The sequence below is a fragment of the Schistocerca serialis genome, chromosome 7 (genome assembly GCF_023864345.2).
Source record: "Schistocerca serialis cubense isolate TAMUIC-IGC-003099 chromosome 7, iqSchSeri2.2, whole genome shotgun sequence".
Classification (NCBI taxonomy): Eukaryota; Metazoa; Arthropoda; class Insecta; order Orthoptera; family Acrididae; genus Schistocerca; species Schistocerca serialis.
Window position 1 is genome coordinate 614,160,756 of NC_064644.1, and position 72,089 is coordinate 614,232,844.

A 72,089-nucleotide genomic window follows, 5' to 3' on the forward strand; every position below is an offset into this window, starting at 1 on the left:
GCGGATTCGCCGCCATCGTCTGCACGCCGACTATGCTGTCCACGTGCATTGCTCGCCGGGCCATCCCAATCATCGCCTGCGTTTCCCTGTCATGGTCCTCCATCTGCCCGAACAGTGCCCTCGGTCTGGGCTTTCCATAGCTGTCCGCGTCCAGTCCCTGCTGTCGGAACTGGGGTCATTCCCTCTTCTGCCTCCCTTCTGGGTCCGTACACCTACGCCTCCCTGGTGTTTGCCCCGAACGTCTGGACTAGGCACAGGCACCCAAGGACTCGGTTCTGCCTGTGGCCCTCCGTCGCCGTTTTCTTGCGCTCCTCGCCTCATTTTCGTGCTGTGAGACTGTCTACACTGATGGTTCCCTGGTTGATGGTAGCACTGCCTACGCTTTTGCTCACGCTGCCCATGTTGAACAGCGCTCCTTGCCGGCTGGCTGCAGTATTTTTACTGCAGAGCTGGTGGCCATATTGCGCGCTCTTGAGCATATGCGTTCCTGCTCAGGTACGTCCATAGTCATCTGCAGTGACTCCCTGAGCAGCCTCCAGGCCATCGACCGCTGCTATAACTCTTCTCCTCTGGTGTCCTCTATTCAGGAGTCTGTTTCCGCCATTACCCGCTCTGGTCGTTCGGTGGTCCTTGTTTGGACGCCAGGTCACGTTGGCATCCCGGAGAACGAACGTGTTGACAGGCTGGCCAAAGGGGCGATCGACGCCCCAGCTTTGGTGATCGGCCTCCCGGCTCGTGATCAGGAGTTGGTGTTGCGCCGTAAGGGGCTTGGGATGTGGACTGCTGAGTGACGTGGCATGACATCTCCGAATAAGCTGTGGGCTGTGAAGGAGACGACCGATGTGTGGCGGTCCTCCCTGCGAGTCTCTCGCAAGGAGTCTGTTGTCCTGTGCCGCCTGCGCATTGGGCACACATGGATGACGCACGGCCACCTATTGCGACGTGAGGACCCACCTTTATGTCGCTACGGCTCTGTTTTGACAGTGGTCCACATTTTATTGGACTGTCCACTTTTAGCTGTGCTCAGGCAGTCGTTCGCACTGCCTGACTCGCTCCCTGCCCTTTTAAAAGATGACTCTGCTATGGCTGACTGAGTTATACGTTTTATTCTGGCAGGGGTTTTTTATCATTTAATCTGAGTGTTACTGTTTTATTTGATTCTTTTGTGTTGATTCTGGCCTTTGAAAACTGCGTTTAAAACCGTAGGCCAATGTCATTTCGGTGGTTCGCTTTTCCTTTTTTTGTTCCTATGATTGGCCAACCACCGTCGCACTCTGTGTGATTTAATTTCATTTGTCTGGTCCTTGTCTACGTTTCTTTTGTTCTGAGTTTTCTGTCTCCTATTCTGTTGAACATTTTTTATTCTCTGTAGGTATTTTTACTAATTTAGAAAGAAGGACCGATGACCTTTGCAGTTTGGCTGTTTGGTTTAAGGATGAAAGGGACCAACCATCTTCAATGTGAAGGTCCAAGGGATACCGTAAACCTGCAGTGGTGCATCGAAGTCTAAAACTGCTCTCACAGGAAAGGCTCAAACATAGACACTATGAAGCGTCTCTCTACTTGTACTTAATGTGGCATTGTGCCTATTGCAGTTAATTCCCAAACAATTTCTGTTTCTTCGTCAGTGTTTTGGTCCAACTGATACAGTATACCTGCAGTTGTGCAGAGGAATCTAATACTGTTCTTGTTGTGTCTAGACAAGACAGCCTAGACACAATGAGAGGAAGCCGAAAGGCACACGCTAAGCCAAAGCAGGGTGCGTGAGGTCTGAAACAGGATACGTAATGACTGCTATAAAGAAAAGTACGTAGCTACTGGAATACTTAACTTTAATCCATCCATTTGGTACATCTGGAGATTGTGGCGATACAAGTGAGACTTTTTAGATACATGCAATGTTACTAATGGCGCCTTGCTAGGTCGTAGCCATTGACTTAGAATAGCCTTCAGCTAACTATTGGCTCAGCTAATGAGCTATGCTTCGCCCACGTAGTCGCTAGCAAAGTCGTCTGTACAACTGGGGCGAGTGCTAGTCCGTATCTCGAGACCTGCCTTGTGGTGGCGCTCGGTCTGCTATCACACAGTGGCGACACGCGGGTCCGACATGTACTAATGGACCGCGGCCGATTTAAAGCTACCACCTAGCAAGTGTGGTGTCTGGCGGTGACACCACATTCCTCCCCCGCAAATCGGCGAACGGTCGTGTTATAAGGCTTCCGCCCGCCGTGGGGAGGACCCCATGTTGACGTATGCGATGAGGTGGGGAGCCTAACAACAGGCGAGGCTGTGCCACCCGCACTCGGCCATTCGGTCCGAGGGGAGCTAGGAAATGCCTGAAAACCTAGTCCAGGGTGCATGTCAACATGCGGTGTATGCGTCCGTAAAGAGACAGGAGGGGCCGAAGGGTGGACCTCCATCGCGTCGCGGTACCCGACGCGCGAAGACGTTATGTGGTCCGGAGCGGGCAAGAGTTCCATGGCGGAGGACAGCTGGTCACGGGAAGCGATCGGCGGCGCGTGACCCAGGGAGGCGCTTGGCGGCTGCAGCGAAGCGTCCACTGCGGGCGGCGGCGGCGGCGGTGGCGGCGGCGGCGGCGGCGGCGGCGGCGCGTCGCCATGGAGGCAAAATCGAAGGCATCGTCGGTAACACCTGGGGACGAGGCGAGCCAGTAGATGGGTCCCCAGGGCGCTGACCGGACGGCACCGTCGCTGAAAGCAGACGGGGAGCGGCAGAACCCGTGCGACGACAGAGGCGCAGCTGATTGAGATGCCGACGCACCTCACCAGAGGCCCCCAAAACCAATCGCGCGGCCGAGGCAGCGAAGAATGCGCCCTGCGAGCCAACGCCGTGAACCTCGATAGTTGCGATAGAATACAACGTCGCCTGGAGCAAAAGCAGGAGTCTGCCGCTGCTCAGGAACCTGATGCGGCGGGTGCAGCAAAGACGTCAAGGTTCTATGAGGACGACCCTGGAGCAACTCAGCCGGCGAGCGACCATCTCGGGGCTGAGAGCGATACGATGACAAAAAGAGCAACAACGCGTCCTCCCGAGAATGCGACTCTTTCATCTTCAACATCTGTGACTCGAAAGTCCGGACCAATCGTTCAGCGGCACCGTTTGACTGAGGCGAAAACGGCGCGGATGTCAGATGTTGAATACCATTGGCCTTCCAGAAAGACTGAAATTTTGCGGACATGAATTGTGGGCCATTGTCGGAAACAATAGTCTGCAGAAGACCTTCAGTGCAAAAGATAGCAGACAACGCTTGGATGGTGGCAGTGGAGGTCGTGGAAGACATCCGGACAGCAAAAGGAAAATTACTGAAGGCATCTACCAGAACCAACCATCTAGCATTCCAAAATGGAGCAGCAAAATCGATGTGCAAGCGTTGCCAAGGGGAAGTGGCTTTTGGCCATGCAAAGACTCTGCGGCGGTGCGGATTGTTGTTCGGCACACGCCATGCAACAACAACACACATTCGTAATCGCAGCATCGATTCCGAACCAAGTACAGTGCTGACAAGCAAGTTGTTTCGTTCGCACTATACCCCAATGTCCTTGGTGAAGAAGCCGTAAGACAGAGGACTGTAACGAACGTGGGACCACGACTCTGGACTGATCATTATCAGAACGCAACAACAAAACACCACGTCGTACAAAAAGTTTCTCCTTATGAGCAAAAAATCGGCGAACCAACGGATCCGCGATCCGAGACTTTGACAAAGGCCATTGCGTAGCAACAAAACGCAAAACGGTAGCAATGTCCGGGTCAGCAGCTGTGGCTGTAGCTACACGACGAAAATCAATCAGACACGGTTCGACCACTTCATCGGTGTCCGAATCAATGAACATGCAAGCAAGTTCGGAAGAATCGAATGCTTTATCCTCAGCAACAGGCAAACGGGACAACGCATCGGCGTTTCCGTGCTTAGCAGTGGACCGATACAAGATATCGTAGCGGTACTGCGAGAGGAAAAGAGACCAGCGAATGAATTTCTGCGCTGTACGCGGAGATACGGGCTTGTTCGGATGAAAAAGCGACGTCAAAGGTTTGTTGTCTGTGATGATGGTAAAGTGACGACCATACAAGAAATCATGGAACTTAGTAACACCAAACACGAGAGCCAAAGCTTCTTTCTCGATCTGTGAATAATTTCTTTGCGTCCAAATTGCTCTCGTCTGCACAAAGGCAATAGGGCGATCATGCGACCCATCTTTGTGCGCAAGCACAGCACCGATCCCGAAATCCGATGCATCTACCATCAACAAAAGGGGTTTCTGGGGATCGAATGGCGTAAGCCAAGTATTTGAAAGCAACGCCGATTTCAACTGGCGAAAGGCGCTTTCGCATTCCGTCGTCCAGACGAACGGAACACCTGTACGGCGTAACCGATGAAGCGGAGCTGAAATGGAAGAGGCATTGCGCACATTCACTCACACCTTGTGATTCTAAATCGTGAAATGTTCTTGCGATCTCATCACGCAATGCGTGGGGAACATTGCGCGCTCTGAAAAATTCCAGTTGTGCGTTTACTTTCAGTTCCAAATGTGCTTCAGAGTTCTTAGCGCAACCAATCCCAGGTGCAAAAATGTCTGCAAATTCTTCACATAGCCGAGAAACACTGGCGGAAGGCACAGTCTGACTCACTGATAGGACCTGATTTACAATAGACATGGTAAACAACTGAAATAAATCTAAACCAAACAAGTTCACTGCAGTAGAAGAACGAAGAATGTAAAATGACACAAGTTTTGTTTGTCCCTTATATGTTGCAAGAAGGCTGCACTGTCCTAACACAGGGATATTCTGACCTGAATAACTATTTAACTGAACATTTGCGGCACGCAACAGAGGTTTGCCCAGTTGTTTGTACGTGTCGTGATGGAGCAATGAAACTGCAGCTCCGGTATCGAGCTGGAATGGTATGACCTTCCCATCAAAGTCCAAATCTACAAAAAGTTTATTGTCCTGCTGACGACAAGAGCGACTGTCTCGTGCAATTTGAACTGATACAGGTACAGCATCACTTGCTAATTGACGTGATTTCCGGCGACGTCGATGCACACTTTTTGTGGGACGAACACAGTCACTGCTAGAGAAAGTGGCACTGGACGGAGTGGAATTAACTACATGAATGAATGTCCATGGGCGAAGGTTCACGAGCCTGAGTATTCTTGGTTCGATTCCGGCGCGAGGCAAAGGGCCTGGAATGATTGTGATTGTCTGATCTGAGCCTTTTCTGGCAAACACTTTGAACATGTCCTTTCTTATTACAGAAAAAGCAAATAGCTTGGCGTGACGGGCAATTTTCACGCGAATGTCTAGTAGCACACCGCGGGCATGATTTCACTGCAGTTGTATGCTGTCGCGGCACACCTGGTTTAGAGCATGGCGGCAGCTGCATGGACGTGCGCGAGGGCAGTTCACCGGGCCGTGCAGCGCGCCCGGCGGGCCGGTTAATGTTATACATGGCTTGCGAAGTTGCAAATGATTCCTGAGCAAAGTCAAGCGTGTCTTGTCTATCCAATATGTCTATCACTTGTTGAAGGGAGGGATTGACGAGTTTCAAAATCTGTTCCCGTATGCGAATATTAGAAACGTTCTGTGTTATTGCATCACGTACCATAGTATATGAATAAGGGAGTCCACATTCACACTCAAAAGCACAATCCCTAGTAAGGCCTTGCAATGTTGCAACCCACTCCCTATTAGTTTGACCGGCCGTACGTTTTGTACGAAAGAAAGTATACCTTTTTGCAACTACATTAACTTTTTCCTTGAAATAGGCATCTAAAGCAGACAAAATTTCTTCGTAGGACAGAGTTGCTACGTCGCGTCGGGGAAATAATTTCACAATCACACGGTACGTTTGCACCCCTACACACGCCAATAAATGAGGCTGCCGCTCGTTACCTTGAATTCTGTAGGCGGCGAAATGAAATCCAAACTGGCGTGACCACTCCGTTCATGTTTCGACGTCTGCTTGAAAATTAAGGAATGGTGGTGCAACTGCATGTTGTGGCTGCAGTAGCGATGAAGCGGCGGCGGCCGCATCGTTTTGCAGTGCACGTTGACCCTGGATGAGCTGTCCAAGGGCATCCAATAACGCCTGCGTCTGCTGATTCTGCAAGCGATAAAATTCGGACACCACATCTGGCGAAGCCATGACACAAGAAATGTAAGCAATTAGAAAGAACAAGACACTTTCCGTTGACTGGTCGCCAAAAATTGTTGTGTCTAGACAAGACAGCCTAGACACAATGAGAGGAAGCCGAAAGGCACGTGCTAAGCCAAAGCAGGATGCGTGAGGTCTGAAACAGGATACGTAATGACTGCTATAAAGAAAAGTACGTAGCTGCTGGAATACTTAACTTTAATCCATCCTTTTGGTACATCTGGAGATTGTGGCGATACAAGTGAGACTCTTTAGATACATGCAATGTAACTAATGGCGCCTTGCTAGGTCGTAGCCATTGACTTAGCTGAAGGCTATTCTAACTATTGGCTCGGATAATGAGCTATGCTTCGTCCATGTAGTCGCTAGCAACTACAACTGGGGCGAGTGCTAGTCCGTATCTCGAGACCTGCCTTGTGGTGGCGCTCGGTCTGCGATCACACAGTGGCGACACACGCGTCTCACATGTACTAATGGACTGCGGCCGATTTAAAGCTACCACCTAGCAAGTGTGGTGTCTGGCGGTGACACCACACTTCCCATGCAATTTGTGTGTTTCATCGTCAATGTTTAGGTCCAAGGGACACAGTATACCTGCAGTGGTGCATCTGAAACCAATACTGGTCTCACAGAAAAGGCTCAAGGCACAGACCCTAAGAAGCGACACTCTACTTATACTTAAGGTGGCATTGTGCCTTTTGTATTTAATTTGTAATATTATTGGTATTTCTGTCCTATGAAAACTTTGAGTACCCTTGGAAAGGCATTCAACTATCTGTATATGAAATGATCAACTTACGAGACATATTTTTTGAAAGAAATTTATTTTATATAATGAACATGAAAGACATTTATTTTATATAATTAACATTACTGTAAAGATGCGCATCTAGCGCGGACGCTAATACATTGATTGCGCTGTCAAAGACACATTTGAACAGAAGCTGAACGACGTTCGGATTCGATCTAAATAAAAGATGACAGTGAAAAAAACTTTGGTAGATCTTCAGATTTTTTTAATGTACTTCTGCTTGTGGTGTGAAAGCGTGAAGAAGGTCGACTTTAAGCTAAAAGAGTGAGCGGTCTTGCCAGCGTGCAGACAACATTATTAATTAATAACATTCAAGTAATTTATGTTCGAAACTGTAACTCGGCAAGCTATTGTTGTCGGAGGTGTTGAACAGTGCAAGAATTGTCTTCAACGAAGGAGAAAAGTGACTGTAATTTGTGACAAAAACGCGAACATAGGAGCTAGTAAAGGACAGGCTGAAATGTGATCGCACCATAGAGTTAGATAATTACTTATGTAAGTTATGCTGTCTATAAAGTAGCTCTAATTGCTTGTGAGAATTATTAGAATATATTTAGTGTTTACCAGATTTCTTATTCTATTCTTTTCCTTTATACTTTTTTAACCTCCATGCCATATTATTTTTAGAAATATCAAACAGCCTTTACTACAGCAGAAAATACTGCGGCATCCTGGTCGTGTACAGAAGGCCGCCCCTTGTCTTCTATACAACTCATAGCAGCCCCATTTATGAATGATTTCATTTGCAAATGCATTTTTTTTACTGTTCATTGTTAAAGGTCCCTTAGGTAATTATAAAATTCATACTGATTACGTAAAGAAATCCGGGTTGTTCTTTTACAAGTAATAGAGGTCTTTGCGTAATCAAACTCTAGTCTCCTTCTGACAACGATCAGGAGCCGACCAGAAGACGGACGTCTTCGACTGCTTTCGTGTCTCCTGTGGCAAAGCTGTGCCAAACTGGGAACACGGCATTCTAGTACGAAACACACATTTAAATTGATAGAATTGAAATATATTGAACCTAATAAAAGTAATAAAAAATTATCATAGTAGATGTGGCGCCCGAATAGGGACTTGATAAAAATGTTTTTAATTTGTTCTGTTATTCTTTCATGACATCATCTGGTGGACATTGGGAAGCCGTAAAGGAGGTACTGAACGAAACCGAGGAAGTATTAAAAAAAAAAAAATTGGGAAAATAACAGCAGTGCGCAAAACGACTGATGTAAGTACGGTTTTCATTACGCATAAAACCTCGCGTCTTGTATAAAAAAAACTGATTTCCGGAATTTCTTTCCTTATTGCTTTATTTTATCCTATCGCTGTTATTTGTCTGCAGAGTTGCTTATCTACGTAGTTAGAATTCGTTTCTGATCATCTCTTCATGCAAAGTTTATTTGTTGGTATTATGAGCATCTTCATTGTTGCTACAGTTAAGAACACAAGATGGATGCCATAATAGCTGGATTAAGTGTCTAGTAGGTGTTTCTCACTTATTTTCAAAGTTAGGTGCCATCTTGCCTTCTACCCGGTATAGCTCTGCAATTGTCACGTGCCGCGGTGTGACGTTTGACTATCAGCGCGCGCATCTGAGAGTTGATGATCGGCATGCCGCAAAATATTTCTTTGAGCAGTTACGTCACAAACTTGAAAATAAAATGGCAGATGACAGAGGCAAGCCGACAAACAGTGTTGATGACGGTGATGACACGGTTGTGAAGTCATACCCACTACGTTCGCAAACGGGAACAGGCAGACCCGATTCGCGAATGGAGAGAACGGCAGACGATGGTGATGTGCGTGACGTATCGTCACAGCAATCATCGTCACAGAAAGTGGGAGAAAATTCGATGGTTGAAATGATAATTTTTTTTCAAGAAAGAGAACAAGAGAAACGGAAAAGGAAGCTTATAAATTACAAAAACAACGAGAAAGAAAAGAAAAGGAACAAAAAGAAAAGGAAAAGGAATGGGAGACAGAGCGAAAATGGTTTGACCTAAATACCATGATTGGTACAATGAAAAATATGTTAGATAATATTGATGCCAACTTAGAGGCAAGAATAAGGACAGTCACGGTAGAATATATCTCGGAATTAAGTACTAAAGTTAACGAAAGGATAGAAGGTATTCTGCAGAAGGTAGATGCATGTGAGAGCACAGTAGGTAACGTGAACAAAGACATCAAAGTACAAATCGAAAGTTGCCAGGTAGTTACAACAGAAGTTTCAAAAATGTCCGTTGAGGTCGGAACTAAAGTAAACAAGCTTGCAGACCATGTCGTCACTCAGCGTCTGTGTCAGGTCATTGACCTGACCTTGCAATCCGAAATAAACATTGAAAAGAGGGTGAATGATGCTGCAGCAAACGTACATTCCACGATAAGAAAAGAATTTGTAGAATGGGTCGAGACTAAGGAACAGTACATAGAAAACAAGGTTCAACACGACTTAGAAGAAGCCGTTAAGTCCGCCACAGTTGAAGTTTTAGCTGCTCCAGGTACAGTCTTAGACAGTAAAACTGACCGCCGGCCGGCCGCCACAGGGACTAAGTCCGAGTCATTCACTTAAGGTGGCGAATAAAACTGACCGCCCCTGACAACTCCAAGTCCGGCAATCTGCACAATCTGGCAACACTGTAAGATGCGGAAGTGTCAGGAGGAAGTGTTATCTACTTCCGAGACGTTGTCGGACTACGTGAGCCCGTGGTCTAGTGGCAAGCGTCGTGCGTTCTAAACTTATAGTCGCCTGTTCGCGTCCAACTGTATTTTTTTTTTTACCGCAGTCGGTCAAAAGTTATGAGTCTGACTGAACATCGAAGATAATTCGCTTAACATTCTACCCACCAGCAATAACAAGTATTCCAGAAACAATTCCGCAGGACAGCTCGTGGCTGCGCCGCGATCATACCAGCTTTCTCTCGAGCGTTTCCTCGCGCTGCAGCGGCCACCGGCCAGACGCCACCCGCCGCCTGATATCCGGCGCCGCCCAGGTGAACGCGTCGCGACGCTGTCAGTGTGTGTCTCAACTGTCATTTTCGAAATTGAAGTTCTAGTTATCATCTTGCAGTTAAGCATTGGATTTCGCAAACTTGAAAATCATGAACTACAGTTAAGCATTGTAAAACTGAGTCGCAAGTGGAAATAGGTGTAACATCTGCAACACAACGTTTACTTTTGGTATAACAGAGGGGTGAATGCAGAGGAGGCAGCTAGAAAGATTTGAATTGTGTGTGGAGCGACTGCTTTAGGGAAAATACGACAGGAAAAGATATTCTTGTTTCAACAAAGATCGTTCTGGCATGAATGATTTTCCACATTAAGGAAGTCTCGACTACTGATATATGTGATAGATTACCATTTCACCATCATGCGACGTTTGCATTCAACAGGCAAAGTTCAGAAGTCTGGTGTAGGAGTACTGCATGCTCTAATTCCAGACTTCTGAACTTTGCCTGTTGAATGCAAACGTCGCGTGATGGTAAAATGGTAATCTATCACATATATCAGTAGTCGAGACTTCCTTAATGTGGAAAATCATTCATGCCAGAACGATCTTTGTTGAAACAAGAATATCTTTTCCTGTCGTATTTTCCCTAAAGCAGTCGCTCCACACACAATTCAAATCTTTCTAGCTGCCTCCTCTGCATTCACCCCTCTGTTATACCAAAAGTAAACGTTGTGTTGCAGATGTTACACCTATTTCCACTTGCGACTCAGTTTTACAATGCCTAACTGTAGTTCATGATTTTCAAGTTTGCGAAATCCAATGCTTAACTGCAAGATGATAACTAGAACTTCAATTTCGAAAATGACAGTTGAGACACACACTGACAGCGTCGCGACGCGTTCACCTGGGCGGCGCCGGATATCAGGCGGCGGGTGGCGTCTGGCCGGTGGCCGCTGCAGCGCGAGGAAACGCTCGAGAGAAAGCTGGTATGATCGCGGCGCAGCCACGAGCTGTCCTGCGGAATTGTTTCTGGAATACTTGTTATTGCTGGTGGGTAGAATGTTAAGCGAATTATCTTCGATGTTCAGTCAGACTCATAACTTTTGACCGACTGCGGTAAAAAAAAAATACAGTTGGACGCGAACAGGCGACTATAAGTTTAGAACGCACGACGCTTGCCACTAGACCACGGGCTCACGTAGTCCGACAACGTCTCGGAAGTAGATAACACTTCCTCCTGACACTTCCGCATCTTACAGTGTTGCCAGATTGTGCAGATTGCCGGACTTGGAGTTGTCAGGGGCGGTCAGTTTTATTCGCCACCTTAAGTGAATGACTCGGACTTAGTCCCTGTGGCGGCCGGCCGGCGGTTAGTTTTACTGTCTAAGACTGTACATCAGGAGATACGATTCTCACTGAATTAGGAGAGATTCGTAGAGTTTTTCACCGAGATCTTCCCGAGTGGAAACGCCACCTCACTGAGGAAATCGAGCAGTTGAAACAAGAAGTCAATGATTTTCCTAATGACAATGGAAGTGAGTATTCACACTTGCTTTCTTCAGAACATGAATACAATAATAATCCTGTGTCTCGTGTAAAATTCTCTCCACTTGTACATGGTCACAGCAGTAAGAATCCGTTAGTACGCAACCAGAATGATCAAGTAACTCTTGTCGAGCTAATGAAAGAAGAAAGCGTTCTCAAGCACCGCGTGTTTCAGCCTTTTCTGCCAGAGAAACGCAACATCCACCCAATGGTTTTTCTGAAGTCATTTAATGGTGTTTTTCCTGAGAGCTGGGATGACAAGCAACGTATGCGCTTTACAGTAGGTTACATTCAAGGAGAGGGTCCTGTCTGGGGAACAGAAGTAATTGACAGATGTAATAATTACGCTGACTTCAAAAAGCAATTTCTGAACAAATTCTGGAGTTCAGGCATACAACAACGCCTTAGAAAGGAAGTATATAATGCTGAACCGTTTAACACGAGAAGTGCTGGTCTCCGTAGGTACTTCGAGAAATACCTGTGAAAAGTACAATATTGGGACACGCCCATTTCCACGAAGGACGTAATTATGATCCTTAAGTCATAGGTACCGGTATCAATCAGGGAGAAGTTAGTAAATGTCAGTGACGACGACACGGAGGCTGTTCTGTCAGTACTTGACAACCTTGACATGATTCAAGAAGACGTGCATGCTAGTGCGCGGAGTAATTGTAATCTTGGCCCGCACACTACACAGCCGCACGGCGTAGGCGCAGACTCGGGTATGTCATACCAACCCAACAACAGTAAAGGACACGACGTTCCGTGTGATAACAATAACTACTATCGCCGTAACGGGAAGCAGAAACATAAATTCCAGGATCAAAACGGGTACCACCCCATATACCAGACAACACAACAGCAATACGGTAATTCAACAGTTAATTACAATGATCTCTGTCACTACAATAACGATCGCCAAAATAATAATAATTTCAATGGAAAGGACGTTGGATTAACACCAACAATAAACAGCAGTATGGTAACCAGCCTAGATTTCAGTTCTGTTCTCAAGGGAGAAATGCTCCAGATCCTTCCAAGCAATACAAACAACAGTATGCTCCAAACTTTAGGAATAGTCCTCCACCTTTTACTAACTATCAAAGTCAAAATCATGAACCTCAAAATTCTCGCATCTATTGTGCCCGAGCAAACCCGCCAACACACACCATCTCGACTGAAATTCCGGCAAATAGCTCGCAACTTGGGTGGAATACGGAAGCAAACTTCGTACCGATCGTACCGCCCGGTACTTCAAAAGTAATTGTGAGCGAAATTCAATCTAATGAACATGCGGAAAACTAAAAGCAGCTTCTTTTTCTTGCCTCCTTGGGGAAGCTGCGGAACATGTTGGGGGCGGTTTCATTAGAGGGCAAATCAACCTTATACGATATGACAATGACTGTGACTTACGAGATGGCTTGCTGAAGGAGAATGACGTTTTGAATGGTGAGGATTTATGGGCAAACCAGGTTCAGGCATCCACTATGATTCATATTCATGATGTACCACTTGTCGCCATAATAGACACTGGTGCCAATATCAATGTTTTGTCTTTGTGTGTATATAAGAAAGTGTGTTCTGTAGCAAAAGTTCTGTCATTGCCAGTACAAGGGTGTACCGTATCCGGACCTGTAGGCTCTCTAGTTCAAAAGGTGACGCTACAAATTCATGTACCAGTGAGATTTGCATCAGACACCGTACCATGTACTTTTCTAGTTGTTAAAAATCTGTCAGTACCTTGCCTCCTAGGAATGGAGTTTCTACGTAAGAATCGTGTCATCATAGATTTGCATGAAGGTACATCTACTTTCAGATGCAGTGATAAGAGTATAGTGATTCGACTTATGAGGACCAAAGTTAAGTTGTCCAGCCAAGAACATAAAGTAAAGCTCCGCAAGCTCACATCTCGGCAACAATATTTCAATTATTTAGGTGAGTCAGGAGATGCGGACGAAGACTTTGACTTATTACCGACACATGAAGAATTACTGACGAAGGCAAATGAATCTGACGGTTTAGGTGACCGACAAAGAAAGGAACTATACGACCTGTTGACACAATTTACCAATGTGTTTTCTAAGAAACCGGGAATCATAGACAACTATGTATTCGAGATACAGGTTAAGCCCCACAGCACCTACTGTAAAACCACCTATGCAGTTCCGCAATCCCGCAAGGAAGCAGTGCGACAGGAAATCCGAAAAATGTTAAACTGGAAAATAATTGAGCCCTCTGACTCTCCATATTTGAGCCCATTATTGTCTATATTTAAACACGACGGAAGTGTTAGGCTTGTTGTAGACGCTAGGAACATCAACAAAATTATTGTTCCTGTGTGTACCCGACCGGAAGCATTGGAGGAGCAACTGCAAAGGTTTTATGGTATCAAATTTCTAACCTCCATCGACCTTCGAAGTAGCTATTGGCAGCTGAAGTTGTCGCCTTCTTCAAGGAAGTACACGGCCTTTATCTTTGCGGGTCGGTCATATCAATTTCGTGTCGTACCCTTTGGCTTGAATCTTAGTTCAGGTGTCTTTATTGCCGCACTTGACCATGTATTAGGTCATGATTTACTGGACAAAATAACTGTCTATGTTGATGATATCTTAGTAGCCTCGACTTCATTGGAGGAACATCTTGACTTGATTCGGAAAATCTTCGTGAGGTTTGCTAACTTTGGCGTTACTGCCAATTTACAGAATTCAAAGTTTGTAAGAAGGGAAGTAAAATTCTTTGGTCATATTATCTTTTCTGAGGGAATCCCTCCCGATCCTAACAAACCGTCTGCAATAAGGAACTTCGTTGTGCCCTGCACCAAAAGACAATTAAAAGGGTTGCTAGGGTTAACGTCTTTTTTTCGTCGCTTTATACCAAATCAATCCATGAACAGTCCAGTGTTGCACAATCTATTATTCAAAAACGTTCATTGGGCATGGACCTCTGAATGTCAGCAAGCCTTTGACAAAATCAAACAAGCTCTTCTGAATAGCAATATCCTCAGTCATCCGGATATGAAATCCGAATTCTGCATTTCTTGTGACGCCTCATTTCAAGGCTTGGGCGCTTGTTTGTTCCAGCTAAAGAAAGCTAGAGATAAAGAAGAGATTAGGATACTTAGTTTCGCCAGTCGTCTGCTGACAGAGTACGAGAGATCGTACTCTGTTACAGAGTTAGAAGGATTGGCAGTTGTATGGGCGTACCGCCATTTTAATTTTTACATTTATGGCCATCCGATCGAAGTGTATTCCGACCATCAAGCTCTTAGCTTTCTCCTTCCGTGTAAGCTCTATCATCCGAGGCTTACTCGCTGGTGCCTATTTCTACACGAGTACAATTTCGAAATTGTTTACGTGAAAGGCAAGAACAACATCGTTGCAGATATGCCGGAAGGTATGCCGGAGCCTACGGAACTTGTAGAACAGATTTCCAATCACAAGATACTTCCTATGAAAGATCCCTTGAATCGTAGTTATTTTCTACGTCTTTGCCGACAGATGGGTACTCTGCAAGAAAGTGACCGAAAATGGAAGAGCGTCAAACAGCTTCTACAAGACAACCCCAATCATCGTTTGTCGAAATTTTATAAATCACACAATGGTGTTTTATTTCATCGTACATCTATGTTGACGGAGCAATGGTGTGTTTGTATTCCTGAGGAATACGTTGAATATCTCACATGGTACACTCACCTATCCTGGGGACATTATGGCCGTGAGAAGTGTGAAAGAAAGATTTCTGCCTATTGCTACGTACCCAACCCGCATAAGAGAATTCATAAACTTCTAAGCACTTGTTTAATCTGTCAGAAGGCAAAGCCCTTCAATCTTTCGAATGTCATACCTTTGAATCCTATATACACTGAGCGTCCTAACCAAATAGTCAGTCTCGACTATGCGGGTCCACTTTCTAGAGGAAGAGGAGGTGCTAAGTACCTTGCTGTTTTGCTAGACCTCTTCACTAAGCACGTGAGTTTATGCGCGATGAAGTCCTCCAGTGCCAAATCTTTAATAAGACGAATAGAAAAGGATTCTTTTCCTCGTTTTGGTAAGCCGGAAACCATGTGGTCTGATAATGCTTCGAACTTCGTTGGAAAGGAGTGGAGACAGTTTCTTGCGAATAATGGTATTAGACAGATTGTAATCTCATGATTTAGACCGCAAAGTAACCCGACAGAACGAGTCTTCAAAGAATTTAATCGTTTTATTCGCACCTATGTACCGAACCAGCAAACACGACGGGTCGATTTCGTTACTCCATTTGAAGAGATTGTAAATAATCTTCCGCACACTTCGACCGGTTTCACCTTCAGAATTAATCTCCAGGCAAAGGGAAAGCAATGAATGGACTGATCCTATCCCCAAGATAGAAGGTCCAAAAGTCAACCTAGATAATAAGTTAAGACAAGCCCTGATCTCTCTCACAACTCATGCCAATTTAAGAAAAAAAGCATTTGACAGGCATGTCAATAAAGTTCTGTCGTATCGTTTGAACGAGCGTGTTCTTCTGAGGACACACTTCAAACCATCTCTCATCTTACGTAAAAATCGTAAGTGGCAACACTTATACGAAGGACCGTTTGTTACAGTCAGGAAGCCGCATATTGGTTGTTACGTATTGCCAGATCCAGTTAGTGGACGAATAAAAGGACTTTACCACCATGTAGACCTAAAGAAGTACCATGAAAAACATTAAAAAATATCTTTTATTATGTTAAGCTGCAACTTGAAACAAGAGTGTGATCTGTTTAGAAAGTATGTGAGTCAACAGCATGTACATGTATTCTGCAGGTGATGTAATAATTTGAGTGAGGTGGACACAAAATAATGATGGAGCTTGAAAGATATGAAGTGATTGAAGAAGGTACTCTACGTATTTGGAAAATAAGATTTGCTTTAGTTTTAAGGTAGTTTTAAGTTTCTTGAGCAATAGAAGACTGCAGTCGTTGAATTGAGTAAGGGATGTGCCAAAGTGCCACCTGCTGCTTTAGTTTTAAGTTATGGCAAATCTACTTTTTACCAAGTAGTAAAGGTTTTCTTGAAATCCCTCATTCAGACCAGAATGTCCGTATATGTGAAGTATTAACCTAAGTTAAGCTTTCAAAGGATTGATATTTTAAGTCGCTAGAACCATGTACGATGCAAAACTGATACATTGTAATCTGTAGATTACACAGAGTATAAGCAGCAACATATAGTTAATGTACAAAGAAATGAATAATGGTACCCGCAACTGGAGAGCAACTTTAATTTATTTATTACTATGAGTCAACCAGTTAAGAAATTTGCATTTATAATAATAATTAGGTCCTGTATTGGAGAAACTTAGACTATTCCTATGTCACGAGTATTATACAGAAACCTTCGATATTAAGACACCTAGTTGAGGACTGAGATAATCTGCTTATATTCTTCTGCTATGTCCGCATGCCGTGAATTTGAGATATATTTGAAGATGCTTTGGAAGCGGATTTGTGCGACATTTTAATACTGAAGTCAAGTTACGCCACGTGGATGACCCTAAAAACGGTGGAGCCGAAAAATGAATTTGCTTAACTGATTATTTCACCTATTATCTATCTTCGTATCTTTCATTTCCTTGCACTATCCTATTGTATTTTTCTTCTTTAGCATTTTTACCTTTCTACCCTACCCGGTAGGGGAAGAAATTTGGAAATTGGTTCAAAAGACTTGACGTGTGTATATTGTGTGTATTGACGATCGTGGCTCGTTGGTTAATGCGTATCTGCAGTTAATTATCGAAACGTGATGTAAATCTGATTTGCTGTGAGCAAAAGCATCCTAGGAAAGAGGAATAATTTTCCCGATTTCTGTTAGATGAAGTTTTGAACGTGAACTGTTCGGCACGCCAAAGTGGGTATATTTTACTGATTATTGATGTAACCGAATAAATGAAAAAAAGGGGCTGTTATAGAACAATAAGAAAAGGAAAAGAATCAGATTTAAAATATATATATAAAATCTAACGTGCTTCAGAAGCACCATTCATAATAGCAAACACGTTTTCTCGTTACGTCTTGGACAGTAATATATAAAAAGAAACTATGTATAGTTCGTAAATGATCCTTTCATGATAAGTAATTCTAGCATTAACTGTACTACTCTGTAGTATAAAGATACCTAAATGGACACGTATGGATTGATGCGTGTGACTCAGTGACAAAATGATGGACACGTGTGTAAAATCGTAATTTGACACAGGTATGGACACGAAAACTAGTTATCTCTTGTGTGAATCAAAACTGTAATAAACTTACGGACACGAGCGATGTTCCGCGTGTGAAGTAGCATTACAAGTATTATCACGTTGCAACGACTATACAGTGACTATCAGTCAAAGAATAGACAAGCTATTGCACTCACTGAAATAGGTGACAGTAGTCATTTTCATCGGTGACTGTTCTTCGTCGCTGGTGCAGTCAATTTACCGTCCAGGTTGACCATGTCGCCTTGACGGTCTGCTCCAGTACCCACGATTCAACAAAATGCACAAGTTAAAAAAAAAAAGAAGCGTTGTTAGCCACTGAACTATCTGCCTCGTGCAGGACGCGGACTGCCAACGCTGTCAAACCGCCAGTTCGTTACCACGTGACTGTGAAGCACTGTGGCAACATTCAATGACTGCTCGCCGGCCCCTACTCAACAATAAGCATTCCTCTCCATAAATGGCGCGAGCGTGCTCCAGATTTGAGATGAAAATGGACATAAAAACAATAAAACGTTGATAAACTACGCACGATTTTACTATATTTACATTAAAAGGACACTAATGATGACTTTTGCCGTAGCAATTTTCATAGTTAAGGAATATTACTAAATACATTGCTTAAGAAAGACCTGTACAAGACGAAACGTGTTTTGCTAATATTTGCTAACGAAAGAATATAAAACCTAGACACAAAATATGAATAATATATAATGTATATGTATATAGTCTATGTAGCAATTTTTATTGTATTAAATTCTTTCTCTTTACTCCCTTAGATTAAGATGCTAGTTAATGAGCAAGTCCTAATACAGATTTTTTTTTTCTGTATTTTCTTTTGCTGAAACATGAATTGGAATGAGATTAAGACAGCCACCAAACTGACTCATTCGTCATTGAACCAGTCATCAACTTTCCTGATTCCTGACATGACCCGATGGATCGTCGAGTCAAGAAATATCACTTCCCCCTTCACATAGTGAAATCCCCAGTGTTTTCCACCAGTGTGTGAAAAGGTGATCACCAGTTTTAGTGCAGTGAAAAGTGACAGGTGATAAAAGAATTCCCCTGTGAAAATCATCCGAGTCATAGGAAATACTCCCAACTACAAAGTGAAGAGTGGCGTCGCTACGAGAAAGACTGATAAGATTTATGTTCTGTTCACAATTGGCGGAAATGCACCAATACTGTAATAGGATTTTTTTTTGTTCTTGTCAATATTTATGTATATATGTATCTGTATGTGTATTTAATTTGTACTGGTATCTATGTTAGTATTTCAATGTTTCAATTGACTGAATGAGAGGAATTCTTGAGAACACGCAGAAAAGGAACCTATGTTAAATCCTTGAACACTTATGATGGCATCAGGCTACAACCAAGTTTGTTAATGATCAAGCAACTGTGATTAGTTTTGACGACTTAGTGTGAAACGTATATAATTCTATGTGTCTTATGTCATGTTTGTTTTGCTCCCTACAATTAGAGATCCTTAAATACTTCATTCACTAATTACGTGAATCCAACAATATTACGATTGCGCGTGAGTCGTAACGATCTTTCAGACTCATTACTCCTCACGCGGGAAGCGATATAATATTATTGGTATTTCCGTCCTATGAAAACTTTGATGACCCCCGGAAAGGCATTCAACTATCTGTATATTAAATGATAAACTTATGAGACATATTCTTTGAAAGACATTTATTTCATATAATTAACATGAAGGACATTTATTTTATGTAATTAACATTACTGTAAAGATGCGCTAATACATCGATTGCGCAGTCAAAGAAACATTTTAACAGAAGTTGAACGACGTTCCGCCTCGATCTAAATAAAAGATGACAGTAAGAAAAACTTTAAAAAAATCTGAAGATCTACCAATGTACTTGTGCTTGTGGTGTGAAAGCGTGAAGAAGGTCGACTTTAAGCCAAGAGTGAGCGGTCTTGCCAGCGTGCAGACAACATTATTAATTAATAACATTCAAGTAATTTATGTTCGAAACTGTAACTCGGCAAGCTATTGTTGTCGGAGGTGTTGAACAGTGCAAGAATTGTCTTCAACGAAGGAGAAAAGTGACTGTAATTTGTGACAAAAACGCGAACATAGGAGCTAGTAAAGGACAGGCTGAAATGTGATCGCACCATAGAGTTAGATAATTACTTATGTAAGTTATGCTGTCTATAAAGTAGCTCTAATTGCTTGTGAGAATTATTAGAATATATTTAGTGTTTACCAGATTTCTTATTCTATTCTTTTCCTTTATACTTTTTTAACCTCCATGCCATATTATTTTTAGAAATATCAAACAGCCTTTACTACAGCAGAAAATACTGCGGCATCCTGGTCGTGTACAGAAGGCCGCCCCTTGTCTTCTATACAACTCATAGCAGCCCCATTTATGAATGATTTCATTTGCAAATGCATTTTTTTTTACTGTTCATTGTTAAAGGTCCCTTAGGTAATTATAAAATTCATACTGATTACGTAAAGAAATCCGGGTTGTTCTTTTACAAGTAATAGAGGTCTTTGCGTAATCAAACTCTAGTCTCCTTCTGACAACGATCAGGAGCCGACCAGAAGACGGACGTCTTCGACCGCTTTCGTGTCTCCTGTCGCAAAGCTGTGCCAAATTGGGAACACGGCATTCTAGTATGAAACACAGATTTAAACTGATAGAATTGAAATATATTTAACCTAATAATAGTAATAATTTTTTTTAACATACTAGAGAATCCAATACTGGTCTCACAGGAAAGGCTCAAGGCACAGACCCTAAGAAGCGTCACTCTACCTGTACTCAAGGTGGCATTTTACTGTTGTATTTAATTCCCATGCAATTTCTGTGTTTCATCGTCAATGTGAAGGTCCAAGGGATACCGTAAACCTACAGTGGTGCATCGGAATCCAATACTAGTCTCACAGGAAAGGCTCAAAACACAGACCCTAAGAAGTGTCACTCTACTTGTACTGAAGGTGGCATTGTGCCTTTTCTATTTCATTCACATGCAATTTATGTGTATCATCGTCAATGTTTAGGTCTAAGGGATACAGTATACCTGCAGTGGTGCATCGGAATCCAATTCTGGTCTCACAGGGATGGCTCAAAGCACAGAAACTAAGAAGCGTCACTCCTCTTATACTGAAGGTGGCATTGTGCCTTTGTTATTTAATACCCATGCAATTTCTGTGTTTCGTCTTCAAAGTTTAGGTCCAAGGGATACAGTATACCAGCAGTGGTGCACCGCAATCCAATACTGATCTCACAGGAAAGGCTCAAAGCACAGACCCTAAGAAGCGTCTATCTACTTGTACTTCTGGTTTCATTGTGCCTTTTGTATTTGTTTCCCATGCAATTTCTGTGTTTCATCGTCAATGTTTATGTCCAAGGGATATAGTATACCTGCAGTGGTGCAATGGAATCTAATGCTGGTCTAACAGGAGAGGGTCAAAGCACAGACACTAAGGAAGCGTCACTCTTCTGGTACTTCAGGCGGCTGTGTGCCTTTGTTATTCAATTCCAATGCAATTTCTGTGTTTCATCGTCAATGTGAAGCTGCAAGGGATACATTTGAAACGTCCCCTTTGAACAATTTATACACGACTGTCCTTAAACTGACATACAATATTTTTAGCGCAACGCAATCTGACTATCAAAGATCCCTGCAAAAGAATGTCCATGAGTAACATTAAACTATACCTTTCAGAAATCACTTAACTCACAAAAATCTTCATTACTCGAACTACTGCAATACTGCGTGCACCACTACTGCCAGCTAAATAAAAGATTCAAACTATGGAAGGCACTAACTACTGATAGGGATAGTTAGCAAATGAAAGATATTAATAGAGAACCAACATTGTATTTACTTTATATCATCATATATCTAGCAGTTAATGACAAATTACAAAACTCCGCCATCTCTCTCACCATATCTACCACTGCTGGCGGCTCACCTCCAACTGCGCAACGCTACACGATGTTCTCATCCAGCTGCCGCTGCCCAACACTACAATGGCAGACAACAATGCAAACTAGACACAGACTGCACACAGCACAGCCAGTGATTTTTATACAGAGGTGGCGTTACCGATAAAAAAAGCTAAACAGCCTACTTACATAGCCCCCATGCTCCCCACAAAAAATTTTACAAATTGTTTTGGGTACTGGGCAATACATATTTGTTAAAATGTTTCATAATCGTAATTACAATAACAAAGGAATCAAATGCACACACTTATTGATACAATGTTGGTCAAAAGCTAAAATTTTCTCACAGTCCATAAAGATAGTTCTGATCATTCAGCATAATAGTAATTATAGTTTTTTTTCACAAAGTCTCATTAGTAAAAGAAATTGCACACAGAAGTAGTGGATTTCCATGCAGTCTTGAAGAAGTAGTGTTGTCCTTCCAACGGAAAGACAGTGCTGACTCTTGACATGCTGACAGGTAATGGGCCACAACAGAGTAAACCCACAGCAGAGTCAGTCGAAGTTTTGAAGGATATTGGTTCGTCACAGAGCATACCCAATCGTAGTCCTGGTAGCGAGTATGGTATTGGTGGGCCACCAGAGGTGCAGACCCACTGCAGTCCTTGTAGAAATAATGGTATTGGTGAGTCAGCCAAGGTGTAGACCCACTGTAGTCCTTGTAGAGACGGCCAGCAGCCATCTGTTGCAAATGTGCAGGTGCACAATCACCATCGAAGAGTCTTGCGGACAATATAGCAAGTCCATAACCAACACTTGTGCACTCACAAGAAATAAAGTTTTGTTTGCAGAATACTGCAGTACAACAAACCCTGTCCTTTCCTTTTGTATTATTCCACTATATGTTTGTGTACCCTTGTGTATTTGTGTTCATCCTGTCTTTATGTGTTTATCTGATACGATTTAGGTTGTAGAATTTTTCTAATACTCAGCTACATTCACTATGATGAGGAATACTGTTATCCTCAAATTCAATTTGCATTAATAATATGTTATTTAATTTTTCTCGAGGTTGCCTTCTGTGTTACTTTTCTCAAGCCCAGCCAGTGCGCGTGACAGTGCGTCCGCAACAATGTTCTCCTTGCCGGGAATGTAGACTATTGTGAAGCGGAATTCTTGCAGGAACAATGCCCAACGTTTTAGCCTGTCATGATTTAATTTTGAAGACATAAGAAATTGTAATGCACGATGATCACTGTATACTTTTACGTGCTTACCAGAAAGAAAGAAACGGAATTTGTTAGATGCCCAAACGATAGCTAAAGCTTCTAATTCAGTAACGGAATAATTTTTTTCAGATTTTGTTAGCACTCGGCTAGCAGAAGCAATGGTTTTCTGAACAGTAGTGTCATTTTCTGTGGCTTCTTGAAATAAATGGGCACCAAGACCGACTTTAGAAGAATCCGTGCTAAGGCAGAAATCTTGTGACAGATCTGGATGAGCTAGTATTGTCGCGTTAAGTAGCGATTCTTTCAAAGAATTGAATTCCAACTGTGCTTGTTCGTCCCAGTTCCAAATAGTATTTTTTCCAGTGAGAGAACAAAGTTTTGGTGTAACAAGAATTTACTTATTCAGAAAACGACGGTAAAAATTTACGAGACCCAGAAAACTGCGGACTTGTTTTTTTGTGGATGGAACTGGAATGGCTCTGATTGCTTGTAACTTTTCAGGATCCGGCTGCATGCCTTCAGAAGAAATAATATGTCCCAAAAACCTCACTTTTGACCTACCGAATTCAGACTTTTCCAAGTTAACTATAATTCCAGATTCTGCAAAAATACGTAACAAACTGTTGAGGATGCGATTATGTAGTTCCCTTGAAGCTTCTGCTATTAGAATATCGTCCACATACAAGGTGATGTGACGCTTTAAGAACTCAGGTAATATGGAATTTAGCCTGCGAATGAATGCTGCTGAAGAAATGTTCAAACCAAAAGGAAGTTTCCGAAACTGATAACAAAAGCCGAAACAAAGGAAAGCTGTGTATTTTCTACATTCTGGATGAAGTTCGATCTGATAAAAGCTGGATCTGAGATCAATGGAAGACAACACTTTTACACCATTAAAATTTCGAAGTAGTTCTTCCAACGTTTGCGGCCTGTCTGTTTCAGGAATAATGATAGTATTGATTTGTCTCGAATCTAAGACAAGCTTGATCGATCCATTTTTCTTCTCAACAACATGTAATGGATTGTTGTATGAGCTTACTGCAGGCTCAATAATGCCCTCGTCAAGCATAGATTGTACTTCTGTTCTGTCCCTATAATGCGCCGGAATTACATATGGTCTAACACAAAATTTAGTATGCTCACGAACACGAAATTGGTATTTAAATCCCTTGATTGTTCCTGTTTTGTGAGTAAAAACTGTGGAATGTGCTTGTAAAATCTCAAAAATGTCTTGCCTATCATTGTCCTTACAATTCTCAATTGTTTGAATTTTATTCTGAATTAACTCATTAGTATCAAATGCGCCGTCGATATCACCCCTGTCATTACTTGCAGAGTGATTGTTAGTGTGAAGTTCCGTCGAAAATTCTGTTGTCTAACAGGAGGTAAAGCCGATTAATTTATTCGTCATGGTTTGAGAGCCAATCTTCAAATTTCAAAGCTACTAACTTACCTTCTTTTTCTAAACTTATTTCAGCATCGTGAAAGCTTAAGATTGCTTTGTATTCATTCAAAAAGTCTACTCCCAATATAATTTCCGTCGACAATAATGGAACAATAAGAAAGTTCATAGAGAAGCTGTGTCTTTGACAAAAGAATTCTAAATTGGTTTGTTGGCGTACATCTACACTTTTTCCAAAGATTGCACCTTGTAATTTAATCTTATGTAACGGAAGTGTGGGGCAATCGTTCGATTTGTTACATTTGCTAAAGGCTGTTTCACTAATTACTGAAATGGGACTGCCAGAGTCAAGTACTGCCGTAAATTTTACGTCATTTACTGTAATGTGAATCACAGGATATGCAATGTTGTTATGTTTTACGTCGTGTTCCTGGAGTAAGATGTCCCTAATGTCTTCCATTTTTACGTAATTACTAGCTACGGCAGCTGCGTCGTCAGTTTCATACGTACGTTTTGTGGCTGCCTGCGGTATGAGTCATTTCCTATTGTCTCTTTGTTGGCGCGCGTCGTTATTGGGATTTGGAGACCTAACGCCTACTAATTCGCCTTGTCGAGAGGGCCCTGCTGTTTGAATCCCGCCAGTTCTGATGCAATTCAGGTCTGTCGTTACGATCATATCGTGTGTCGTCATGTCGGTAGATTCCATAGTTTCTTTCTTGTCGGTCACGTGGTGGAGAATTTCTCCCTGAATCGTAACTGGGCGCTGGACCGTTGCGTCTAAAGTTATTCTGTCTCCCCTGATAATATTTATTTTGGTTCCCATATTGTCTGCTTCTCTGATTGTCTCTGTGATAGTCATTACCGCGGAGAGGTGATCTTTCCCTGTAATTATTACTACTCTGCCAACGGTTGTCATACAGGTGGTGTCTGTTTTGGTCACCATTTGTGTTGTGAGAATAGCCTTGTCGCGTCCAGTTATTATCGCGGAATTGTGACGGATGTGACCTGTAATTGTTGTGTTCCTGTTTACGCATTCCGCAATTGTCAGTGTCAATTTCCAATTCTTGTAACAGTCCCTGAAAAGCTTCAATGTCGTCTTTGCAACGTCCTGCCAAAATAATATGTCGTAAATGTTCAGGCAGTTTAAGAAAATGCGGATGAGTTCTGAGGGGCTGTATGGGTTTGACAGGTACTGATTCTTGTGCAACATGTCTTCAAAATATGTCACAAGACTGGAAAATTCAGATTGTTCGAAATGTTTCATCATTATGATGCTATGTTTTACTCGGTCTTGTGTAGCTTGAGACCAATATGCTGAGAGGAAGGCATGATAAAAATCTCCTTCACTGTGACAATCGTGAATGACCGTTCGCATTCTTGCAGCTGGTTCATTCTCCAAGTAGCCACACATAAATTCTAACCTGTGCTCCAATGACCAGTTGGGAGGAAAACAATGAGAGAATTGATGAAGCCACGCTTGTGGATGAATGTCGTTGCCAGAATTCTTAAATGTTTTGAATTTACGTGTAGTAATGAACAGCTTATAGTCAAAATCATCGTGTCGGCGAGTCGCATATCGGTCATTGTAAGGTCGTGTCGGCCGTTCCATCTCAAAATTCGGTGCACATTGTCAATTTCTTTCATAACTTCCGAAATGCCCTGTGTTATTATTTTGCGGCTTTTCCGTATTTCTAAGTCCCTCTTCCCATGTTGGAGCGCGAGTATCCTCTGAAATTTGTAATTTTTGTATTACTTGTGCCAACTGATCTTGTACTTCCCGGATTTCTCTTTTGTATTGCATATCAATTTGATTCTGATTTTGTTTGAATTTCTTAATTTGTTCATACTCTTCAGTGTCCGTGAAGGCTACAGGTCTTGTGTCATTCAGATCATCATCTACCTTTGCAGATAAGTTAGTGAACTGATCCGAAAGTTCGGCTACTTTCTCCGATAGTGTACTTATTTCCTCAGTGTGTTTTTCTGGACCAAGTTTCACAGTATCTACTGTGTCCTTTAAGTTTTCCTGAGTTTTTGCAAGTTGCGTAACCGAATCGGTAGATGCAACTGAGTCAAATTTAGCTTGCAAGGTCTCATGATTTTCATGAACAATAGTTTGCAGTTCTTTTATGGCTGCTTCGTGATTCTGTAATGCATTTTCATGCCGTGAAAAAATAGGTTGAAAATGCTCACAAATTTGAGTTTTTGCGTCATTACAGACTTTTTGACATTTCGATTCAATATTATGTAACTCAGTAGTTAAATCTTCACGTGTTTGTTCAAGAGTTTGTTCCAATGAGTTTAACTTTTTAAGATTTTGTTCCACTGTGTCTAACTTTTGAAGCTTTTGCTGTGTTTGTCTCTGATTTTGTTCCATTGTGTCTAACTTTTCAAGCTTTTGTCCCATTTGTGGCATTAATTGTAATAACAATGCACTGGTGTCTGAAACATGTTCCTCAGTGCTTTTCGGCAGTGAATTTGCACCGGCAACATTCACATTTTGACAAGCGGAAAATGTGTCTTGACTCATTTGAGAAAACGGTGAGGACGCAAAACCTGAATCTACTGTATTTGCAAAATTGTGTCCTGTCATTTCGGATTCCTGAGGCGAGCTGTTGCCGAGCGATCGATCGATAATGCTTCCCTGTTTACTACCTGTTTCACTGTCTACGCCATTGTTTGCAGCCCGCTCCATTTCCCTATGCACAGTTGCCAAATTACTACTTTGAACGTCTGTTAATTCATTACACAGGGGTGCTGGCAAGCTACGCTCGTCGTCACTATTATTTCTCAGTTTACTTTGGAGCCTAGTGTTACGTTTTTCACACGCCATTATTGTCACAATATTTCACACGATAATACAGAAAAACACAATTTGAAGAGCAAAAATAAGAGAACACATTAACATATCACTGAAAATAATATCTAGTTAATTGCAAGCGCAGCTGCGAAATACTTGGTGCAAATTAACATGCGTGCCACAACAACAATGAAAGACTGCCACTACAAAGGAGATTCTCTCTACAATTACGCGCTAGCAATAAACAAAAGCTACACTAATTACACAAACTACAAGAAAAGAATCAGAAGATTCCAGTGAGGTATCCTCGGCTAAGGGTCGACATATGAAACGTCCCCTTTGAACAATTATACAAGACTGTGCTTTAACTGACACACAATATTTTTAGCGCAACGTAATCTGACTTTCAATAATCCCTACAAAAGAATGGCCCTGTCTTATATTAACCTATACGTTTCACAAATCACTTACCTCACAGAAATCTTCGTTACTCGAACTACTGTAATACAGCGAGCGCCACTACTGCCACCTAAATAAAAGATTCAAACTAAGGAAGGCACTAACTACTCATAGGCATAGTTAGCAAATGAAAGATTTTAATAGAGAACAAACACTGTATTTACCTTAATCGTCATAATATATATAGCAGTTCATGACAGTCTTACAAATTTCAAAACTCCGCCATCTCTCTCCCCACATTCATCACTGCTGGCGGCTCACCTCCAACTGCGCAACGCTATGCGCTGTTCACATCCAGCTGCCGCTGCCCAACACTACAATCGCAGACAACAATGCAAACTAGACACAGACTGCACACAGCGGAAGGCACTAACTACTGATAGGGATAGTTAGCAAATGAAAGATATTAATAGAGAACAAACAATGTATTTACCTTAATATCATCATATATCTAGCAGTTCATGACAAATTACAAAACTCCATCTCTCTCCCCACATCCACCACTGCTGGGGGCTCACCTCCAACTGCGCAACGCTACGCGCTGTTCCCATCCAGCTGCCGCTGCCCAACACAACAATGGCAGACAACAATGCAAACTAGACACAGACTGCACACAGCACAGCCAGTGATTTTTATACAGAGGTGGCGTTACCAATAAAAAAACCTAAACAGCCTAATTACACATTAAACATTCATTTGTGCATGGAATTTAATACTGGTCTCACAGGAAAGGCTCAAAGCATGGACCCTAAGAAGCGTCACTATACTTGTACATAAGGTGGCATTGTGCCTTTTGTATTTAATTCCCATGCAATTTCTGTGTTTCATCGTTAATGTTTAGGTCCAAGGGATACAGTATACCAGCAGTGGTGCACCGCAAACCAATATCGATCTCACAGGAAAGGCTTAAAGCACAGACCATAAAAGCGTCACTCTACTTGTACTTATGGTGGCATTGTGCCTTTTGTATTTAATTCCCATGCAATTTCTGTGTTTCATCTTCAATGTTTCGGTCTAAGGGATACAGTATACCTGCACGTGTGCATCATAATCCAATTCTGGTCTCACAGGAAAGGCTCAAAGTACGGACCCTAAGAAGTGTCACTCTACTTGTACTTAAGGTGCCATTGCGCTTCTGTATTTAATCCCCATGCAATTACTGTGATTCATTGTCAATGTTTACGTCCAAGGGATACAGTATACCTGCAGTGGTGCCGCGGAATCTGATACTGCTCTCACAGGAAGGGCTCAAAGCACAGACCCTAGGAAGAGTCACTCTTCTTGTACTTAAGGCGGCAGTGTGCCTTTGTTATTTAATTCCGATGCATATTCTGTTTTTCATCGTCAATGTGAAGCTCCAAGGGATACATTAAACATTCAGTGGTGCATCGGAATCCAATACTGGTCTCATAGGAAAGGCTCAAACTATAGACCATAACAAGCGTCACTCTACTTGTACTTAAGATTGCATTGTGGATTTTGTATTTAATTCCCATGCAATTTCTGTGTTTCATTGCAAATGTGTAGGTCCAAGGGATACAGAATATCTGCAGTGATGCAGCGGAATCTAATATTGGTCTCACAGGAAAGGCTCAAAGCACAGACCCTAAGAGGAGTCACTCTCCTTGTACTTAAGGCGGCATTCAGCCTTTTTGTAATTAATTCCGATGCCATTTCTGTGTTTCATCTTCAATGTGAAGGTCCAAGAGATACATTAAACTTGCAGTAGTGCATCGGATTCTAATACTGGTCTCACAGGAAAGGCTCAAAGCACAGACTCTAAGAAGAGTCACTCCCCTTGTACTTAGGTCGGCATTGTGCCTTTTGTATTTAATTCCGAGACAACTTCTGTGTTTCATCTAAATGTAAATACATTTTCTACATCTACAGCCACAACTACACCCTGCGAGCCATCTTAGCAGTGTGTGGCTGAGGGTACTATATGTAACAGTGTCATTTCCTCCTTTTATTGTCGCAGTCGAATGGTTCGCGCGAAAGAAAATCGCTGGTGACCGTCCATCTTCATCTACATTACATCCATACTCCGCAAGCCACCTGACGGTGTGTGGCGGAGGGTACCTTGAGTACCTCTATCGGATCTCCCTTCTATTCCAGTCTCGTATTGTTCGTGGAGAGAAGGAGTGTCGGTATGCTTCAATGTGGGCTCTTCTCATGGTCTCTTCGCGAGATATACGTAGGAGGGCGCAAGATACTGCTTGACTCCTCGGTGAAGGTATGTTCTCGAAACTTTAGCAAAAGCCCGTTCGAGCTACTGAGCGTCTCTCCTGCAGAGTCTTACACGGTAATTTATCTATCATCTCAGTAACGCTTTCGCGATTACTAAATTATCCTGTAACGAAGCGCGCTGCTCTCCGTTGGATTTCTTCTATCTCCTCTATGAACCCTATCTGTACCGATCCCACACTGCTGAGCAGTATTCAAGCAGTGGATGTACACACATACTGTAACCTACTTCCTTTGGTTTCGGATTGCATTTCCTTAGGATTCTTCCAATGAATCTCAGTCTGGCATCTGCCTTACAGGCGATCAACTTTATATGATCATTCCATTTTAAATCACTCCAAATGCGTACTCCCAGATAATTAATGGAATTAACTGCTTCCAGTTGCTGACCTGCTAGTTTGATGCTAAATGATATGTATTCGCAGCTCATTGCACTTGCCTACAATGAGATTTAATTGCCATTCCCTGCACCATGCAGATCCTCCTGCATTTCAGTACAATTTTCCGTTGTTACAACCTCTCGATACACCACAGCATCATCTGCAAAAAACCTCAGTGAACTTCCGATGTCATCAACCAGGACATTTATGTATATTGTGAATAGCAACGGTCCTATCACACTCCGCTGCGGCACACCTGAAATCACTCTTACTTCGGAAGACTTATCTCCATTGAAAATGACATGCTGCGTCCTGTTATCTAGGAACTCCGCAATCCAATCACACAGTTGGTCTGAGAGTCCATATGCTCTTACTTTGTTCATTAAACGACTGTGGGGAACTGTATCGAACGAGTTGCGGAAGTCAAGAAACATGGCATCTACCTGGGAACCCGTGTCTATGGCCATCTAAGTCTCGTGGACGAATAGCGCGAGCTGGATTTCACACGACCGTCTTTATCGAAACCCATGCTTTTGAATTTAATTCCGATGCAATTGCTGTGTTTCATCGTCTATTTCAAGGTCCCAGGGATACATTAAACCTGCAGTGGTGCATCGGAATCTAAAACTGGTCTCACAGGAAAGGCTCAAAGCACTGACTCTAAGAAGAGTCACTATTCTTATACTTAAGGCGGCATTGTGCCTTTTGTATTTAATTCCGATGCAATTGATGTGTTTCATCGTCAATGTGAAGGTCCAAGGAATACATTGAACCTGCAGTGGTGAATCGGAATCCAATACTGGTCTCACAGGAAAGGCTCAAATCACAGTCTCCAAGAAAAATCTCTGTTCTTGTACTTAAGTCGGCATTGTCTGCTTTGTATTTAATTCTAATGTAATTACTGTGTTTCATCGCCAATGTGAATGTACAAGGGATAATTTGAACGTGCAGTGGTGCATCGGATTCCAATACTGGTCTCACAGAAAAGAGTCAAAGAACAGACCGTAAGAAGAGTCACTCTTCGTGTACTTATGTCGCCATTGTGCCTTTTGTATTAAATTCCGATGCAATTTCTGTGTTTCATCGTCAATGTGATGGTCCAAGGAATACATTGAACCTGCAGTGGTGTATCGCAAACTCTGGTCCCACAGGAAAGGCTAAACCCCCCAGGGGGTCCACAACTCTTTTGTGGACACGTGCGTAGCGAGCACGGGACCCCGAGCTAATGTGGCCCTCCTTCCTTTCCGGGCTGCATACCTTCCCTTCCCTTTCCGCATCCCTCCCCGTCCCCCATCTTCGCCCCCCCCCTCACCTCTGGCTCTTTCCTTCCCTTTCTCTCCCTCTGGGAGTATGGTTTGTGCCTACGTCCGGAGACGGACGCTCGAAACTGTTCCAGATTCCTTGCTTTTACACTTGCAAGTCCTCGACCTTCCTCTGTCCTTCTCTTTTCCTTCCCTCTTCTCCTTGCCCTTTTCTCCGCTGCGGCGTTTGAGACCCCCTTTTCTTTCCTTTCCCTTTCTCTTTTTTCCTCCCTGTGCGTGTCTGAAGGCCGACCCACGCACTTCCATGCGTAGCCGGTGACGGGGTAACGCGTAATTCCCCGCCCCGGGTAGACAGGTAGGACACGTACGTACCCCCTGGTAACGGCCAGGCCCAGGGAGGGGTGATTACCCGAGCTGATACCTTCCGAAAGTGCCGATTGGTCTCTCCGTCCGTTTGTCGGGAGGTGTGACCTGAGGTGTGAACAATCACCTAAGGTGGGTGTGCCCTCGGTGAGGGCCCCCACAAGGGAGGAGCGCGCCATCGGAGACGCCGGTAATCATGGGGGATTCTTCCGCAATGGTTTCCTCACCTTCCACTATGTCTGCTCACAAACGTAAGTTCACTGAGTCTCAGCCACAGACGGTTCTTCCATCGTTGCCACAGTTCCTTGTTGTTTCTCGGTCTGACGAAGGTCACGACTTTTCCACGGTCAACCCTTTCATCATTCAGAAAGGTGTCGACGCAATTGCGGGTCCTGTAAAGTCTTGTTCCAGATTACGGAATGGCACCCTGTTGTTAGAAACACACAGTGCCCTCCAGGCTCAAAAATTGCTGTGTACTTCTCTGCTCCACACCTTCCCTGTCCGGGTGGAACCGCACCGTACCTTAAATTCCTCGCGTGGAGTCGTTTATACACGCTCCCTCGATGGATTGTCTGACGAAGAAATTCAGCACTATCTGTCTCGCCAGGGCGTCACCGCTGTTCATCGGGTTATGAAAAGGGTTGACTCGAACATCATTCCAACCCGCACTGTCTTCTTGACATTTGACAAAGTACAACTCCCATCAAAAATCAAAGCAGGCTATGAGATAATTTCCGTTCGCCCTTATGTCCCAAACCCTACGCGTTGCTATCGATGTCAGCGGTTCAATCACACCAGCCAGTCCTGTTCAAATCCGGCCAAATGTGTTACGTGTGGCAAGGATGCCCATGAGGGTGCTTGTCCACCTCCATCCCCTCGCTGCATCAACTGTATGGGTGACCACGCTGCTTCCTCTCGAGATTGCCCCGTTTTTAAGGACGAAAAGCTGATCCAGGAAATAAGAGTGAAGGAAAAGGTGTCGACCTTTGCTGCTCGAAAGTTACTCGCCAGTCGACAGCCCACCGTGCCTCAGAAAGGAAAATACAGCACTGTCCTTGCTTCTCCTCGGCCAACAAAGGAGGCAGCCACGCAGACTTGCGACCTCACATTTAGTACCACGGTCGTCAGATCGGCCAGCGAAAAGATCGCCCGTTCAACCTCACCCCTTTCGCCTGCCCACTCTATGGCTCACCTTTCGTCGGGTTCTGCTAAATCTCGAGCCCAAAAGTCAGACGCCAAGTCTTCGAAAAAAGAGCATTCTCGTGAAGAGTTTTTACGTACTGCAACTTCACAACCATCGGTTCCTCCTTCATCTAAACATCATACCTCCAAGAAGGCTACGAAGAAACACAGTTCCTCTCCTTCTCCGCCAAGGCGTGTCCCATCTACAGCACCACCTGGCGGAAATCGCCCTCGGCCATCTTCTGTGTCGCCGAGGCGCACTGCTGGTGGCCAGTCAACTGGCCGATCGTTGGTGGCAGGAGCTGCTCCTGACCAACCTATGGATCAGGATCTTCTGCCTTCGACTGAATGCCATTCCATGCTGTCGGTCGCAAGCTCTGAGCAGTCGTAGAGTTGACAGCACCCTTGGTCACGTTCCTCCATTTTCTGTTCACCCTATGTCCATTATCCACTGGAATATCCGCGGCATTCGCGCCAATCGGGATGAATTGTCGATCCTCTTACGATCCTACTCGCCGGTCATCTTCTGTCTTCAGGAAACAAAGCTGCGTCCCCATGACCGCTTTGTTCTCCCTCATTTTCAGTCCGTCCGATATGACCTCCCCTCTGTTGAAGGCACTCCAGCCCATGGAGGACTCATGATTCTGCTCCATGATACTCTCCATTATCACCCAATCCCCTTAAACACTTCCTTCCAAGCTGTCGCCGTCCGTCTTTCCCTTTCTGGATACACGTTCTCTCTTTGTACGGTATACATTCCATCGTCTACACCAATGGCACGAGCTGATCTCCTTCATCTTCTTGATCAGCTTCCACCCCCCTATTTGCTGGTTGGGGACTTCAATGCCCACCACCCGCTTTGGGGATCTCCACATCCTTGTCCACGTGGCTCACTATTGCTAGACGTCTTTCACCAAGCGGATCTAGTCTGCCTCAACACTGGGGTCCCCACATTTTTGTCTGCCTCCACGGCAAATTTATCTCATTTGGACCTTGCGGTCGTTACTGTTCCGCTAGCTTGGCGCTTCGAATGGTTCGCCCTTGATGATACACACTCGAGTGACCACTTTCCATGTGTTCTTCGACTGCAGCCTCAACTGCCATATATGCGCTCGCGACGCTGGAAGTTTGCCCAAGCCGATTGGACACTTTTTTCGTCTCTAGCGACATTCGATGACCGTCGCTTTCCCAGCGTCCACGATGAGGTCACACATTTTACCGACGTTATTCTCACAGCTGCGGAACGTTCAATACCACGCACCTCCGAATTGCCCCGGCGCCCCCCCCGTTCCTTGGTGGAACGAGGCATGCCGTGACGCAATACGTGAGCGGCGACGTGCTCTTCGCATTTTCCGTCACCATCCAACTTTAGCCAACTGTATCCGATATAAGCAGCTCCGTGCGCGATGCCGTCGTGTTATCCGCGATAGCAAGAAGGCAAGCTGGAAATTCTTTATTAGCTCATTTAACACCTTCACTCCCTCCTCGGAAGTTTGGAGTCGGCTTCGACGATTCTCAGGCGCGCCTAGTTTCTCCTCGGTCTCTGGGCTCACTGTCGCGCATTATACCTTAGTGGACCCCGTCGCAATTTCTAACTCATTGGGTCAGCACTTCGCTGAGATTTCGAGCTCATCAAATTACCCGCCAGCGTTTCTCCCGAAGAAACGTGCAGCGGAAGTGCGACATCTTGCTTTCTCCTCTCAAAATCGCGAAAGCTACAATACTGTTTTCTCCATGCGCGAACTCCAACATGCACTCTCTTCTTCTCGCTCCTCCGCCCCAGGACCGGATGGTATCCATGTCCAAATGTTGCTGCATTTATCAACCCATAGCCTGCGTTACCTCCTTCGCCTTTATAATCGAATTTGGACCGACAGTACCTTTCCCAGGCGATGGCGGGAAGCTATTGTCGTTCCCGTTCCGAAACCTGGAAAGGACAAACATCTCCCCTCTAGCTATCGCCCCATTTCTCTCACGAGTAGTGTCTGTAAGGTTTTGGAGTGTATGGTGAATTACCGTTTAGCTTGGTGGCTGGAATCCCGCAGTCTTTTAACACCAGCCCAATGCGGATTCCGAAAGCATCGTTCTGCCGTTGACCATCTTGTTGCTCTCTCCACTTATATCATGAACAATTTTCTCCGGAAACGCCAAACGGTAGCAATATTTTTTGATCTGGAGAGAGCATACGATACCTGTTGGAGGACAGGCTTCCTCCGCACACTGTTCTCTTGGGGCTTTAGAGGCCGGCTGCCCCTTTTTCTTCGCGAATTTATGGCAGAGCGCACATTTAGGGTGCGGGTGAACACTACTCTCTCCCATACTTTCTCCCAAGAAAACGGGGTACCCCAGGTCTCCGTGCTGAGTGTTGTACTGTTTGCCATCGCCATTAATCCAATTATGGGATGTCTCCTTCCTGATGTCTCGGGCTCCCTCTTTGTGGACGATTTTGCGATCTACTACAGCTCTCAACGGACCAGCCTTCTTGAAAGACGTCTTCAAGGATGTCTCGATCGCCTCCACTCGTGGAGCATCGAAACCGGCTTCCGTTTCTCACCCAGTAAGACCGTTTGTGTTAATTTTTGGCAACGTAAGGAGTTTCTTCCGCCCTCCTTACATCTAGGTCCTGTCAACCTTCCGTTTTCCGACGTCGCTAAATTTTTGGGTCTTATGTTTGACAGAAAACTGTGCTGGTCCTCCCATGTTTCCTATCTTTCGGTTCGCTGTCTGCGTTCCCTTAACACCCTCCGTGTCCTGAATGGTACCTCTTGGGGAGCGGACCGAGTGGTCCTTCTCCGCCTCTATCGCGCCTTAGTGCGCTCGAAATTGGATTATGGAAGCATAGTCTACTCCTATACTCGGCCGTCTATTCTTCGGCGTCTCAGCTCTATCCACCACCGTGGATTACGTTTAGTGTCTGGAGCTTTTTACACCAGCCCTGTGGAAAGCCTTTATGCTGAGACTGCTGAACCTCCGCTGTCCAATCGGCGGGCAGTCCTTCTGAGTCGTTATGCTAGCCATCTGTCTTCCATGCCTGCTAATCCAGCCCATGACCTTTCTTTCGACGCCTCCTTTGATGTCGGGTATGCAGGCCGCTCCTCCTCCCTACTACCCCCAGGAGTCCGCTTCCGTCAACTGCTCCATTCTCTATCCTTCTGCTTTCCTAAAACCTTCTTGACAACTTGGGGTACAGCACCGCCTTGGCTCCGTCCCCGGATCGACTTGCTCAGAGACCTATGTCAATTTCCCAAGGATGGTACCCCTACACTTGTTTACCGTCGGGCATTTGCTGCTCTATGTGCACAAATGACGGAAGCCACATTTATTTACACCGATGGCTCGAAAACATCGTTAGGTGTAGGGAGTGCCTATATTGTTGGCGACACCCCAAATCACTTTCGGCTTCCCGACCAGTGTTCGGTTTATACTGCGGAGCTTTACGCTGTTCTCCAGGCTGTCCACTACATCCGCCGCCATCAGCGGATACAGTACGTAATCTGCTCAGAATCTCTCAGCTGTCCTAAGTCTCCAAGCTCTTTACCCTGTGCACCCTCTGGTCCACCGGATTCAGGACTGTCTGCGCTTGCTCCACCTGGGGGGCGTCTCAGTGGCGTTCCTCTGGCTCCCGGGACACGCTGGTATCTGTGGAAATGGGGCGGCCGATATAGCCGCCAAGGCTGCAGTCTCTCTTCCTCGGCCAGCTATTCAGTCTCTTCCGTTTACCGATCTACGGAGCGGTTTATGTCGCCAAGTTGCTCATTTATGGCATGCGCATTGGTCAACACTTCCCCATAATAAATTGCGGGAAGTGAAAGCCCTTCCTTGTGCTTGGACCTCTTCCTCCCGAACGCGTCGTCGGGAGGAGGTAATTTTAGCTAGACTCCGGATAGGGCACTGTCTTTTTAGTCATAGACTTCTTTTAAGCGGTGATCCTCCCCCACTCTGTCCCCACTGCTCTCAGCTGTGGACGGTCAGACACCTTTTAATTGAATGCCCCTATTTTAATCTGTTACGCTCCCGTCTACAGCTATCGCCTGATCTATCGTCGATTTTAGCAGATGACACGCGCTCAGCTGACCGCGTTCTACAGTTTATTAGTGACAGTGAAATGACGTCAGTCATTTGAAGCTTTTTTTGGGGGACAACCAACCCCTTTCTATAGTGGATTTTTAAGCATTCCCTCTGCCTTTAGTTTCTCAAATTATCTGACTTTGTTCCCATTGCTGCTGATTTTAAATTTCGTTTTTTTCCTGTTTTCTACGTCATGGGCTGGGCACTAATGACCATAGAAGTTTTGCGCCCTAAAACCACAAACAAAAAAAAAAAAAAAAAAAAAAAGGAAAGGCTAAAAGCACAGACTGTAAGAAGAGTCACTATTCTGGCACTTAAGGCTGCATTGTGCCTTTTGTATTTAATTGCGATGCAATTTCTGTGTTTCATCGTCAATGTGAAGGACCGAGGGATCCATTAAACCTGTAGTGGAGCATCGGATTCTAATACTGGTCTCACAGAAAAGGCTCAGAGCACTGACCCTAAGAAGAGTCCCTCTTCGTCTATTTATGTCAGCATCGTACGTTTTGTATTTAATTGCGATGCAATTTCTGTGTTTCAGCGTCAATGTGAATTTCCGAGGTATGCATTAATCCTGCAGTGGTGCATCAGATTCTAATACTGGTCACACAGAAAAGACTCAGATCACAGACTCTCAGAAGTGTCCCTCTTTGTCTACTTATGTCGGCATCGTGCCTTTTGTATTTAATTCCGATGCGATTTCTGTGTTTTATCGTCATTGTGAAGGTCCAAGGAATACATTGACCCTGCAGTGGTGTATCGGAAACTAATACTAATCTCACAGGGAATGCTCAAAGCACCGACTGTAAGAAGAGTCTCTATTCTTGTACTTAAGGTGGCAGTTTGCTTTTTTTATTTCACTCCAATGCGATTCCTGTGTTTCATCGTCAACGTGAAGGTCCAAGGAATACATTGAACCTGCAGTGGTGTATCGGAAACTAATACTGGTGTCATAGGAAAGGATCAAAGCACCGACTGTAAGAAGAGTCTCTATTCTTGTACTTAAGGCGGCATTGTGCCTTTTGTATTTAATTCCGATGCGATTTCTTTTGTGGCGGCGTTCGTAGCGACAAACAATTCGCTGTAGAAACGGCTTACGAAGTCACCGCCACACTTTTAATAGCGGGCCGACTGGTCCGCTGGAACAGTGAACAGAAAGAAGAAATCCCAAACACTCTGATTAAATAAAAGTCGGTACTTATCTTTATTAACGAAGATACAGAAACACAGTACTGACTCCATGTCTACAGAGATCTGTCTAGTTCGAGTCGGAGCGGCTAGGTCAACGTTGGCTGACGACAAACAACAACTCTGCTGCGATGAAGACACAACTGACTAGCAAGTACACAATTCGGTGGTGAGTATACAACCGAGCGGCGAATAGAGAACTGTCCTAGCGCTCGCGACTTCAGCGCTTAAGAAGCCAGAAGCCAGCGGTGGCGCGCTCAGACTTGCGGCGATTTCCTGTCTCGCTGGCGCTGCTTATGCGGACGGCGTCCGGACTTTGATGCTGCCAACCCTTTGGCAGCGGGCTCGGGTGGCATTACTGGCTAGGATATAACACTCCTCCCCCCCCAAATCGCCGCACCGTCGTTGAATAATGACGTGGCGAGCGTCGACGTCGGGGGAGGGGTCTGGCCGCAGGCGTAGCAGAAGAGACCGGGGCGGAGACTGTTGTCGGTGGCAGTCCCCGGTCCGCACCCCAGCATTGGCCGCGCGGGGCCTCGGGAAACACCGACTGAAAACCGAGGTCATTGTGCACGCCTGTGACCACGGGCGCAGCTTCTGGTACTGTACGCGACGCGGCGTCGGGACCCACGAAGAGAGGCAGCGTCTCCTGACGCTGCGTCGACAGCTGCTGAGTGGGCGCCGGACAAGGCGCTGCGGTGTCAGACTCCTTGGGGGTGCCCAAGGAAAGCGGCTTCAGGACAGGCTGCACAGCCACCGCTTGCGAAGGCGGCCCGGCTGAGGGGTCGACGTCCATCAGCTCCGAAGGCGGTGGCGACTGAAGAGGGACCGTAGGCGCCGGAGCGACCACCTGGGGCGCTCCCGGATGAAGCTGCGCGGGAGGCATCAACGGGACAGGCTGTCGGCGTGGTACTGGCGACGGCTGCTGCTGCTGCCCTGGGGGCGGCAGCGAAGTCGGAAGGCGCGGCTGGAACCCGCCGCGGACCAAATCTGTGGACAAAGAACGAGCGGCAGAATCCGGGCGGCCAGCGCGGCGCAACTGGTTCTGATGCCTCCTGTGCACCCCAGTAGCACCTTGAACAGTATAAAAACCGCGACCCTGGACACTTATCACGGTACCACGTTCCCAACGACGGCGACCGTGATAAACTCTGAAAAAAACGGCGTCGTTGCGCTGAAAACGCGTGCGATGCTCAGAAGCGGCGGGTCGATCCGGGGGGTGCAACAACCGTAGTAGGGTGCGATGACGACGGCCGTGGAGAAGCTCCGCAGGCGAAGGGCCGTCGCGCGGCGTGGTCCGGTACGACGACAGGAACGTGATGAGGGCCTCCTGACGAGAGTGCGTAGCACGAAGGCGGTCCATATGATCCTTGAATGTGCGTACAAAACGTTCCGCTGCACCATTCGATTGAGGGTGGAACGGCGGAGTAAGAACATGGCGAATGCCATTGGCAGAACAAAAACTTTCAAATTCAGCAGAGGTAAATTGTGGGCCATTGTCAGACACTAAAACTTCTGGAAGACCCTCAATACAAAAAATTGAAGTCAACGCCCGTATAGTTTGTGCAGACGTTGTAGACTGTATGGGCACAACAAACGAAAAATTACTAAATGCATCTATCACGATGAGCCAACGAGAATTCCAATATGGACCAGCGAAATCAATATGTACTCGCTGCCAGGGACCGGCAGGGCGTGCCCACTCAAAATAGCGTGGAGGCGGAGCAGCTTGGTGTTCGGCACACGTCGAACAATCTGTAGACATCTGCGTAATCTGCTTATCAATGCCGATCCATGTACAATGACGGCGGGCAAGCTGCTTGGTGCGGACCACTCCCCAATGACCTTGATGCAACAAGTCGAGGACCTTGGATTGGAGCACTTGGGGAACCACTACACGAAGCTGGTCATTCTCGGTGCGTAACAGCAAAACTCCGTGCGAAACAGACAACAGATGACGTTGCGGATAATAGCGACGAACCACAGGATCCGATATGTCCTTTGCCTTGGACGGCCAACCACGTCGAACAAAACGTAATAGTAAACTCAGATGATGATCCGTAGCTGTCTCACGTGCCACCTGACGATAATCAATCGGAAAATCCCGGAGGGATTGATGCTCATCGGCGTCAATTTGATGGCAAGAGTCTTCAGAGGAATCGAAGACATCATCCGCAGCAATCGGCAATCTAGAAAGCGCGTCAGCGTTTGCATGCTGAGCTGTAGGGCGATACAGTATCTCATACCGGTATTGTGATAACAAAAGAGCCCAACGTTGTAGTCTCTGAGCTGTCCGCTGAGGAACTGGTTTAGATGGATGAAACAGTGACGTCAGGGGCTTGTGATCTGTTACTAAATAGAATGGTCTACCATAGAGGTAGTGATGGAATTTTGTGACACCGAACACAATAGCCAACGCTTCCTTGTCCAATTGGCCAAAATTACTCTGAGCTTTGTTTAGCAATTTAGATGCGAACGCAATAGGACGTTCGGTGTTACCGACTCGGTGAGACAACACAGCACCGAGGCCGAAAGAAGAGGCATCACAAGCTAACACCAGAGGCTTGTTCTGGTCGTAATGGACCAGACAACGATCATTCAATAAAGCCTCTTTAAGCTGCTGAAAGGCTGATTGGCAATCAGCTGACCAAACAAACGGAACATTCTTACGGCGGAGACGATGCAACGGTGCAGCAATCTGTGATGCATTAGGTATAAACCTAATATAATATGTCAATTTGCCAAGAACTGCTTGCAATTCATGCAGATTGCGAGGGGCGGGCAAATCACGAATAGCTGCTAAATGTGACTGGGAGGGATGACTGCCTTGAGCATTAATAACATGTCCCAGATACTCCATCTCCGTAAGGAAAAATGAACATTTATCGATGTTGCAACGTAGGCCTGCCTGAGACAACACTGTAAACAAACACTCCAAATTACGGAAATGTTCAGCAGGCGTCCGACCGGACACAACAATATCGTCTAAATAGTTACAACACGATGGCACATTAGCCAGAAGTTGTGACAAAAAACGCTGAAAAACAGCTGGAGCTGACGCACAACCAAAAGGCAAACGCAGAAAACGGAACAACCCCAACGACGTGTTTATGACAAAATACTGTTGTGATTGCTCGTCGAGGGGCAATAGCAAATATGCTTCACGGAGATCAATTTTGGAAAAGAAACGAGCTTCCCCTAACTTATCCATCAGCTCGTCCGGTCTAGGCAAAGGAAAAGAATCAATGACAGTCTGAGGATTAACTGTCGACTTAAAATCAGCACACAAACGTAACTTGCCAGACGGTTTCTTTATAATAACTAAGGGAGAAGCCCACTGGCTCGCTGAAACGGGTTGAATAACACCGTTGTTTTGCCAACGACGAAGTTCATCTTCTACAGGTGCCCGGAGGGCGTGAGGCACTGGACGAGCACGACAAAATCGAGGCTGAGCATTATCTTTTAACGTAATATGAGCGGCAAAGTTCGCAGCACAACCTAGTTCGTCTTTAAATATGTCACTGTATTGTTTACACAAATCGGTTATGCTGTCTTGAGGAACAACAGCAGAATTAATTTGCAACACGTTGTCTTGGATAGACAGGCTAAACAAGTCAAAACAGTCTAATCCGAAAATGTTTACACTGTCTGTAGCGCGGAGCACTGTGAATGAAACAGGTGTATGTAGCGTGCCAGCCACATTCCGTGGCAATACAAAAACAAACACAGGAATTTGTTCTCCACTATCAGCGGCAAAACATTCTTTGGCTACTTAAAGTTTAGGGCGGCCGATAGCCGCATACGTAGCACTATTTATGAGAGTAACAGACTCACCATTGTCTAACTGAAAATTGAAGGTCTTATCCTGAATGCGTAGCTTCACAAATAGTTTATTACACTGTCTTTGGATCGGTGCAGTGGAGGCGGAAGACACAAAATCAGCGCGTTTAGCGCGTGTTCGCTGCTTACGACAACTCGTGGGTTGGGCGGGTGGAACAACAACTCCCGCTTCACTTGCAGTCTGTACATTACTTTTTACAGCGTTTGAATTACGCCTGGGTCGCATAGCAGAGGGCTGGGGGGTGGCTTATTGCGAACAAGTTTATTACCCACACGAACCGTGGAAGAGTCTTCAAACGCGACCTCCTGGGCGGGCTGGCTGTGAAGAACATGAATATCCATGGGCTGGGCAGCACTAGAATTGTTCTTGCGTTTACGCAAACAAACAGTCTGGATGTGTCCTTCCCTTTGACAAAAGTGACAAACCGCGTTTCTTAACGGGCAACGTTCACGAGGATGAGCAAGAAGACACTTAAGGCAAGACTTAACTCTATCATTTTGCACACGCGGCTGACGAATGTGTTTAACATGACGCGGCCGGCTAGTGTTTACAGTCTGACTCTGCCGGTGGGGCCGCGGGCGTGACATAACTTGCTTAGCACAGGCAATTTGAGAAATACATGGCTGATCTAACTCACACTCACCATAATGAAAAGTATCTTGGGCATCAGTGATGTTCGTCACAGTCTCTAATGACGGGTCAGGCAACTTTAAGATAGCAGCACGAATACGAGAATCGGCAATGTTTTGAGTAATAGCGTCTCGTAACATGACATCACTGTAGGAAGCTCCACACACACACAATTAAATCGGCACTGACGGGTGAGGCCCCGTAAATCTGTTAACCACTGTTTATTAGATTGATGTGGCAGTTTCTTTAATCTGAAGAACTTGAATCTGGCTGCTGCCACATGAACTCGCGACTCGAAATACTCAGCAAGTTTGTTAACAACAACGTCATAGTCTAAAGCTTCTGGCTTGGATTCCGGGAACAACTTACAAAGTAGTCGATAGACTTCCACGCCTGCAGTGGAAATTAAATAAAGCTGCCGCTCAGTACCTGTGATTTGGTAGACCGTCATGTGCGCCTGCAACTGCGCGAAATATTCTCGCCATTCTTCTCGTGATGCATCAAAAGCACGGAAAGGTGGTGCTGCCTGTGCTTGTTCCTGTTGTGGTGGAGGATTAGCCGCTTGTTTGGCGATCGCTTCCACCAGACTTTGTATTTGCTGACTCTGCCGAATTACAACAGTTGATCTTGTTACAGACATAGTAAACACAAATTAAACCAGCCCCCAAAATTTTATCGCTATAATTAGTATAACCAGAAACAAGTTGAACCAGCCCTGCACACGAGTTCGGAAGTCCTCGTCGCCAGTTTTGTGGCGGTGTTCGTAACGACAAGCAATTCGCTGTTGAAACGGCATACGAAGTCACCGCCACACTTTTAATAGCGGGCCGACCGGTCCGCTGGAACAGTGAACAGAAAGATGAAAGCCCAAACACTCTGATTAAATTAAAGTCGGTACTTATCTTTATTAACGAAGATACAGAAACACAGTAGTCTGTCTAGTTCGAGTCGGAGCGGCTAGGTCAGCGTCGGCTGACGACAAACAACAACTCTGCTGCGATGAACACACAACTGACTAGCAAGTACACAGTTCGGTGGCGAGTATACAACTGAGCGGCGAATACGGAACTGTCCTAGCGCTCGCAACTCCAGCGCTTAAGAAGCCAAAAGCCAGCGCTGGCGCGCACAGACTTGCGGCGATTTCCTGTATCGCCGGCGCTGCTTATGCGGACGGCGTCCGGACTTTGATGCTGCCAACCTTTTGGCAGCGGGCTCGGTTGGCATTACTGGCTAGGATATAACACAAGGGATACAGTAAACCTGAAGTGCAGCAACGGAATCTAAAACTGGTGTCACTGGATAGGTTCAAAACATAGACAGTAAGAAGAGTCAGTCTTCTTGTACTTAAGTCGGCATTTTGCCTTTTGTATTTAATTACGATGCAATTTCTGTGTTTCATCGTCAATAAGAAGGTCCAAGGGATACAGTACACCTGAAGTGAAGCATCGGAATCTAAAACTGGTCTCACAGGATAAGTTCAAACCATAGAATTTAAGAAGAGTCAGTCCTCTTGTACTTGAGTTGGCATTGTGCCTTTTGTATTTAAGTCCGATTCAATTTCTGTGTTCCATCGTCAATATGATGGTCCAAGGGATACCGTATACCAGAAGTGAAGCATCGGAAACTAAAACTGGTCTCACAGGAAAGGTTCAAAACATACACAGCAAGAAGAGTCAGTCTTCTTGTACTTCAGTCGGCATTGTGCCTTTTGTATTTAATTCCGATGCGATTTCTGTGTTTCATCGTCAATGTGAGGGTCTAAGGGATACACTATACCTGAAGTGAAGCATCGGAATCTAAAACTGGTCTCACAGAAAATGTTCAAATCATAGACAGTAAGAAGAGACAGTCCTCCTGTACCTAATCGGCATTGTGCTTTTTGTATTTAATTCCGATGCAATTTCTGTGTTTCATCGTCAATAAGAAGGTCCAAATGATACAGTAAAACTGAAGTAAAGCATCGGAATCTATAACTGGTCTCACAGGAAAGGCTCAAAACATAGACAGTAAGAAGCGTCAGACGTCTTGTACTTAAGTCGGCATTGTGCCTTTTGTATTTAATTCCGATGCAATTAATGTATTTCATCGTCAATAAAAAAGTCCAAGGGATACAGTAAACCTGTTGGGCCAGTGGCCGATTCTCCGGCAAGGTCCCGACAGTCACAGAGGGCGGGCCTATTAGTTATAGGGAGCTCCAACGTTAGGCGGGTTATGGAGCCCCTCAGGAAAATAGCGGGTAGGTCGGGGAAGAATGCCAGTGTGCACTCGGTGTGCTTGCCGGGGGGTCTCGTCCGTAATGTGGAGGAGGCCCTTCCGGCAGCTATTGAACGCACTGGGTGTGACCGGCTGCAGATAGTAGCACATGTCGGAACGAATGACGCCTGCCGCTTGGGTTCTGAGGCCATGCTTGGTTCCTTACGGCGGCTGGCTGATTTGGTGAAGACAACCAGCATCGCATGCGGAGTGCAAGCTGAGCTTAATATCTGCAGCATAGTGCCCAGAGTCGATCGCGGTCCTCTGGTTTGGAGCCGTGTGGAGGGTCTAAACCAGAGGCTCAGACGACTCTGCGAGTATAATGGTTGCAAATTCATCGACCTCCGTTATTGGGTGGAGAACTGTAGGGCCCCCCTAGACAGGTCAGGCGTGCACTACACACCGGAAGCAGCTACTAGGGTAGCAGAGTACGTGTGGCGTGCACACGGGGGTTTTTTAGGTTAGAGGGACCCCCCCTTGGGCGAAACGATAAAATACCTGACGGCTTACCAGAGAGGATATTATCATCGTTGATAAAGAACGTCCGTCCTCAGAGACCAAAAACAGGAAAAGTTAACGTAATATTGGTAAACTGCAGGAGTATCCAGGGCAAGGTTCCTGAATTAGTATCTCTTATTGAAGGAAATAGTGCGCATATAGTATTAGGAACGGAAAGTTGGTTAAAACCGGAAGTGAACAGTAACGAAATTCTAGACACAGAATGGAATATATACCGCAAGGTTAGGATAAACGCCAATGGTGGAGGAGTATTTATAGCAGTAAAGAATTCAATAATATCCAGTGAAGTTATTAGCGAATGCGAATGTGAAATAATCTGGGTTAAGTTAAGTATCAAAGGTGGGTCAGATATGATAGTCGGATGCTTCTATAGACCACCTGCATCAGCAACCGTAGTAGTTGAGCGCCTCACAGAGAACCTGCAGAACGTCGTGAAGAAGTTTCGTGATCATACTATTGTAATAGGGGGAGACTTCAATCTACCAGGTATAGAATGGGATAGTCACACAATCAGATCTGGAGCCAGGGACAGAGACTCTTTGTGACATTATCCTAACTGCCTTGTCCGAGAATTACTTCGAGCAGATAGATAGAGATCCAACTCGTGAAGCTAACGTTTTAGACCTCATAGCAACAAATAGACCGGAACTTTTCGACTCCGTGAATGTAGAAGAGGGTATCAGTGGTCATAAGTCAGTGGTTGCATCAATGACTACAAGTGTAATAAGAAATGCCAAGAAAGGAAGGAAAATATATTTGCTTAACAAGAGTGATAGGGCACAAATCGCAGAATATCTGAGTGACCACCATCAAACGTTCATTTCTGAGGAAGAGGATGTGGAACAAAAATGGAAAAAATTCAGAAACATCGTCCAGTACGCCTTAGATAAGTTCGTACCGACTAAGGTCCTAAGCGAGGGGAAAGATCCACCTTGGTATAACAATCATGTACGAAAGGTACTACGGAAACAAAGAAAGCCTCATCATAGGTTTAAGAGTAGTCGAATCATAGCTGATAAGGAAAAGCTGAACGAAGCGAAAAAGAGCGTAAAGAGAGCAATGAGAGAAGCATTCAACGAATTCGAACATAAAACATTGGCAAACAATCTAAACAAGAACCCTAAAAAGTTTTGGTCATATGTAAAATCGGTAAGCGGATCTAAATCCCCTATTCAGTCACTCGTTGACCACGATGGCACCGAAACAGAGGACGACCGAAGAAAGGCAGAAATACTGAATTCAGTGTTCCGAAACTGTTTCACTGCGGAAAATCGTAACACGGTCCCTGACTTCAGCCGTCGCACGGACGCCAAAATGGAAAATATTGAAATAAACCATATCGGAATTGAAAAACAACTGCTATCACTTAGTAGCCGAAAAGCATCCGGACCAGACGAGATACCCTTAAGATTCTACAGTGATTATGCTAAAGAACTTGCCCCCTTTCTATCAGCAATTTATCGTAGATCGCTGGAAGAACGTAAAGTACCAAGCGACTGGAAGAAAGCGCAGGTCGTTCCCATTTTCAAGAAGGGTCATAAATCAGATGCGAATAATTATAGGCCTAAATCGCTTACGTCAATCTGTTGTAGAATAATGGAACATGTTTTGTGTTCTCGTATTATGACGTTCTTAGATAATACAAATCTCCATCATAACCAACATGGATTCCGCAAACAGAGATCATGTGAAACTCAGCTCGCCCTATTTGCCCAAGAAATTCACAGTGCCGTAGACACCGGCGAGCAGATTGATGCCGTATTCCTGGACTTCAGGAAGGCATTTGATACGGTTCCGCACTTACGTTTAGTGAAAAAAATACGAGCTTACGGAATATCGGACCAGGTTTGTGATTGGATTCAGGATTTCCTAGAAGAAAGAACACAACATGTCATTCTTAACGGTTCAAAATCTGCAGATGTAGAGGTAATTTCGGGAGTACCGCAGGGAAGCGTGATAGGACCTTTATTGTTTACAATATACATAAATGACTTAATTGACAACATCGGTAGCTCCGTGAGGCTATTTGCAGACGACACGGTTGTCTACAAGAAAGTAGCAACATCAGAAGACTCGTACGTACTCCAGGAGGACCTGCAGAGGATTAATGCATGGTGCGACAGCTGGCAGCTGTCCCTAAACCTAGATAAATGTAATATAATGCGCATACATAGGGGCAGAAATCCATTCCAGTACGATTATGCCATAGGTGGTAAATCATTGGAAGCGGTAACGACCGTAAAATACTTAGGAGTTACTATCCGGAGCGATCTGAAGTGGAATGATCACATAAAACAAATAGTGGGAAAAGCAGGCGCCAGGTTGAGATTCATAGGAAGAATTCTAAGAAAATGTGACTCATCGACGAAAGAAGTAGCTTACAAAACGCTTGTTCGTCCGATTCTTGAGCATTGCTCATCAGTATGGGACCCTTACCAGGTTGGATTAATAGAAGAGATAGACATGATCCAGCGAAAAGCAGCGCGATTCGTCATGGGGACATTTAGTCAGCGCGAGAGCGTTACGGAGATGCTGAACAAGCTCCAGTGGCGGACACTTCAAGAAAGGCGTTACGCAATACGGAGAGGTTTATTATCGAAATTACGAGAGAGCACATTCCGGGAAGAGATGGGCAACATACTACTACCGCCCACATATATCTCGCGTAATGATCACAACGAAAAGATCAGAGAAATTAGAGCAAATACGGAGACTTACAAGCAGTCGTTCTTCCCACGCACAATTCGTGAATGGAACAGGGAAGGGGGGATCAGATAGTGGTACAATAAGTACCCTCCGCCACACACCGTAAGGTGGCTCGCGGAGTATAGATGTAGATGTAGAAGTGATGCATTGGAATCTAAAACTGTTCTCACAGGAAAGGCTCAAATCATAGACAGTAAGAAGAGTCAGTCTTCTTGTACCTAAGTGGGCATTGTGCTTTTTGTATTTAATTCTGATGCAATTTCTGTGTTTCATCGTCGATAAGAAGGTCCAAGGGATACATTGAACCTGAAGTGAACCACCGGAATCTAAAACTGGTCAACAGGAAAGGTTCAAATCATAGAATGTAAGAAGAGTGAATCCTCTTGTACTTAAGTCGGCATTGTGCCTTTTGTATGTAATTCCGATCGATTTCTGTGTTTCATCGTCAATAAGAAGGTTTTCGCGTTTTTTTTGGTAGTATATATATATATATATATATATATATATATATATATATATATACACTCTTTTCTATTTATTTTGGTTTTGTTTTTGTTATTGCTCGCGTAATAACGCATATACGAAAAGAGCCGCGAAATACCTTTTAGTAATGCTGTGCCAAGAATTTCTTTATAATCATTAATTTTCAACAAAACAGAATATATTGGGTTCTTATTGTTCTGTATCTGGCTTTCTATTAATGGAACAATTTTGGTTACTGTAACTCACTATAAAAAATCAACATATCTTCCCTACTTTATAGTTATTGAAAATGAAAATTACTTTGTTGTGAAATACTGATGTTACAGTTCGCAAAGATTGTTCAACATTTTGCAGTGGATTTTTGTTAAGCGTAAAACACCAATAATTACCACGACTAGCACAAGAACATGAGACTATTGTCGGAGAAAAATACGTTTCCACTATAAGGTTTGCCAGACCAGAACTAAGCACAACAAAATTCCTATTATGTTACGGAGGAAAATTATCTCTTTTGTACTATTAGCAATATATTATCAGCAGCCCGCGTCAACCTGCAAAACACATCATAAAATCTGCTGCTCTGCTCTGCAAGTCCGGAAGCTGAAAGAGATGATTTTATTTCACTATTAGCTTCCCGCTTCTTTGCGGTATGATCGATTTCTTTTAATGCAGTTTGAATGCGCCGCGGCAGCGGCTTGTTCATTCGTAGCGCAGCTCTGCACCACGGATAATATTTAAATAACTGAAAATGTCTTAAAAGGATGGGATAATAATTTAAGCAAGCTACTACAAATAATAATGCAAGGTTTCATTAAATAACTCTATTCAAAACATTCAAATATGTTAACTTATCTACAATACACACCTTTTTTAAAAATAAGTCGTAATGGCGTACATCGATTAACCATGACAAAAGAAGACTACGTTAGCATGTACAACTGCGACGCAGGCTATCTTACTCCCGTAACTCCAAGAAGAAGACAAAGAAATTAATGTTCATGCTGTATTATTTATACTAGTGATGTTTTTCATCTGTGTATGATATTTATCGTCTGTGCGGTTTCAGTACTCGCCGACACAGATATTATCTAAAATAAATAATAATAAAAAAAATACATAATTCCATACAATAACAGAATACGATGCACAATATTTTCTCTTTACTACAAAATATGTCTTTCGCTAAGAGACGTTACAATGCCCCCTGGCAGCAATTGACTAACGTTAAGAATGTTCGGCAATATGCTGCCTCTAACGTCCGTTTTGCCATTGTCTATCACCTTGTTTGGAATATTCACTGTTCACTTCTTTCTTCTTTTACATTATAGTTTTAATTACATTTTTTATAGTTTTTCACACTTTGCGAGGTGACCGTAAACCTAGTCCCAGGGTCATTACAGTTTTCTGGCCCCCCCATTTGGGCTACGTGCGATCAGAAAACCTGGGAAAACTGCGCCGGAGCCATGGTCATCTCGCCTGGTTTGTCTTAACACACGGTTTTGTTCATCAAACAAGGGTGGACTTTATCCAATGTTCACAGATAACAATGTTTATTTATGTGAAAATGTTAAACCTTTTAGTCTCTCTATTAAAAATGTACCTTCTACACTTTTTCACATTTGTGTTCTGTGTCACAATTAAGGTCAATCATTAAACAGTTCGATAGCAATGTAATGGATTGTCTCTACACTTACTCACGACAAATGTTCTACCGTTGTATGGCATTCGTGTCAGTTTGTTTCACTAATATGACGAAAACATATGACATACATCATCGAACAAGTGAATGTTTTGAGTTATACTCAGCAAAAAACAAGTTTGTCACGTAATTTCGTGTTCAATAAATCATTTTCATATTAGTACATGAACAACGTAGTTGGTAATGTTCGGTTGAACGTCAACAATGTCGTACGGAGCGGGCGGCGCGAAGCAATTGTTGCGTAGCGTCGTCTGGAGCGCGGCGTGCCAACAACCGCTGAGGTCGACGACCTGCTAGCAGCAACATCGACGGCGTGCTGCGGTGGCGCCTGAGCAGTCGCGAACCGCGCCGAACCATTCACCAATGTCGGCGTGTTGCAGTGGTTTCCTGCGACCGGCTGGCTGGCGGCACGGCACCCGTCTCTGCTTCTCCGCATGGCTCCCCGTCGTAACGCATGAAACAAATATTCCACAGCGGTGTACTGTCTTTAATGATACAACTTATTAGCTGTGGAAGAAAATGCACTTTGGGTAAAAGCGTTTATTGTTCATTACGCCGTCGCTTCGCTGGTATGCACAGGACGTTTTGGCGTGATAACAGCTTTCTTGTGGCATTGTGACACTGGTATTCAGGGTTCGTCACACGCACATTGTACTACACACTTTCACTTGTTCTCACGGTTGATACACTGCCAGAGCGTCTTTCAACACGCGAAAATATTTCGGTACACACATACTAAATGTCTCCGTCGAGCGATGTTTGTATTAATCGACTCCGAACGGATCACTAAATACCGTTTTTACTCACAGTGTACTGTTCGTTGAGCACTGCACTATGACAGTCACTCAACACTTAACTTATACCGACGTATATATTGGTGCAGATACAACAGTCATTTTCTGTCCCTACTACACACAATATTCCGTCCTTTCCTAGATTGTTTATGCACACAGTTTATTTTTAATGCATAACAACTGTTCTTAGCATAATCACTCTCATCTACATTGAGTCCATTGTGTTACCTTCTCATTACACACTTTTAATACTATTACTAGGCATATATTGCTTTTTTGTAATTATTTAAAGGTGTGTGATTTTTTTTACATAGCTTTCTTTTCCTCTTTTAGTGTAGCTTGCCAGGTTATCACCCATCTAGCAAACAGATTTTACCATGTGCATGACAGCTTGACTTTGGCATATTGTTCAATAAATACTTCATTTAGTACTAGTATTATTTTTAACGGTCCGTCCTACAGGACTACAGTGTAGTTTCCACGTAACTTGATTCGCGTACCGCGTAATTAATATTCAAGGGCGTGTACCAAGTACACAGGCTTCAATTGAAGTATTCATACATACAAAGCATAGGTTACACGGAACGGTTTTGTTTTTTATTGGATTCTGCTCCAGTGTCGTTCTCAGATCACTATTGGCAGTAAACATTACATCACATAATTATTTCGTACTACAAAGTCAATTTTTGGCTAGTGTAGACTCTCTCAGGGTTCCTTAATTCTAACACAATTACATCTGCTACATATTTATATGAGATTTCATCATTAATTGTACTTACTTACTACAAAATGATTCAAGAAATTAATCATTATTTTATCAACAAAAGATTATTCATTGCTTGAAGAGCATGTAGTATTTTAATGACACTAACTGTCTGTAAACAAAGTCTTCCATTTGCATATTATTGCCCAGTTTACTGATTCTACTTCCTCAAAATTGTAACTATACATAAATTCTTTCTTAAAACTAACATACTTATACTCTAAAACACAATTGAAATCTTCTTACCACTACTATTTACATCAGACATGTCACTGAATAAATAACTTTACATCTTTACGTGGATACAGTCATTTTATTTTCCCCGTCTGGGGATGTGCTAACAAATAGCTACATTCGTGTGCCAACATCTTCCGAATCTCTTTAGCCACTACTTCCCTCCTCGACCAAGGGATGGAGTAAGATGCGCGACAGTATGTTTTGTGAGGCATCACCTCTATGTGATAGTGGTACCCTTTGACTATTCCTGGTCGGTCGGTAAATACCATGGTATATTCCGATAACAGCTGCGTCAACTGTTGCTTTTGTATGTTGCTTAAACTTTCAGATTCCTGTACTTTGGTTCGAAATTCATCAACATTTGGTTCAAAATTTCTATCTCCTATATTCGGATAATAGAGATCCGTCACAGATGAATAATCATTAAAGTGTAGTACCCAGGGGTTCCTACCTTTGATATTAATTCGATTGCAACATGGCACAAGTACCTCCTTCGATTTCATCATAGACAACTCAATCCTCCTACCTTTATTAACTATACTTAGTTTTCCCGAGGAGAGGTCGATCACTGCGTCCCTCTCACGGAGAAAATCTACTCCCAGAATGCAGGCCACCTTTAACCCTTTAACAATGAGGAACGAGCTCACTATGGTTTCGCCCTCCTTACAAATCTCCACCTGCACCTGGTACTTAACTAACTGGTTCTGTGCACTTATAGCTCCAGACACCTTGCAATTATTAACCGGGAAAGTCGGTATACTACGTCCCTTCCCTAGCGCTTTAAACAACTCTGTACTCATTACACTCACTGAGGCACCTGTGTCAATGATTATGTTCACTGCAACATCATTGATTTTCGCTTCTATTATGGCTTGCACATTTTCGTTGCTATCTTTCTTACATTCATGCGGTTCGGTCAGTAGATCTTTATCCATACTGATACCGTCGTTGTATCGCAGCATATGTATTCCAGGGATACTACTGTTATTCGTATTGCTCTCACTCCACCCCTCGGCCAGCGATGGAGATCATATCGAGGCCGATTCTAGTTTGTTGGATGGCTTGCTTGCGAGGTACTTGGACGGCTATTATCCGCGACCTCTACTATGTTTACGCTTTGGTTTGTGGGCCGCCACGACTGCGCCATAGGCGCGTTCTGCAGTGGTGGTCTGTTGTTATCGTACCGGTCATTACCCTGCCGCTCTGGGCTTGGTCGCTGATTCTGATTCTGATTCCAATTACGATTACCGTCATTGTAATTGCTATGCCACTGACCTCGCGCATTTTTCCAGCGGTTGGTCCCTGGCAGTCCGGAATCGTACCGGTCGTCAAATCGACGCTTTTTGTTATGGGACGGCTGCCCATACCCGTTCTGACTTCTACCATTATTACAATTTTGCGAATGCTCTTGCCGCTTGTTACCACCCCCACCATTTCCATGGTTGTGGTTTTGTTCACTATTATTTCTGTCATGTTTACACCCTGATCCATTATTCCGCGAGTGATCACACGCTGCTTTTGCGTCTTCCTGGATTAAGTCTATTGAATCTAGAACAGACAGGAAATGTTCCATGTCGCTTTCTGGTACGTGTATTAATTTCTCTTTGATATGAAGGGGTAAATGTGATTTTAGGAGTCTTATTATGTCTCTTGGTGAGATAGGCTCGTCCCAGTAACGCGTTTTTGTTTATGTACTTCTCGGAATACCGTCTCAGATTCCCAAGACGGGGTGAGTACGGTTCGGGATTGTATACTTCTTTTCTTAGCCGCTCTTGTATACAAGGCGACCAGTATTTCGACAAAAACGCCCTTTCGAACTGTTCATATGTCATGCAGCTGTCTGCTACTTCCGTAGCCCACAACGCTGCATCACCCTGAATGTATGACATTACATATTGAATTTTCTGTGCTTCGTTCCACACACTAGGCAAGATATTTTTAAAGCTTTTTATGAATACTACTGGGTGTACTGACTTCCGTTCAGTAGTAAACGTTTGAAATTGCCTATTTTTTATCAAACTTTCTTCAACTAATATTTTTGGACTGTACTGGTTTGTTCCTGGGACACTGGCTGTGTGCTTCGAACAGAAGCTACAGCTCTTCGCATTATCGCCTAAAGATTCACCATTGTTGCGTCGCCTATAAGTTTGTACGTTGCCAAAAACATTGGCTGTTGGCGACATAGTTTCATGTTCAAGATGTTTGCTGCTTTGTGCTAAACCCTTTTCCAAGTCGGATATCCGTTTGTTAATATTCACTTGCCACTGCAGAATATCCTCACTGAGTATTTGTTTGATGGTTTGCACGTCATTCTGTACCTGATTATTTACTGCGGTACTGAACGATTCGGAATCTCTATCTGCTATAGCTGTTTGTACCTTAGAGTTAATATTTTTTTCTATCTCACTCTCCTTCACTTCTAGCCATGAGTTGAATTCAGTTTCAATTTTAGTCGCTTGTTCGTTCCACTTCTGCTCTACAAGCTGTGTGGAATCTACCTCTAGCTTTTCTAACCGGTTGGCTAAGACACCTATCTCGTCTACCATGTTAGTGTTTGCTACTTGCAGGTTGTTGACCTGTTCAGTCAACTCCTGCATGGCCTTAGGTATCGACTCATAATTCTGTTTCATACAGGCAATGTCTTTTTTCATAATTTCTAACGATTGCACAAGTTGCTGATCTCGCTCAGCTAGCTGACGATCTCGCTCAGCTAGCTGTTGCGCAAATTTTGCCTGGTAATCCAGCACGCGCTCTAATATCGCCTGAAGTGAATACCCACCAGGCAGATTACCACTCTCTGGTTCCTGCTTTTCTGGGGGTGGTGCAATTTCTTTATCTACCTCTCCTTGAGCGCTGGTGGGTGGTGGCACCACTTCCTGTGCCCCTGCCCCCACATTTTCGCATGGTATATCCGCAAAGAGAGTACTTGTACTGCTTAATGCACCCGTTTCTACATTTCCTGCACTAACTAATGGCTGTTCCTCAGTATCCATATTGCTCGGACGTTGACTACGCAATTTAACCATATTCATAAATTACCTACTTGAACACAAGACCTGACAGTTTTTTCACTTGCACACAAAATATGTTAGTTTATCCACAATACACTGCACACTAAAAATTACTATCTACAACCAACTTTGTCCTGTCATAAACACTAACATCAAACTACACACCACTAGCGATATGAGATCACTTCACTGGAGTTAAGCTTCTACAAACAGGACAACTACACTGTAGTCTTACCTTTTATTTATCTGATCTCGGGGTTCGGCTGCCCCCGGATTAGGTAGTCGTTACAGTTTCTCAGTACTATCAGGATCGTTTCCTCTAACTTGCTTGCAGTGGTGCGGTTTTTCATGAAAAATTTTTGTACATTCATTAATGCATAGCATTAATCATGATACACATACATACATTTATCACTATATACATACATATATATAACAATAAACACTGAAAGAAACTACATAAAATATTCTAATTTTCGTGGCCACTGCAAATTCGGGCCCCGCGTTTTTGGGCGCCAATTTCGCGTTTTTTTTTTGGTAGTATATATATATATGTATGTATGTATGTATATGTATGTGTATGTATGTGTATGTATATGTATATGTATGTGTATATATGTGTATGTATATGTATGTGTAAATATGTATATATATGTATGTATATGTATGTGTGTATATATATATATGTATGTGTATGTATGTATGTATGTATATGTATGTGTGTATATATATATGTGTGTGTATATATGTGTATGTGTATATATATATGTGTGTATATATTACTCTTTTCTATTTATTTTGGTTTTGGTTTTGTTATTGCTCGCGTAATAACGCATATACGAAAAGAGCAGCAAAATACCTTTTAGTAATGCTGTGCCAAGAATTTCTTTATAATCATTAATTTTCAACAAAACAGAATATATTGGGTTCTTATTGTTCTGTATCTGGCTTTCTATTAAAGGAACAATTTTGGTTACTGTAACTCACTATAAAAAATCAACATATCTTCCCTACTTTATAGTTATTGAAAATGAAAATTACTTTGTTATGAAATACTGATGTTACAGTTCGCAAAGATTGTTCAACATTTTCAGTGGATTTTTGTTAAGCGTAAAACACCAATAATTACCACGACTAGCACAAGAACATGAGACTATTGTCGGAGAAAAATACGTTTTCACTATAAGGTTTGCCAGACCAGAACTAAGCACAACAAAATTCCTATTATGTTACGAAGGTAAATTATCTCTTTTGTACTATTAGCAATATGTTATCAGCAGCCCGCATCAACCTGCAAAACACATCATAAAATCTGCTGCTCTGCTCTGCAAGTCCGGAAGCTGAAAGAGATGATTTTATTTCACTATTAGCTTCCCGCTTCTTTGCGGTATGATCGATTCCTTCTAATGCAGTTTGAATGCGCCGCGGCAGCGGCTTGTTCATTCGTAGCGCAGCTCTGCACCACGGATAATATTTAAATAACTGAAAATGTCTTAAAAGGATGGGATAATAATTTAAGCAAGCTACTACAAATAATAATGCAAGGTTTCATTAAATAACTCTATTCAAAACATTCAAATATGTTAACTTATCTACAATACACACCTTTTTTAAAAATAAGTCGTAATGGCGTACATCGATTAACCATGACAAAAGAAGACTACGTTAGCATGTACAACTGCGACGCAGGCTATCTTACTCCCGTAACTCCAAGAAGAAGACAAAGAAATTAATGTTCATGCTGTATTATTTATACTAGTGATGTTTTTCATCTGTGTATGATATTTATCGTCTGTGCGGTTTCAGTACTCGCCGACACAGATATTATCTAAAATAAATAATAATAATAAAAAAAAAATACATAATTCCATACAATAACAGAATACGATGCAAAATATTTTCTCTTTACTACAAAATATGTCTTTTGCTAAGGAACGTTACAAGGTCCAAGGGATTCACTAAACCTGAAGTGAAGCACCAGAATCTAAAACTGGTCTCACAGGAAAGGTTCAAATCATAGAATGTAAGAAGTTGTCAGACCTCGGCATTGTGATTTTGTTTTTAATTCTGATGCGATTTCTGTGTTTCATCGTCAATAAGAAGGTCCAAGGGATACAGTAAACCTGAAGTGGAGCATCGGAATCTAATACTGGCCTCACAGGAAAGGTTCAATTCTTAGACAGTAAGAAGAGTCAGTCTTCTTGTACTTACGTCGGCATTGTGCTTTAGTATTTAATTCCGATGCAATTTCTGTGTTTCGTCGTCAATAAGAAGGTCCAAGGGATACACTAAACCTGAAGTGAAGCATAGGATGCTAAAACAGGTCTCACAGGGATGGTTCAAAACATAGACAGTAAGAAGAGTCAGTGTTCTTGTACTTAGGTCGGCATTGCGCCATTTGTATTTAATTCCAATGCAATTTCTGTGCTTCATCTACATCTACATCTATACTCCGCGAGCCACCTTACGGTGTGTGGCGGAGGGTACTTATTGTACCACTATCTGATCCCCCCTTCCCTGTTCCATTCACGAATTGTGCGTGGGAAGAACGACTGCTTGTAAGTCTCCGTATTTGCTCTAATTTCTCGGATCTTTTCGCTGTGATCATTACGCGAGATATATGTGGGCGGTAGTAATATGTTGCCCATCTCTTCCCGGAATGTGCTCTCTCGTAATTTAGATAATAAACCTCTCGGTATTGCGTAACGCCTTTCTTGAAGTGTCCGCCACTGGAGCTTGTTCAGCATCTCCGTAACGCTCTCGCGCTGACTAAATGTCCCCATGACGAATCGCGCTGCTTTTCGCTGGATCATGTCTATCTCTTCTATTAATCCAACCTGGTAAGGGTCCCATACTGATGAGCAATACTCAAGAATCGGACGAACAAGCGTTTTGTAAGCTACTTCTTTCGTCGATGAGTCACATTTTCTTAGAATTCTTCCTATGAATCTCAACCTGGCGCCTGCTTTTCCCACTATTTGTTTTATGTGATCATTCCACTTCAGATCGCTCCGGATAGTAACTCCTAAGTATTTTACGGTCGTTACCGCTTCCAATGATTTACCACCTATGGCATAATCGTACTGGAATGGATTTCTGCCCCTTGTATGCGCATTATATTACATTTATCTACGTTTAGGGAAAGCTGCCAGCTGTCGCACCATGCATTAATCCTCTGCAGGTCCTCCTGGAGTACGTACGAGTCTTCTGATGTTGCTACTTTCTTGTAGACAACCGTGTCATCTGCAAATAGCCTCACGGAGCTACCGATGTTGTCAACTAAGTCATTTATGTATATTGTAAACAATAAAGGTCCTATCACGCTTCCCTGCGGTACTCCCGAAATTACCTCTACATCTGCAGATTTTGAACCGTTAAGAATGACATGTTGTGTTCTTTCTTCTAGGAAATCCTGAATCCAATCACAAACCTGGTCCGATATTCCGTAAGCTCGTATTTTTTTCACTAAACGTAAGTGCGGAACCGTATCAAATGCCTTCCTGAAGTCCAGGAATACGGCATCAATCTGCTCGCCAGTGTCTACGGCACTGTGAATTTCTTGGGCAAATAGGGCGAGCTGAGTTTCACATGATCTCTGTTTGCGGAATCCATGTTGGTTATGATGGAGATTTGTATTATCTAAGAACGTCATAATACGAGAACACAAAACATGTTCCATTATTCTACAACAGATTGACGTAAGCGATTTAGGCCTATAATTATTCGCATCTGATTTATGACCCTTCTTGAAAATGGGAACGACCTGCGCTTTCTTCCAGTCGCTAGGTACTTTACGTTCTTCCACCGATCTACGATAAATTGCTGATAGAAAGGGGGCAAGTTCTTTAGCATAATCACTGTAGAATCTTAAGGGTATCTCTTCTGGTCCGGATGCTTTTCCGCTACTAAGTGATAGCAGTTGTTTTTCAATTCCGATATGGTTTATTTCAATATTTTCCATTTTGGCGTCCGTGCGACGGCTGAAGTCAGGGACCGTGTTACGATTTTCCGCAGTGAAACAGTTTCGGAACACTGAATTCAGTATTTCTGCCTTTCTTCGGTCGTCCTCTGTTTCGGTGCCATCGTGGTCAACGAGTGACTGAATAGGGGATTTAGATCCGCTTACCGATTTTACATATGACCAAAACTTTTTAGGGTTCTTGTTTAGATTGTTTGCCAATGTTTTATGTTCGGTTTCGTTGAATGCTTCTCTCATTGCTCTCTTTACGCTCTTTTTCGCTTCGTTCAGCTTTTCCTTATCAGCTATGATTCGACTACTCTTAAACCTATGATGAAGCTTTCTTTGTTTCCGTAGTACCTTTCGTACATGATTGTTATACCACGGTGGATCTTTCCCTCGCTTTGGACCTTAGTCGGTACGAACTTATCTAAGGCGTACTGGACGATGTTTCTGAATTTTTTCCATTTTTGTTCCACATCCTCTTCCTCAGAAATGAACGTTTGATGGTGGTCACTCAGATATTCTGCGATTTGTGCCCTATCACTCTTGTTAAGCAAATATATTTTCCTTCCTTTCTTGGCATTTCTTATTACACTTGTAGTCATTGATGCAACCACTGACTTATGATCACTGATACCCTCTTCTACATTCACGGAGTCGAAAAGTTCCGGTCTATTTGTTGCTATGAGGTCTAAAACGTTAGCTTCACGAGTTGGTTCTCTAACTATCTGCTCGAAGTGATTCTCGGACAAGGCAGTCAGAATAATGTCACAAGAGTCTCTGTCCCTGGCTCCAGTTCTGATTGTGTGACTATCCCATTCTATACCTGGTAGATTGAAGTCTCCCCCTATTACAATAGTATGATCACGAAACTTCTTCACGACATTCTGCAGGTTCTCTCTGAGGCGCTCAACTACTACGGTTGCTGATGCAGGTGGTCTATAGAAGCATCCGACTATCATATCTGACCCACCTTTGATACTTAACTTAACCCAGATTATTTCACATTCGCATTCGCTAATAACTTCACTGGATATTATTGAATTCTTTACTGCTATAAATACTCCTCCACCACTGGCGTTTATCCTATCCTTGCGGTATATGTTCCATTCTGTGTCTAGGATTTCGTTACTGTTCACTTCCGGTTTTAACCAACTTTCCGTTCCTAATACTATATGCGCACTATTTCCTTCAATAAGAGATACTAATTCAGGAACCTTGCCCTGGATACTCCTGCAGTTTACCAATATTACGTTAACTTTTCCTGTTTTTGGTCTCTGAGGACGGACGTTCTTTATCAACGATGATAATATCCTCTCTGGTAAGCCGTCAGGTATTTTATCGTTTCGCCCAAGGGGGGGGTCCCTCTAACCTAAAAAACCCCCGTGTGCACGCCACACGTACTCTGCTACCCTAGTAGCTGCTTCCGGTGTGTAGTGCACGCCTGACCTGTCTAGGGGGGCCCTACAGTTCTCCACCCAATAACGGAGGTCGATGAATTTGCAACCATTATAGTCGCAGAGTCGTCTGAGCCTCTGGTTTAGACCCTCCACACGGCTCCAAACCAGAGGACCGCGATCGACTCTGGGCACTATGCTGCAGATATTAAGCTCAGCTTGCACTCCGCGTGCGATGCTGGTTGTCTTCACCAAATCAGCCAGCCGCTGGAAGGAACCAAGGATGGCCTCAGAACCCAAGCGGCAGGCGTCATTCGTTCCGACATGTGCTACTATCTGCAGCCGGTCACACCCAGTGCGTTCAATAGCTGCCGGAAGGGCCTCCTCCACATTACGGACGAGACCCCCCGGCAAGCACACCGAGTGCACACTGGCATTCTTCCCCGATCTACCCGCTATTATCCTGAGGGGCTCCATAACCCGCCTAACGTTGGAGCTCCCTATAACTAATAGGCCCGCCCTCTGTGACTGTCGGGACCTTGCCGGAGAATCGGCCACTGGCCCAACAGGCGAGGCATCCTGTGGTGGCTCGGAAACGATGTCATCACCACTAGGAAGCACCCCGTACCTGTTGGAAAGGGGTAAGGCAGCTGCCACGCGGCCAGATCCCACCTTCGCCTTTCGGCCAGGCACGCGCGAGTCCACCACTGTCAACCAGTCACCCTGGAGTGATGGCTGCCCGGTAAGATGCTCACTGCCGGAAGACGCAGCGACATCAGGGGTTCCATGTGATTCCAAGGCCACCGAAGTAGGCATAGGTCTCACCACAGTTGCCCCAACGCCACTACGAGCCGACGCCTGCGCCTCGAGCTCGATGAGCCTAACAGACAAAGCCTCCACCTGCCCCCGAAGAGTGGCCAATTCTCCTTGCGTCCGCTCACAACAACCACAGTCCCTACACATGACTATGTTTACCCTACTTTATACGGTGACAAATTCCCAAGATAATCTTCTGATGAACTACTCTGATAATCAAGAAACACTCACTGAAATACGAGACGCGAAAACTACGCTAGGTTTTCCCAGAAAAACTATTTAAAAGCTAAGCGCAGCAAATAAGTACAAAAACGGTTTATACAAACAGTACTCGCTGCTGCTGGTGCTCTCGCTCTGGCTGTCACAAGACAACTGCTGATTCAAGTGACTAGTGGCTAACGGCCGCGAAACAAACAAAAGACGGTTTTAGGGCGCTTTCTGTTCTAAACGATCAAGGAAACACTAAGAAATCTAACACGAAAACTACGTAAAGTTTTATCAAGAACTGTTAGTTACTATGCAGAGCAGATAAACACAAATAGAATCCCTTCCTTAGTGGAAGGTCGTAAACAAAATGCAAAAGAAACGCTTTATACAAACAGTACTCGCTGCTGCTGGTGCTCTCGCTCTGGCTGTCACAAGACAACTTCATCGTCAATAAGGAGGACCAAGGTACACGGTGAACCTGAAGTGAAGCATCCGAATTTAAAACTGTTCTCACAGGAAAATTTCAAAACGTAGACGGTAAGGAGTCAGTCATCTTGTACTAAGTCGGCATTGTGCTTTTTGTATTTAATTCCGATGCGATTTCTGTGTTTCATCGTCAATAAGAAGGTCCAAGGGATACAGTAAACCTGAAGTGAAGCATCGGAATCTAAAACTGGTCTCACAGGAAATGCTCAAGACATAGACAGTATGAAGAGTGAGTCTTCATGTTCTGGAGTCGGCATTGTGCCTTTTGTATTTTTTTCAGATGCAATTTATGTGTTACATCGTCAATAAGAAGGTCCAAGATATACAGTAAACCAGAAGTGAAGCATCGGAATCTAAAACTGGTATTACAGGAAAGCAACACATCATTGAATGCAAGAAGAGTCAGTCCACTTGTACTTAACGGGCATTGGGCTTTTTGTATATAATTAAGATTCAATTTCTGCGTTTCATCGTCAATAAGACGGACCAAGGGATACAGTAAACCCGAAGTGAAGCATTGGAATCTAAATCTGAACTCACAGGAAAGGCTCAAATCATAGGCAGTGAGAAGAGTCAGTCTTCTTTTACTTAAGTCGTCATTGTGCCTTTAGTATTTAATTCCGATGCAATTTCTGTGTTTCATTGTCAATAAGATGGTCCAAGGGATACAGTAAACCTGAAATGAAGTATCGGTATCTAAAACTGGTCTCACAGGAAAGGATCTAAACATAAACAGTAAGAAGAGTCAGTGTTCTTGTACTGAAATCGGCATTGTTTCTTTTGTATTTAATTCCGATGCAATTTCTGTGTTTCATCGCCAATAAGAAGGACCAAGGGATACAGTAAACCTGAAGTGAAGCATGGGAATCCATAACTGGTCTCACAGGAAAGGTACAAAACATGGACAGTAAGATGAATCAGTCTTCTTGTACTTAAGTCGGCATTGTGCTTTTAGTATTTAATTCCGATGGAATTTCTGTGTTTCGTCTTCAATAAGACGGTTCAAAAGATACAGTTAACCGGAAGTGAAGCATCGTAATCTCTAACTGGTCTCACAGGAATGGTTCAAAAATTAGACACTAAGAAGAATCAGTCTTCTTGTACTTAAGTCGGCATTGTGCATTTGGTATTGATTTCCGTTGCAATTTCTGTGTTTCATCGTTAATAAGAAGGTCCAAGGGATGCAGCAGACCTGAAGTGAAGCATCAGAACATAATACTGGTCTCACAGGTAAGGTTCAAAACATAGACAGTAAGAAGAGTCAGTCTTTATGTACTGAAGTCGGTAATGTGCCTTTTGTATTTAGTTCCGATGCAATATCTGTGTTTCATCGTCAATAAGAAGGTCCAAGGGAGACAGTAAACCTGAAGTGAAGCATCAGAATCTACAACTGGTCTCACAGGAAAGGTTCAAAGCATACACAGTTAGAAGAGTCCGTCTTGTTGTACTTAAGCCGGCATTGTGCCTTTTGAATTAAATTCGGATGTAATTTCTGTGTTTCGTCGTCAATAAGAAGGTCCAAGCGATGCAGTAATCCTGAAGTGAAGCATCGGAATCTAAAACTGGTCTCACATGAAAGGTTCACAACATAGAGGGTAGGAAGAGTAAGTCTTCTTGTACTTAAGTCCGCATTGTGCCTTTTGTATGTAATTCCGATGCAGTTTCTGTGTTTCGTCGTCAATAAGAAGGTCCAAGCGATGCAGTAATCCTGAAGTGAAGCATCGGAATTTAAAACTGGACTCACAGGAGAGGTTCAAATCATAGAAAGTTAGAGTGTCAGTGCTCTTGTACTTAAGTCGGCATTGTGCCTTTTGTATTAAATTCGGATGCAATTTCTGTGTTTCATCGTCAATAAGAAGGTCCTAGGGATACGGTAACCTGTAGTGAAGCATCGGAATCTAAAACTGGTCACACATGAAAGGTTCACAACATAGACAGTAAGAAGAGTCAGTCTTCTTGTACTTAAGTAGACATTGTTCCTTTTGTATTTCATTCCGAAGCAATTTCTGTGTTTCATCGTCAATAAGAAGGTCCATGGGATACAGTAAACCTGTAGTGAGGCATCGGAATCTAAAACTGGTCTCACAGGAAAGGTTCAAAACAAAGACAGTAAGAAGAGTCAGTCTTTATGTACTGAAGTCGGTATTGTGCCTTTTGCATTTAGATCCGATGCAATATCTGTGTTTCCTCATCAATAAGGAGGTCCAAGGGCGACAGTAAACGTAAAGTGAAGCATCGGAATGTAAAACTGGTCTCGCAGGGAAGGTTCAAAACGTAGAGAGTAAGATGAGTCAGTTTTCTTGTACTTAAGTCGGCATTGTGCCTTTTGTATGTATTTCCGACGCAATTTCTTTGTTTCATCGTCAGTAAGAAGGTCCATTGTTGTTGTTGTTGTTGTTGTTGTGGTCGTCAGTCCTGAGACTGGTTTGATGCAGCTCTCCATGCTACTCTATCCTGTGCAAGCTTCTTCATCTCCCAGTACCTACTGCAACCTACATCCTTCTGAATCTGCTTAGTGTATTCATCTCTTGGTCTCCCTCTACGATTTTTACCCTCCACGCTGCCCTCCAATACTAAATTGGTGATCCCTTGATGCCTCAGAACATGTCCTACCAACCGATCCCTTCTTCTGGTCAAGTTGTGCCACAAACTTCTCTTCTCCCCAATCCTATTCAATACTTCCTCATTAGTTATGTGATCTACCCATCTAATCTTCAGCATTCTTCTGTAGCACCACATTTCGAAAGCTTCTATTCTCTTCTTGTCCAAACTATTTATCGTCCATGTTTCACTTCCATACATGGCTACACTCCATACGAATACTTTCAGAAATGACTTCCTGACACTTAAATCAATACTGGATGTTAACAAATTTCTCTTCTTCAGAAACGCTTTCCTTGCCATTGCCAGCCTACATTTTATATCCTCTCTACTTCGACCATCATCAGTTATTTTGCTCCCCAAATAGCAAAACTCCTTTACTACTTTAAGTGCCTCATTTCCTAATCTAATTCCCTCAGCATCACCCGACTTAATTAGACTACATTCCATTATCCTTGTTTTGCTTTTGTTGATGTTCATCTTATATCCTCCTTTCAAGACACTGTACATTCCATTCAACTGCTCTTCCAAGTCCTTTGCTGTCTCTGACAGAATTACCATGTCATCGGCGAACCTCAAAGTTTTTATTTCTTCTCCATGAATTTTAATACCTACACCGAATTTTTCTTTTGTTTCCTTTACTGCTTGCTCAATATACAGATTGAACAACATCGGGGAGAGGCTACAACCCTGTCTTACTCCCTTCCCAACCACTGCTTCCCTTTCATGTCCCTCGACTCTTATAACTGCCATCTGGTTTCTGTACAAATTGTAAATAGCCTTTCGCTCCCTGTATTTTACCCCTGCCACCTTTAGAATTTGAAAGAGAGTATTCCAGTCAACATTGTCAAAAGCTTTCTCTAAGTCTACAAATGCTAGAAACGTAGGTTTGCCTTTCCTTAATCTTTCTTCTAAGACAAGTCGTAAGGTCAGTATTGCCTCACGTGTTCCAGTGTTTCTACGGAATCCAAACTGATCTTCCCCGAGGTTGGCTTCTACTACTTTTTCCATTCGTCTGTAAAGAATTCGTGTTAGTATTTTGCAGCTGTGACTTATTAAGCTGATAGTCCGGTAATTTTCACATCTGTCAACACCTGCTTTCTTTGGGATTGGAATTATTACATTCTTCTTGAAGTCTGAGGGTATTTCGCCTGTTTCATACATCTTGCTCACCAGATGGTAGAGTTTTGTCAGGACTGGCTCTCCCACGGCCGTCAGTAGTTCCAATGGAATATTGCCTACGCCGGGGGCCTTGTTTCGACTCAGGTCTTTCAGTGCTCTGTCAAACTCTTCACGCAGTATCATATCTCCCATTTCATCTTCATCTACATCCTCTTCCATTTCCATAATATTGTCCTCAAGTACATCGCCCTTGTATAGACCCTCTATATACTCCTTCCACCTTTCTGCTTTCCCTTCTTTGCTTAGTACTGGGTTTCCATCTGAGCTCTTGATATTCATACAAGTCGTTCTCTTATCTCCAAAGGTCTCTTTAATTTTCCTGTAGGCGGTATCTATCTTACCCCTAGTGAGATAGGCCTCTACATCCTTACATTTGTCCTCTAGCCATCCCTGCTTAGCCATTTTGCACTTCCTGTCGATCTCATTTTTGAGACGTTTGTATTCCTTTTTGCCTGTTTCACTTACTGCATTTTTGTATTTTCTCCTTTCATCAATTAAATTCAATATTTCTTCTGTTACCCAAGGATTTCTACTAGTCCTTGTCTTTTTACCTACTTGATCCTCTGCTGCCTTCACTACTTCATCCCTCAGAGCTACCCATTCTTCTTCTACTGTATTTATTTCCCCCATTCCTGTCAATTGCTCCCTTATGCTCTCCCTGAATCTCTGTACAACCTCTGGTTCTTTTAGTTTATCCAGGTCCCATCTCCTTAAATTCCCACCTTTTTGCAGTTTCTTCAGTTTTAATCTACAGGTCATAACCAATAGATTGTGGTCAGAGTCCACATCTGCCCCTGGAAATGTCTTACAATTTAAAACCTGGTTCCTAAATCTCTGTTTTACCATTAAGTAATCTATCTGATACCTTCTAGTATCTCCAGGATTCTTCCAGGTATACAACTTTCTTTCATGATTCTTGAACCAAGTGTTAGCTATGATTAAGTTATGCTCTGTGCAAAATTCTACAAGGCGGCTTCCTCTTTCATTTCTTCCCCCCAATCCATATTCACCTACTATGTTTCCTTCTCTCCCTTTTCCTACACTCGAATTCCAGTCACCCATGACTATTAAATTTTCGTCTCCCTTCACAATCTGAATAATTTCTTTTATTTCATCATACATTTCTTCAATTTCTTCGTCATCTGCAGAGCTAGTCGGCATATAAACTTGTACTACTGTAGTAGGTGTGTGCTTCGTATCTATCTTAGCCACAATAATGCGTTCACTATGCTGTTTGTAGTAGCTTACCCGCATTCCTATTTTCCTATTCATTATTAAACCTACTCCTGCATTCCCCCTATTTGATTTTGTGTTTATAACCCTGTAGTCACCTGACCAGAAGTCTTGTTCCTCCTGCCACCGAACTTCACTAATTCCCACTATATCTAACTTCAACCTATCCATATCCCTTTTTAAATTTTCTAACCTACCTGCCCGATTAAGGGATCTGACATTCCACGCTCCGATCCGTAGAACGCCAGTTTTCTTTCTCCTGATAACGACATCCTCTTGAGTAGTCCCCGCCCGGAGATCCGAATGGGGGACTATTTTACCTCCGGAATATTTTACCCAAGAGGACGCCATCATCATGTAATCATACAGTAAAGCTGTGAAGTGAAGTGAAGAAGGTCCTTGGGATACAGTAAACCTGAAGTGAAGCATCGGAATCTACAACCGGTCTCACAGGAAAGGTTCAAAACATAGACAGTAAGAAGAGTCCGTCTTCTTGTACTTAAGTCGGCATTGTGACTTTTGAATTTAATTCCGATGCAATTTCTGTGCTTCATCGTCAATAAGAAGGTCGAAGGGATACAGTAAAAAGGAAGTGAAGCATCGGAATCTATAACTGGTCTCACAGAAAAGGTTCAAATCATAGACCGTAAGAAGAGTCAGTCTTCTTGTACTTAAGTAGGCATTGTTCATTTTGTATTTCATTCCGATGCAATTTCTGTGTTTCATCGTCAATAAGAAGGTCCAAGGGATGCAGGAAACCTGAAGTGAAGCATCGGAATCTATAACTGGTCTCACAGGAAAGGTTACAAACATAGACAGTAAGAAGTGTCAGTCTTCTTGTACTTAAGTCGGCATTGTGCATTTTGCATTTAATTCCGATGCAATTTCTGTGATTCTTCGTCAATAAGAAGGTCCAAGGGATACAGTAAACCTGAAGTGAAACATCGGAATCTAAAACTGGTCTCACAGGAAAGGTTCAAAACATAGACAGTAAGAAGAGTCAGTCTTCTTGTACTTAAGTGGGCATTGTGCCGTTTGTAATTAATTACGATGCAATTTCTGTGTTTCATCGTCAATAAGAATGTCCAAGGGATACAGTAAACCTGAAGTGAAACATCGGAATCTAAAACTGGTCTCACAGGAAAGGTTCAAAACATAGACAGTAAGAAGAATCAGTCTTCTTGTACTTAAGTCGGCATTGTGCATTTGGTATGTAATTGCGATGCAATTTCTGTGTTTCATCGTCAATAAGAAGGTCCAAGGTATACGGTAAACTTGAAGTGAGGCATCGGAATGCAAAACTGGTCTCACAGGAATTGTTCAAAGCATAAACAGTACGAAGAGTCAGTCTTCTTGTACTTAAGTCGGCATTGTGCCTTTTGTATTTAATTCCGATGCAATTTCAATGTTTCATCGTCAATAAGAAGGTGCAAGGAATACAGTAAACCTGAAGTGAAGCATCGGAATCTAATTCACTATGATTTGAACCTCTCCTGTGAGTCCAGTTTTAGAGTGTCAGTCCTCTTGTACTTAAGCTGGCATTGTGCCTTTTGAATTAAATTCTGATGTAATTTCTGTGTTTCATCGTCAATAAGAATGTCCAAGGAATTCAGTAAACCTGAAGTGAAGCATCGGAATCTAAAACTGGACTCACAGGAGAGGTTCAAATTATAGAAAATTAGAGTGTCAGTGCTCTTGTACTTAAGTCGGCATTGTGCCTTTTGTATGAAATTCGGATGCAATTTCTGTTTTTCGTCATCAATAACAAGGTAAAAGGTATACAGTAAACCTGAAGTGAAGCATCGGAATCTAAAACTGGACTCACAGGAGAGGTTCAAATCATAGATAATTAGAGTGTCAGTCCTCTTGTATTTAAGCCGGCATTATGCCTTTTGTATTAAATTCGGATGCAATTTCTGTGTTTCATCGTCAATAAGAACGACCAAGGGAGACAGTAAACCTGAAGTGAAGCATCGGAATCTAAAACTGGTCTCACAGGAAAGGTTCAAAACATAGACAGTAAGAAGAGTCAGTCTTCTTGTACTGAAGTCGGCATTGTGCTTTTAGTATTTATTTCCGATGGAATTTCTGTGTTTCATCGTCAATACGAAAGTCCAAGGGATACAGTAAACCTGAAGTGAAGCATCGGAATCTATGACCGGTCTCTCAGGAAAGGTTCAAAACATAGACAGGAAGAAGAGTCCGTCTTCTTGTACTTAAGTCGGCATTGTGCATTTGGTATGTAATTGCGATGCAATTTCTGTGTTTCATCGTCAATAAGAAGGAACAAGCGATACTGTAAACCTGAAGTGAAGCATCGGAATCTATAACTGGTCTCACAGGAAAGGTTACAAATATAGACGGTAACAAGAGTCAGACTTCTTGTACTTAAATCGGTATTGTGCATTTTGCATTTAATTCCGATGCAATTTTTGTGTTTCGTCGTCAGTAAGAAGGTCCATGGGATACAGTAAACCTGAAGTGAAGCATCGGAATCTAAAACTGGTCTCACAAGAAAGGTTGAAAACATAGACAGTAAGAAGCGTCAGTCGTATTGTACTTAAGTCGGCATTGTGCCTTTTCTATTTAATGCCGATGCAATTTCTGGGTGTCATCGTCATTAAGAATGTCAAAGGGTTAAAGTAAACCTGAAATGAACATCGAAATCTAAAACTGGTCTCACAGGAAAGGTTCAAAGCATAGACAGAAAGAAGAGTCAGTCATCTTGTACTTAAGTCGGCATTGTGCCTTTTGTATTTCATTCTGATGCAATATCTGTGTTCATCGTCAATAAGAAGGTCCAAGCGATACAGTAAACCGGAAGTGAAACATCGGAATCTATAACTGGCCTCACAGGAAAGGTTCAAAACATAGACTGTAAGAAGAATCAGTCTTCTTGTATATAAGTCGGCTTTGTTCCTTTCGTATTTAATTCCGATGCAATTTCTGTGTTCCATCATCAATAAGAAGGTCCAAGGGATACAGTAAACCTGAAGTGAAGTATCGGAATCCGTAACTGGTCTCACAGGAACGGTTCAAAACATAGACAGTAAGAAGAGTGAGTCATCTTGTACTGAAGTCGGCATTTTGCCTCTTGTATTGAATTCCGATGCAATTTCTGTGTTCCATCATCAATAAGAAGGTCCAAGGGATACAGTAAACCTGAAGTGAAGCATCTGAATCCATAACAGGTCTCACAGGAACGGTTCTAAACATAGACAGTAAGAAGAGTCAGTCTTCTTGTACTTAAGTCGGCATTGTGAATTTTGTATTTAATTGCAATGCAATTTCTGTGTTTCGTCGTCAATAAGATTGTCCAAGGGATACAATAAACCTGAATTGAAGCATAGGAATCTAAAACTGGTCTCACAGAAAAGGTTCAAAACATAGACAGTAAGAAGTGTCAGTCTTCTTGTACTTAAGTCAGCATTGTGCCTTTTGTATTTAATTCCGATGCAATTTCTGTCTTTAATCGTAAATATGAAGATCCAAGGGATACAGTAAACCTGATGTGATGTATAGGAATCTAAAACTAGTCTCACAGGAAAGGCTCAAATTGTAGAATGTAAGAAGAGTCAGTCTTCATGTACTTAAGTCGGCATTGTTCCTTTTGTATTTCATTCCGATGTAATTTCTGTGTTTCATCGTCAATAAGAAGGTACAAGGGATACAGTAAACCTGAAGTGAAGCTTCGCAGTCTAAAACTGGTCTCAGAGGAAAGGTTCAAAACATAGACAGTAAGAAGATTCAGCCCTCTTCTACTTTTGTCGGCATTGTGCCTTTAATATTTAATTCCAAAGCACTTTCTGTGTTTCATCGTCAATAAGAAAGTCCAAGGGATACAGTAAACCTGAAGTGAAACATTGGAATCTAAAACTGGTCTCACAGGAAAGGTTCAAATCATAGAATTTAAGAAGAGTCAGTCCTCTTCTACTTATGTCGGCATTGTGCCTTTTGTATTTAATTCCGAAGCAACTTCTGTGTTTCATCGTAAATAAGAAGGTCCAAGGGATACAGTAAACATGAAGTGAAACATTGGAATCTATAACTGTACTCACAGGAAAGGTTCAAACCATAGACTATAAGAAGAGTCAGTCTTCTTGTACTTAAATCGGCATTGTTCCTTTTGTATTTAATTCCCATGCATTTTCTGTGTCTCTTGGTCAATAAGAAGGTCCAAGGAGTACAGTAACCCTGAAATGAACATCGAAACCTAAGACTGGTCTCATAGGAAATATCCAAACATAGACAGTATGAATGGTCAGTATTCTTGTACTTAAGTGGGCATTGTGCCTTTTGCATTTAATTCCGATGCAATTTCTGTGTTTCATCGTCAATAAGAATGTACAAGGGATACAGTAAACCTGAAGTGAATCTTCGGAATCTAAAACTGATCTCACAGGAAAGGTTCAATCATAGAGAGTAAGAAGAGTCAGTCTCCTTGTACTTAAGTCGGCATTGTGCCTTTCGTATTTAATTCCGATGCATTTTCTGTGTTTCATCGTCAATAAGAAGGTCCAAGGGATACAATAAACCTGAAGTGATGCATCGGAATCTAAAACACGTCTCACACGAAAGGTTCAAATCATAGAATGTAAGAAGAATCAGTCCTCTTGTCCTTAAGTCAGCATTGTGCCTATTGTATTTAATTCCGATGCAATTTCTGTGTTTCATCGTCAATAAGAAGGTCCAAGGGATACAGGAAACCTGAAGTGAAGCATCGGAATCTAAAACTGGTCTCACTGGAAAGGTTAGAATCATAGACTGTAAGAAGAGCCTCTCTTCTTGTTCTTAAGTCGGCATTGTGCTTTTTGTATTTAATTCTGATGCAATTTCTGTGTTTCATAGTCAATATGATGATCCAAGGGAGACAGTAAACCTGAAGTGAAGCATAGGAATCTAAAACTGGTCTCACAGGAAAGGCTCAAATCGTAGAATGTAAGAAGAGTCAGTCTTCTTTTACTTATATCGGCATGTGCTTCTTGTATTTATTTACGATGCAATTTCTGTGTTCCATCGTGAATATGAAGGTCCAAGGGATACAATAAACCT

General features: G+C 43.3%; 1 protein-coding gene across 1 annotated transcript; it reads right to left on the reverse strand.

Annotated features, from left to right (window-relative positions):
• Window positions 1-9,219: 9,219 nt before the first annotated feature.
• Window positions 9,220-50,785, reverse strand: LOC126413298 (uncharacterized). The gene is made up of 3 exons (XM_050083198.1): window positions 50,563-50,785; window positions 38,795-39,208; window positions 9,220-9,308 (listed from the first exon to the last, which is right to left on the reverse strand). The coding sequence occupies exons 1-3, from the start codon at window positions 50,783-50,785 to the stop codon at window positions 9,220-9,222; spliced, it is 726 nt and encodes a 241-aa protein (XP_049939155.1).
• Between the last annotated feature and the right edge of the window lie 21,304 nt (window positions 50,786-72,089).

Coding starts and splice junctions, on each gene's coding strand:
- LOC126413298 (XM_050083198.1), bottom strand. CDS start 50,785: ATGCGGAGAAGCAGAGACGGGTGCCGTGCCGCCAGCCAGCCGGTCGCA. Junction 39,209..50,562: donor TGCTTCGCGCCGCCCGCTCC/GTACGACATTGT, acceptor CTTTGTCCACAG/ATTTGGTCCGCGGCGGGTTC. Junction 9,309..38,794: donor AGCTGCGCCCGTGGTCACAG/GCGTGCACAATG, acceptor TCGGATTGCAAG/GTCAGGTCAATGACCTGACA.